The sequence below is a fragment of the Palaemon carinicauda genome, chromosome 22 (genome assembly GCF_036898095.1).
Source record: "Palaemon carinicauda isolate YSFRI2023 chromosome 22, ASM3689809v2, whole genome shotgun sequence".
In the NCBI taxonomy this organism is placed as follows: Eukaryota; Metazoa; Arthropoda; class Malacostraca; order Decapoda; family Palaemonidae; genus Palaemon; species Palaemon carinicauda.
This window is the reverse complement of record NC_090746.1, coordinates 103,212,245-103,284,333: the sequence shown is the minus strand read 5'-3', so window position 1 is coordinate 103,284,333 and position 72,089 is coordinate 103,212,245. Positions and strand designations below refer to the sequence as shown.

The following is a 72,089-nucleotide window of genomic DNA, read 5'->3' as shown; positions in this document are numbered from 1 at the left end:
AGCAGTTCCATGACGTTGCGTCCGGCTCAGTCACGCATGCACCAGTGCGACCGGACTCAGCGAACCAGCCGTTACCCACTCCGTTGCCGTTTCCTCATCAGTTGTCGGATGAGGAACTTTCTGATGATGATGTTGCTGCACACATAGATGAACCACAATCAGAATTGGACGAGCCTAAGTCTACTCAACCCTCTTTGGACTTTAGAAAAGTTTTGGCCATTTTCAAAGAGCTGTTTCCGGACCAGTTTGTTTCTGTGGCTCCTCGTTCTCCGCCTTCAGAGTTTGTGTTAGGCATGCCGTCTACCACTCCTGCCTTTACTAGACTCGTCCTCGCACGCTCGTCCAAGAGAGCTTTGCGGGTGATAGGAGAATGGTTGCATTCCAAGAAGAGTTTAGGGAAGACAGCCTTTGCGTTTCCCCCTGCTAGACTCTCTTCTAGATCGAGCGTCTGGTATGCCACGGGAGAAGTTCTCGGCTTGGGAGTTCCTGCCTCTGCCCAGGGCGACTTCTCAAGTCTTGTAGACTCTCCCCGCCGCCTTGCCATGAGACGCTCAAAGATATGTTGGTCATCTTCGGACCTGGACCACCTTTTGAAAGGAATCTTTAGGGCCTTCGAAGTTTTTAACTTCTTAGACTGGTGTCTAGGAGCCCTAAGCAGGAAGATCTCTCCGACAGAGAAAGAAACTTCCTTGCTCATTATGTCCTGCATGGACAAGGCCGTACGTGATGGGTCTAATGAGCTTGCTGCATCATTTGTGTCCGGAGTCCTTAAAAAGCGAGAAAATCTCTGCTCATTCCTTTCAGCTGGAGTTACACCGTGCCAGAGATCTGAGCTTCTCTTTGCTCCTCTTTCCAAGTGCCTTTTGCCAGAAGCCCTGATTAAGGAAATAGCCGCTTCGTTGGTGCAGAAGGACACTCACGATCTTGTTGCGTCCTCCGCTCGCAAAGCTCCCCCTTTGCCTACCTTGTCAGCTAGACCAAGGATGGACACTCCTGCGTCCCGTTTTATTCCGCCCTTTCGTGGCAGAGCCTCCAGCAGAGGAGGTGCTCGTGCCGAAGGGAAACGAGGAAAGAAGAAAGGATCCAAGTCCTATAAGGGCAGAGTCTGACTGCCCGCATCTTCAGACAGCAGTGGGAGCCAGACTCAAGAACTTCTGGCAGACCTGGGAGAAGAGAGGCGCAGATGCACAATCTGTGAAGTTGCTCAGAGAGGGGTACAAGATCCCTTTTGTACGGAAACCCCCTCTAGCAACGTCTCCCATCGATCTCTCTCCCAGATACAGAGAGGAAGACAAGAGACGAGCCTTGAAACGGGAAGTGTCTCTTTTACTAGAGAAGGGAGCGGTGGTCAAAGTCTCGGACCTTCAATCTCCGGGATTCTACAACCGCCTCTTCTTGGTATCAAAGAAGACAGGAGGGTGGAGGCCGGTGCTAGACGTCAGTGCTCTGAATGTCTTTGTCACAAAGCAGACGTTCTCCATGGAGACCACAAAGTCAGTCTTAGCAGCGGTCAGAAGGGAAGACTGGATGGTCTCATTAGACCTAAGGGACGCCTACTTCCACGTCCCCATCCACCCGGACTCCCAACCTTTTCTGAGATTCGTTTTCGAAAAGGTGGTCTACCAGTTTCAAGCCCTGTGCTTTGGCCTAAGCACAGCTCCTCTTGTGTTTACGAGGCTGATGAGGAATGTAGCCAAATTCCTCCATTTATCGGACATCCGAGCCTCCCTCTATTTGGACGACTGGCTTCTCAGAGCCTCTTCCAGTCGTCGCTGTCTGAAGGATCTAAAGTGGACTCTAGATCTGACCAAGGAATTGGGTCTCCTTGTCACAATGGAAAAGTCACAACTGGTCCCATCCCAAACTATTGTGTATTTAGGGATGGAGATTCACAGTCTAGCTTTTCGGGCTTTTCCGTCGGCCCCCAGAATAAGCCAAGCCCAGTTATGCATCCAGAACATGCTGAAGAAGGAACACTGCTCAGTCAGGCAGTGGATGAGTCTGGTAGGGACGCTATCATCCCTGGAACAATTTGTGTCATTAGGAAGACTACACCTCCGTCCTCTTCAATACCATCTAGCTTTTCACTGGAAAAAGGACAAGACGCTAGAAGCGGTCTCGATCCCCATTTCCGAAAAGATGAAGTCTTGCCTGACTCGGTGGAAGGACAGTATCAACCTAAGAGAGGGTCTTCCCCTGGCTGTTCAGACTCCCAACCACGTTCTCTTCTCGGACGCATCGGACGTAGGCTGGGGCGCGACATTAGACGGTCGGGAATGTTCAGGACTGTGGAACTCGAGTCAAAGGATCATGCATATCAACTGCAAGGAGCTGCTGGCAGTACATCTGGCCTTGAAAAGCTTCAGGTCTCTCCTTCGAGGCAAAGTGGTGGAAGTGAACTCGGACAACACCACTGCCTTGGCGTACATCTCCAAGCAAGGAGGGACCCACTCACTGACGTTGTACGAGATCGCAAGGGACCTGCTCATCTGGTCAAAAGGTCAAAACATATCACTAGTAACGAGGTTCATCCATGGCAACTTGAATGTCATGGCAGATTGTCTCAGTCGGAAAGGGCAAGTAATTCCAACGGAATGGACCCTCCACAAAGATGTATGCAAGAGACTTTGGGCCACTTGGGGCCAACCAACCATAGATCTCTTTGCAACCTCGATGACCAAGAGGCTCCCAATATATTGCTCACCAGTCCCAGACCCAGCAGCAATACATATAGATGCCTTTCTCCTAGATTGGTCGCATCTAGATCTATACGCATTCCCACCGTTCAAGATTGTCAACAAGGTACTGCAGAAGTTCGCCTCTCACGAAGGGACAAGGTTGACGTTAGTTGCTCCCCTCTGGCCCGCGAGAGAATGGTTCACCGAGGTACTTCGATGGCTAGTAGACGTTCCCAGAAGTCTTCCTCTAAGGGTGGACCTTCTACGTCAGCCACACGTAAAGAAGGTACACAAAAGCCTCCACGCTCTTCGTCTGACTGCCTTCAGACTATCGAAAGACTCTCGAGAGCTAGAGGCTTTTCGAAGGAGGCAGCCAGTGCGATTGCTAGAGCAAGGAGAGCATCCACCCTTAGAGTCTACCAATCGAAGTGGGAAGTCTTCCGAAACTGGTGCAAGTCAGTCTCTGTATCCTCGACCAGTACCTCTGTAGCTCAAATAGCTGACTTTCTCTTATACCTGAGAAAAGGACGATCCCTTTCAGCTCCCACTATCAAGGGCTACAGAAGCATGTTGGCATCGGTCTTCCGGCATAGAGGCTTAGATCTTTCCAACAATAAAGATCTTCAGGACCTCCTTAAGTCTTTTGAGACCACGAAGGAGCGTCGTTTGGTTACACCTGGTTGGAATTTAGACGTGGTACTAAGATTCCTCATGTCAGATAGGTTTGAGCCGCTACAATCAGCCTCCCTGAAAGATCTCACTTTAAAGACACTTTTCCTGGTATGCTTAGCCACAGCTAAAAGAGTCAGTGAGATTCATGCCTTCAGCAAGAACATCGGATTTTCGTCAGAAAAAGCTACATGTTCGCTACAACTTGGTTTTCTAGCCAAAAATGAGCTGCCTTCTCGACCTTGGCCGAAATCGTTCGATATTCCCAGCTTATCGTATGGTGGGAAATGAACTAGAAAGAGTCTTATGCCATGTAAGAGCTCTTAAGTTCTATTTAAAACGAACTAAACCTTTACGAGGCCAATCTGAAGCTTTATGGTGTTCAGTTAAGAAACCATCTTTGCCTATGTCAAAGAATGCTTTATCCTACTTTATCAGACTGTTAATACGAGAAGCTCATTCACATCTGAGTGAGGAAGACCAAGCATTGCTTAAGGTGAGGACACACGAAGTTAGAGCTGTCGCAACTTCCGTGGCCTTTAAGCAAAATAGATCTCTGCGAAGTATAATGGACGCAACCTATTGGAGAAGCAAGTCAGTGTTTGTGTCTTTTTATCTAAAGGATGTCCAGTCTCTTTACGAGGACTGCTACACACTGGGACCATTCGTAGCAGCGAGTGCAGTAGTGGGTGAGGGCTCAACCACTACAATTCCCTAATTCCATACCCTTTTAATCTTTCTCTTGAAATGTTTTTATTGTTGTTTTTTTGGGTTGTCCGGAAGGCTAAGAAGCCTTTCGCATCCTGGTTGATTTGGCGGGTGGTCAAAGTCATTTCTTGAGAGCGCCTAGATTAGGGGTTTTGATGAGGTCCTGTTGTATGGGTTGCAACCCTTGATACTTCAGATCCTAGGGGTCGATCAGCATCCTAAGAGGATCGCGAGGCTCCGTAAGGAAGACGTACTTAAAAGGCAGAGTAATTGTTCAAGTCGACTTCCTTACCAGGTACCTATTTATTTTGTTTTTGTTATTTTGATAACTTCTAAAATGAAATAAAAAACTCTTAGCTCATAAAAGTGTAAACATATATTACTGGTCTCTACCCACCATCCTGGGTGTGAATCAGCTATATAATCACCGGCTAAGTTAAATATTGAAAAATGTTATTTTGATTATAAAATAAATTTTTGAATATACTTACCCGGTGATTATAAATTAAATGACCCTCCCTTCCTCCCCAATAGAGACGCAGTGGGACGAGGAGAAAATTGAATCTTTGTTTACATTGAGAACTGGGTATCTGGTCGACAGATGGCGCTGTTGGGCACACCCGCAACCTGTGTAGCGATCGCTGGCGAGTTTTTACCGTAGAGTTGTCTGTCGAGCAACAGAGTTGCAGCTATATAATCACTGGGTAAGTATATTCAAAAATTTATTTTTTAATCAAAATAACATTTTCAAAAGTGTTCGTTATATTAATCTCTAAAGATTATATTGAATATACCAGTTATTCTAATGGATAATCCTAAAATGGGAATTTCTGTATCAAATTGATTATCATGTCACGTAGTAAAGATATTTTATTTTTCTTTCAGATGCAATTATTTACCTGCACATTTGAAATTGAAAACCCAAAGCCAGTAAACGAAAAACTTCTTAGTTGGTAACCCGATTCTGCTAATAATATGGGAAGATGGAAACTAAAGGAACTCTGATGGCACAAGATTAAATTACTCATGTCTAAATCAAAGCTGATAACAGGAATGGAGGATGTTAGATTTAACCGACATCTGTTTAAAGATAAGTAAAATTTTCATTGAAGTATTTTTCACAAGTTTGTATCTCAGTTAGGTTACAGAGTAGGTAATGAATATATATGAAAGGTAACTAATGTAATAGTATAGTGTACAATATAATATGGAGCATATACTATCTGAAAAAAATTCGGTATTAAGAAATTCTCTTGAAAGTGAGATTGTTCTCAAATTATTTTTTGGATGAAATGGTCATAGATTTTATCATTAATATACTTTATTAGTTTTATGTCTGTATAATATCAGGTCATTCTAGATATACTAATATTTCTCAAATATAAATTTTCAAAAAAGTCTTATCAGTGAACCAGTAGCTAATATAAGATTAGATTTTATACTTTCATGGGTCACAAATTTTGAACATCCGACCTTAGGGCCATAGAATGTCTTATTTCTTAAACCTATTGTATGATGCTTGTTGAATAATTAATAATTGTAACATTGCAATGAAATTTATAACATTTTAGCAAAAGAAAAAAAAATTATTATTTGTTCATTTCACTTTCAATACAGTAGGCCTACTCCCAAAAATTATTCACAAACTGATTTGACCTGGGACCCCTTGTTTGATGTTTGAGGATAGCCCAGCTGCTTGGTTACTATACCAGGGTATATTTCATTGATAATACCATTTTCCTTCCAGCACTGAAATATGACTATTTATGTCAATATACAACCTGGACTTCCAGGTTAAATGGGAGCTAACACATTATCTTTAAGTGATTTCACCTAACATTGACGGTTAGTAAGTTGTATTATATAGAAGAGGTTTAAAGATAATCTATTTAATCTCCATTTAAGATTTTAAATGTACAAATTAAACCTTTAATCACTAGAATTTACATTATAATATCTCAACAATTTTGTGCGTACTAATTTTTGCCCTAATCTCCAAATGTTAAAGCTAAATTCCATTTAAGAACAGACTCACGAATTATAAAATCTAAATTATTTATTTAGATCCCCTTATGAAAGTTTTGTATACTCAATGTATTGAAAGCACGTGTGCTTGTTTATACTTATTTTCATGAAAAAATAGCTATGAAAAGCCAAAAGATTTTTATGCTACAATCTCATCTAATAGCAGTTTTATATGGTATTTTGTTACTTGTTTCAGTTTGCCTATCAAAGCTTCTTATTTGTCCTAAATTGTTATTCATGGAATATTATTTTCAGGTTACAGTTGGTCACTTCCTTAAGATTAACAAAGGATTGAAGGCAGATGTAATGGTGGTCCATTAATAACAAGAAAACCTCTGATCTACTGTGCAAGTGGATATTTGTATCTGTGACATCAAGAAAAAATACACGCCATGGTTGTAGGTGTAGGGAAAATTTATGACTTTTTAAATTCTGGTGTAGATCTGTTTACAGTGAGGCTCTTAAGCACATTGATATTACCTAAGCAATCAGTTAAAGTTAGGTGTTAGAATTCAACTACAAAACTCATTTTTTTATATAAATCCTAAAACCTGTTGCTGCTTCTGCCATATGGATTTCTTTTTAAGTTACACCGATTAAGTGTTAACTTTCTTTAATGCTACTGTCAGTTTTTTATATGAAAATGTCAACAAAGAACAAAGCATAAAATCAAGTTCCTGTATGCTTATTCTTAGCTTTCAATATCACAAAATCTCCACTTTGATGAACAACTCAGTTTTTGCTAAATTGTCTCATATTGAATTTACTAGAAGCCTCAATATTGAATCTCACTCTCACTAATGTATTGTTATCAGTTGAAAATGTAACTTAAGATATTTTTTTCTTATTCTTAGGAGGTATATGTTGGTAATACTGTACCTTGTTTTATTAGGGCTATAGAAAACGGTTTTATAGTGTTCAATTGTCTGCACTTAATTCTATTTTAACATTGTAACAATACCTACAGTAGCCTATATGTTTGCAATTCTTCTAAGTACATGCGGTATAAGATTTGTAGGCTACCTGAATTTGTCTTTGGAATAATTGATAGTAATAATTTCTCAGTGACACAAACACTTGATCATAGTGCTGTTTTAAATCAGAAAACATAATAGTTCAAACTTTTGATACTAATATTGAATAGCAGTGTTTTTTTTTTATGAACAAGCATTGTGGTATCTTTAAATATTGGTTTTAGTCTTTTGAAAATGTCATAGAAAAATTCAATCTGATTCTATTGTAGGCTATATTGTATATTTTCAAACTACAGTAATGTATTTCTACAAGTTCAGACATTTAATCTTAATTTTACTTGATATTTTTCAATATTAAACTTACCCGATAATCATGTAGCTGTCAACTCCGTTGCCCGACAGAATTCTACGGAAGGGATACGCCAGCGATCGCTATACAAGAGGGGGGTGTACTCACAAGCGCCACCTGTGGCCAGGTACTGCAGTACTTCTTGTTGACACCACTTCAATTTTTCCTCTGTCGTGCTTCCGGCAAGACGTTCATGGATACGCTTATAATTTTGGAGTCTTGTTCACGGTTTTTGGTGAAGTATTGCTCTAAGATTTCAGCTTTCGCTATTCAGGAAGTTTTATTATTAGCTTAGCTAGCTTTTGGAATTAATTTGATTAATTATGGTGACGAAGAGAGTATGAACTCTCTTTCACCTTTAAATGGCCGACCCTTCCCTTAGACGGAAGTGTTGGTGTCTAAGAGAGTATAGACTCTCTTTCTTAATTTTGCTTAACAAAAGTTATAGATTTATTTTATATCTCTCCGCCTTTTATAGGCCTCTTCGATTAACTTCCTTTTTTATAAAATTATTAAAATTAATTTTTATATTTGTTTATATTCGACCTTTCCTAATAGTAGGCGGTCTTTTCTTGTACCGAAGTTAATTAACATTGAGCCCGTCATTTCGGTTTTACCTGTTAACATATTATGCTATTTTAATGTTTTTGAAAGAATTTCTTTGATAGTCTCGTACTGTTTCAAAGTTGAACTAACGTTTTGTTTTGTCTCTGCAGTTGTTGACGTTCAGAACGTTCAACTTGCGCTCTATCGTTACGATAGAGAGAGAATTTTCACGGTGTCACGTTGCAGTAAGAGTAAACCGTTTATAACGTTTTGTTCATTCTTTCTTAGCTTAATGGTTTTAATTCTAATAAAGGAACTTTTTATTTGGGAAATCTTTCAGTTTTTTTCCTTTAACAATAATATGTTTTAACGAGTATATATGATTGGGCTCTTCTCTCAGGTTCTAAGTCTAGAGAGAGAGAGAGAGAGAGATAGAGACGGAGGGAGAGAGAGCTGGATAAACGTTTCGTTCAAGCGAGTAACGTTGTTATCGTTTTTGCTCTTCTCCCTAGTCTCTTTAGGGGAAGAAGGTAAACGTTTCTAGAGTTTATTCTTGTTCTCAAGCTTTATGCGGTGAGAGATTTTAAACGTAGTTTATTTGATCTAGTGTTTAGTCTCTTTCCAGCCACTGAATTATTTATCTTTCATTAGATTTTTCTGTTACATTGTAATTCTGTTTTCGCAATTACTAACTTTTAAAGAAGGATAGAATTGCGTGTTTCAGGTACAAACCACTTAAAGTTTCGAGTTCAGTGAAATAAGTGCAAACAGAAATTCAAAAGTGATAAGTGATTAGCGCAAAGTGTGTCAGTGTTGTGCGTGAGGGTACTTCTTGCGTGCCAGTCGTCCTCCCAGTCCGGGACCTCTTGCAAGCTCCCAAGCCCAGGGGAGAAGCAATGTCGAAGGGCAAAAGGGTTCGGCAGGCCTTGATCGGCGCACAGAAGTATCCTCGGTGGTTGCGGGCGTGTCTTACAGAGACCGTCACTCCCACCCGCAGACGATTGAGCCCTTATTTTACTCGTCTGCAGAAGAAATTTCGGGGAGATAACGCTGGACTCAGGTCTCAAGACCTCTTAAACGTAAAGTCCAGACCTCTAGAGTTCAACAACCCGGATGCAGTCATTGGGTTAGCTCTGACTCTCCGCAGTCATCAGGTGACTGCACACCTCCTAAGAGAGGTAAGGTGATGCCGCAACAGACCTCATCTTCTGTTAAGGCTTTGCCTCAGCAGACCTTAGCGTCTGCCGACCCCAAGATGACTTTGCTGCAGTCCATGCAGTCACAGCTTGCGGTCTTAATGCGTGAGTGTCAGGCTGAGAAGGTTACACCTCCTCCTGCGATCGCTCCGCCTCACCGCAGTCCAGTCTGCTAGGCGTACGATGTTGAGGTTCCTCAGGATACCTTACCGCGTACTGAGTTGCCAGTTACCAGCGGTGTGCAGCAACCTCCGCCTTCCTTAAGGCAACCTCAGCAATGGGAGCAGGAATCTTATGCCTTACTTCCTCCGCTTCCGCTTGCGGTTCCACCAGCGAGGCAACAATCTCTTGAGGTACGACAACCTCTTCCATCAATGAGGCAGCCACCTCAGCACTCGCTGCAGCGACCTCAACCCTCCTCAAGGCGAGAGCCTCAACTCCTTAGGCTAGCACCTCAGGAACCTCAACTCGCGAGACAAGAACTGCGTTCTGCGCAGCCGCTACCTCAACTCTCGCAGCTCACACCTCAGGAACCTTAACTCGTTCCTCAGGAACCTGCTACTGCGCATCCGCAACCCTTACAGCAAGCGCAACTCTTGAGGCAGCAACCTCATGCTATGAGTCAGCCACCTCAACGCATGCATCTGCCACTTTCTCCTCAACTTGAGCCTCTTCCCATTCAACTTGGAAATAACAAATGACAATAATAACACCTCATTACTTTCATAACTTGCATTTGTAATCATATACATGTATGCCTACACAAACATTATGATAATGGAGGTTATTTGTATTACTTATATAAAAATATATATGTATTCCTTGCAATATATTTTTAACAATATCGCAAAATATGGCAAAAATATCTTCAAAACAAAAATGAATCATGAGTTATGAATGTAAGGTAAATATTATGTTGATATTAAAACCCCATGCAAGCATGCATGAAGTAATGCAGTGTTGCCAACAGGGCGAGTTTCCCTTTCCTGAGGTGAAGTAGATTATAGTACATTTAGTGTAGCTTAATTCTACGATTATCATGCCGGCTATCAAATTCATCAACAAAACAGTCTAAATCAATTCCCTCGGCACGTGCACTTTCAATGGACGGTAATGCGATATTACTCACTCTAGCACTGGTCATGGAATTTCTGAGAAATGTTACACGCCATGCAACACGCTCTGCTTACCTTACAGCATGCTCTACATACAGCATGCTCTGCATACAGCATGCTCTGCATACAACATGCTCTGCATACCTTACCGCATGCTTCTCAGTCACACATCTTTGGTTGTTGCCAACTCACTAGACTGTCAAGCAGTTTCATAACGTTGCCTTCTAGTCTGCTGTTTTTGCACCAGTGAAACCCTCACTGAGAGAACTTAACTTTTCTCGGATATGGTCCCTGTAGATGAGAAAGTGCTTTTCTCCCTCCTTCTGATATTCCCTTGAGGACTCTGTCATTTGGAGAGGAGCCTTTAGCTGCGTAGCCTCTTATGGACTTTTATTTAAGCATAACATGCTCCCAGGGAAGGTAATGGTTCCACTTCAGTCGCTAACCCCGTCTGTTACCACACCTGCTCCCATAGACCTTGAGCTGTGTTGCAAGACATGCAGTCCAAGCTTAGTCCTTGTTAGAGGATTTTTTTGTTTACGGAGTCAGTGTGTCACTGGGAAGACGTTCAACAACCAGCAGAAGTGACTTGTTGTGACGCAGTGCGGCAACCTCAGCAACCCGATAAGGAGTTGTCTGTACGACCAGACAGTCTAGACAGCTTCGGGTTGTCACTGTACTTCCTCGCTTCCCCATGGTTGACAGTTCACAGACTGTGCAGCAGTACCATGATCTTGTGTCCGGCTCCGTCAGACGACTGGCTTTTAAGAGCTCCCACAAGTCGTCGCTGTCTGGAGATTCTCAGATGGACTATGGATCTGACCAAGGAACTGGGCCTCCTGGTCAATTTTGAGGAGTCTCAGCTCGTCCCATCCCAGACCATTGTCTCCCTGGGTATGGATCTTCAGAGTCGAGCTTTTCGGGCTTTTCCGTCGGCCCCAAGGATCTTCCAAGCCCTAGAATGCATCCAGAGCATGCTGAGAAGGAACCGATGCTCAGTCAGGTAGTGGATGAGTCTAACAGGGACACTTTCATCGCTGGCCCTGTTCATCGTGTTAGGGAGACTCCACCTCCCCCCCTTCAGTATCATCTAGCTGCTCACTGGATAAAGGACATGACGCTAGAGACGGTCTCAGTTCCTGTTTCCGAAGAGGGAAGGTCTTCTCTCGCGTGGTGTAAGAACAGCTTTCTTCTCAAGGAAGTCTACCTTTGGCTGTTCAGAAACCCGACCGCCTTCTCCTCTCGGACGCATCAGACACGGGCTGGGGTGCGACTTTGGACGGACAGGAATGCTCGGGAACATGGAATCAGGAACAAAGGACACTTCACATCAATTGCAAGGAGTTGTTGGCGGTTCTTCTGGCCTTGATAAACTTCAAGTCCCTCCAGCTTAACAAAGTGGTGGAGGTGGACTCTGACAGCACCACAGCCCTGGCTTACATCTTCAAGCAGGGAGGGACTCTTTCGTGAAGTTGTTCTAGATCGCAAGGGACCTCCTCATCTGGTCTAAAGATCGAAAGCTCACGCTGGTAACGAGGTTCATTCAGGGCGGTATGAATGTCATGGCAGATCACCTCAGCCGGAAGGGTCAGGTCATCCCCACAGAGTGGACCCTTCACAAGAATGTTTGCAGCAGACTTTGGGCCCTGTGGGGTCAGCCAACCATAGATCTGTTCGCTACCTCGATAACCTAGAGACTCCTGTTGTATTGTTCTCCGATTCCAGACCCAGCAGCAGTTCACGTGGATGCTTTTCTGCTGGATTGGTTCCATCTCGACCTGTATGCATTCCCGCCGTTCAAGATTGTCAACAGGGTACTTCAGAAGTTCTCCTCTCGCAAAGGGACACGGCTGACGTTGGTTGGCTCCGCTCTGGCCCGCGAGAGAATGGTTCTTAGAGGTACTGCAATGGCTGGTCGACATTCCCAGGGCTCTTCCTCTAGGAGTGAACCTTCTACGTCTACCTCACGTAAAGAAGGTACACCCAAACCTCCACGCTCTTCGTCTGACTGCCTTCAGACTTTCGAAAGACTCTCAAGAGCTAGGGGCTTTTCGAAGGAGGCAGCCAGAGCGATTGCCAAAGCAAGGAGAATATCCACTCTCAGAATCTATCAGTCTCAAGGGGAAGTCTTCCGTAGCTGGTACAAGACCAATGCAGTTTCCTCAACCAGTACCACTGTAACCCAGATTGCTGACTTCCTGTTATATCTAAGGAAAGTAAGATCCCTTTCAGCTCCTACGATCAAGGGTTACAGAAGTATGTTGGCAGCGGTTTTCTGCCACAGAGGCTTGGATCTTTCCACCAACAAAGATCTACAGGACCTCCCTAGGTCTTTTGAGACCTCAAAGGAACGTCGGTTGTCCACTCCAGGCTGGAATCTAGACGTGGTCCTAAGGTTCCTTATGTCATCAAGATTTGAACCTCTCCAATCAGCCTCTTTTTAGGACCTCACATTAAAAACTCTTTTCCTCGTGTGCTTGACAACAGCTAAAAGAGTAAGTGAGATCCACACCTTCAGCAGGATCATTGTTTTCACATCTGAAACGGCTACATGTTCCTTGCAGCTCGGTTTTTGCTAAACGAGCTTCCTTCACGTCCTTGGCCTAAGTCGTTCGAGATCCCAAGCCTGTCCAACTTGGTGGGGAATGAACTGGAGAGAGTACTTTGCCCAGTTAGAGCTCTTAGGTACTATCTAAAAAGGTCTTAACCTTTACGAGGACAATCAGAAGCCTTATGGTGTGCTATCAAGAAACCTTCTTTTCCAAGTTCTAAGAACTCAGTTTCTTACTATTCAGGCTTCTGATTAGAGAAGCACATTCTCATCTGAAGGAAGAAGACCTTGCTTTGCTGAAGGTAAGGACACATGAAGTGGGAGCTGTGGCTACTTCAGTGGCCTTCAAACAGAGCCATTCTCTGCAGAGTGTTATGGATGCAACCTATTGGAGAAGCAAGTCAGTGTTCGCATCATTCTATCTCAAAGATCTCCAGTCTCTTTACAAGTACTGCTACACCCTGGGACCATTCGTAGCAACGAATGCAGTAGTAGGCGAGGGCTCAGCCACTACATTCCCATAATCCCATAACCTTTTAACCTTTCTCTTGAATACTTTTTATGGGTTGTACGGTCGGCTAAGAAGCCTTCCACATCCTTGTTGATTTGGCGGGTGGTCAATTCTTTCTTGAGAAGCGCCGAGGTTAAAGGTTGTGATGAGGTCCTTTAGTATGGGTTGCAGCCCTTGATACTTCAGCACCTTAGAGTTGTTCAGCCTCCTAAGAGGAACGCTGCGCTCAGTAAGGAAGACGAACTTATTTAAGGCAGAGTAATGGCTCAAGTCGACTTCCTTACCAGGTACTTGTAATTTCATTGTTATTTTGAATAACTGATAATATGAAATACGGGATACTTAGCTTCTTGATATACATGTACACTGGTTTTCACCCACCTCCCTGGGTGTGAATCAGCTACATGATTATCGGGTAAGTTTAATATTGAAAAATGTTATTTTCATTAGTAAAATAAATTTTTGAATATACTTACCCGATAATCATGATTTAATTGACCCACCCTTCCTCCCCATAGAACCAGTGGACCGAGGAAAAATTGAAGTGGTGTCAACAAGAAGTACTGCAGTACCTGGCCACAGGTGGCGCTTGTGAGTACACCCCCCTCTTGTATAGCGATCGCTGGCGTATCCCTTCCGTAGAATTCTGTCGGGCAACGGAGTTGACAGCTACATGATTATCGGGTAAGTATATTCAAAAATTTATTTTACTAATGAAAATAACATATTTTTGTCAACTGATGACAAGTTCCTCAATTAGGTAATGTCCTATTAGGTAGAGATCCATTCTATGCAGTGATGTCTATTCTAGATTGCATTTCTATTGTACTGAGCTCTTGGTGGCACCTTTGGATATTGGACTATGCCTGATAGATTGGACACTACTTGACAATTCTGGGTTTTTTACCCTGTGTTTTAGTTTATGATATTACAAGGTTTTATTTCTAACCTTACTTGCCATTAGGTCTTCCTATTCTGTAGATATTTGTTGGTTCTTAAGCTTTGCCTTTAATTAGAACATATCATTTTCTCCTTGATGATATAAAACCTATGACAATGGTTATGCTTTTTCTGAGTTTCTCTTTTTTAGATGCTGCTCTTTTGGGATTAACAAAGTTTCCGCAGTAGTAATTCAGTTCCACTTTTCCTGTTCTGTTTGATGTGAAGCTTGCTCATGATGTTGAATAATCTGGAGAATTGCACAGGGTATACAATATTTGGTTAGATCATAACTCTTACCTTATTTTAATAGACTGGTTTGAACGTAGAGTCCTAAGCTTTGCTAAACTATCATGTTTAAGTGTTAGCAAGTGATTACATATGAACGTTCTGTCCTGAAAGTTATTCACTCTGAGAATCTATAGTCTTTTGAAGTCTCTCTTTATGGATTTTGCTTAAGGTTGGTGTGTGACCATTGGTAAATTGTAGATTTGATTAGTTGGAAATGCTAGCGTTTTTAAGGAATTGAGGCTCTATAAAATCAAAGGATGTCTAGCTGGAAAATTTAATCGTAATTAAGTCTTGAAAAGTGACAATTTACTCTTTTTTTTTTATTTATTTCTCTTTTTTTTTTTTTTTTTTTTTGATAGGTTTACTGTGATTTTCATTTGGAAATTTTGAACCTAATCCGGTGTAAGGATGGTTTCAGTTTAGTTTCATTTAGATTTCAATGTTTCTGAAAGAAGTTAGAATCCTTCTGCTCCATTGGTTAGTTGAGGAAAGTATTGAAATTGCATTTGAATTTAGAACATTTCTGAAGAATTAAATTATTTGATAAAATCAATAGCAACCAATAACTAGTTGTTAAGAATAATAAGAATTTCTCATGTCGGTTTCCAGGGATATTCGCTGTAAGGACACCACTATATCTATGCGTTTCTTATTATTAGTTGTGAATATGTTTAAGAAAACTATGTACATGGGTATGATTTTCCCATATCAATTCAAAAATATTTTCCTTGATACTTAGATTTGCAAAGTTTTACAAGGCTTTCCTAAGATTCAGAATAATGCCTGTCTTAAGGAAATATTTAGGCCACTCTACCTTACAGTTTTTAAAGGGCCAGTTTGGTTTCAATTGATTTTAAATCATTCCTTGACTTGTTTTTATTTTGTTCGTGGGTGTTGCGGCCTGGTTTAAAGTATTTCCTTAGAGTAATTTATGATATCCTTTGTTTGTTCTCCAGTCTGTTGTGTTACTTTGGTAACTTCTTGCTCTATAGTGTTGTTTTTTAGCAATCCTTGTTAACAGTGTTTTAGACTACAGTATTCTGTTTTGAAGAAATTTTCAGTCACTTCGTGATTTAAAGGAACTTCTTTAGTATTCAGGTTTTTTGGGACAATTTCTGCTTGAAAAAAAATCCTGCAGAGTTCCCCTTATGTTATAAATTTTCCCTGGGCAAAGGTTTACCAAGCTTTCATGGTTATACTCCTTAGTTCCAATTTGCATAAAACTTCAATTGTAGCACTCCTTGGTCTATGGAGTTATTTCAGGACTTTTTATTCATGGATTGCAGAAAAATGTAGGCTCTATATTTGTTACTTTAGTTATTTGGGATACTCAATTGTCTACGCAGCTATCTTTGAATCCTTCATCCATGGAATTATTTGAGTTATTTCTTGGTTCAATAAGCTATCTGGAGCACTTATTTGATTTACCAGTTTTGAGTATTCCCTCGTTTAAAGAGTTTATTTGTAGCACACACTGGTTTATTCAGGACATTTCTGTGTATGGAGTTATTTTGGCCTTATTTCTTTGTCCATTGAGTTATTGATGACCCATCTTGGTCTTTGAAGTTATTTTTGAACACTTTCATCTCTAGTGTTATTTTGAACACTTCTATAGAGTTGTTTTGGACAATCCTTGGATATTGAGGTGGTCTGTAAGTTATTTGGACAACTATATTGCCTATGGAATTATTTAGTGTAATCCTTTGTGTATGGAGTTACCCGCTACACACCTTGGTCTAAGGAGCTCTTTTGTGCACTAATTGGATTGATTATTTCATGTCACCTATTGTTTCCTTGTTTCCATTCAAGTTATTCCATCTTTCATTCTTTTTTTCAATTACTCTTGTTTTCAAGAGTTCCAGTTTTCTTGTCGATATTTAGGCTCTGTAGTTATACTCACATCCAATTTCAGATCTCCCAATCCCCATCCTTGATCCTACCTTATCCCAAAATTGGAAATGTTATAAAAAAATACAAAGATTCTCGCCTCATATGGCTGATGAGTCTCCCACTGGCCCCCTCCTCTTTGAGTATCAGAATTTGCCATTTCATTCCTCACTACATAAAGGGCTAAAGGATCCATGAAGTAAATCCTGATCCTAACTAGAGTAATCACTTGTTCTTTTAGACTGTTATTTTATTCCCAATGTACAGAAGTTGTCCATTCTCTTACTGGTGTCTTAAGTGCTGTAGCTCAATGTGTTTCCTTGAATATATTGTACTTGTCAAAAGCTGACAGCTTGTATTTGTAAACTTGTTGGATTTTGGTCTGCTTATTGATTTAGCTGTCTTGTTATTGCAAGTTTTATTCTAAAACCCAAAGTCATGAAAAATGATGGCTGTATTATGCCATTAATATCTTTCTCAAAAGCCTCAAATTCTTTAAGTTTGTAATTGTTTATCAGATTTTAGAATTTGGTATGTGATGTTATTTGAATGAAATATTTCAGAATCTTTAAGAAGCTTTGAATTGTAGGAGACAATAATGTCAAATGTGCAGGTTTTAGTAATTTTATTTAAATTTCTAGCAAAATTGTATGCACTTGTGTCAATGACAAAACATCAAATTTGTTATGAACTGTGTAATGTAAGTAGTGAAAAATCTATCTAATGTTAAAGGATTGGGATTCAAAGTGCTCCAGACATATTTATACTCTTTTTGAAGTTAATGTGTAAAATAAGGTAATTGTTATTTGAAAAATTTTCTTAAAAACTTCAAGTTCAAGTATAATCAAGATATTGCATTAAAGATTTATGGTAAGTGTACTTAACGTAAATACTTTAAGAAATTTGGTGAGATGGTCATTTGTAGGTCTTGCATTTCAGAGCTTTTTATTATGGCGAGATACCTGGGCTCGCTGAAAAGGTGCACAGCTCGGTTCATAAATTCTAATTTGTTTCTTGTCTCGTGTCATTTGTGCCCATGATATAAAGAAGGGATAAATAACACTTTAATCATTTTTAGACGAATTGTGTAATAAGGTTTTGAATGTTATCGTAGATGCAAAAGCTGTCCAGTCATAGGTGCGAGTGGAGAATAGGTTTCTAGATTGGTGAAAATGAATCTCGTCAGTTTGTGTGCTCAAGTGCGAAGTTTCGTGGGATTATGTCAAAGTTTTTTATATCCTTACTTTGGAAAGGAATTAAATTTCCATTTTCATAAAATTGCTCTGTTTATGAATTCTCATCACCTGTGTTTTGAGGATATTATTGATTTCTGAGTAGCTTTTTTATGGTCAATGCAATGCTGATGTGGAGAAATAGTCCTGTCTTTGAGCAGTACCCTACCTCGAGGAAAGTTCATAGTATTGTGAGAGACATATTAGGTATTTTAAATCGCACAATTCACAATAATTATACTATGCTTTATTGCTTTTTTAATTACTTAAATATCTTTATGGTTAGATATCTTGAAAATGTACATAAATTGTAAGATTATTAGATTATACACTGGATCGTGGGCAGGTCAATACCTGATACTTTTTGTGCAGCCGTTTTAGCTTTTGTTCTTTTGATAGATTACCTGGCTTTTTAGTCAGTCTTTCTTTAATTCATACGATAATTGGTATCCATTTATCCTATTTGAAACTAGCCTGACCTTTGACTAGAATTGCAATGACTGAAATACCTCACACTCTGAGCTTTGACAATTATCAAGGTGATAAAAAACCATATTCGTTGTTTGCAACGAGCTACTGTATTTACAAATTGTCATAATGAAAAAGGGTTAGAAATTAAAATTTTACAGTACAATATTAAAGTTTATGTTTTTTTATTGCAACTAATGTTTTAATCTTTGTGGATACCATTTGCTTAGTCATTTGCCCTTGGGGAATTACTACTGACCTTGCTCTTACCCGTCGAGGATACCATTGATATTCTTATTTGCCCTTTGGGGAACACTACTGACCTTGTCCACACCCTTCGAGGATACCATTGGTTTATTAATTTGCCCTTTTGAAATTACTACACACCTTGTCCACACCCTTCGAGGATACCATTGGTTTTGTTATTTGCCCTTTCGGGATTAACACTGACCTTTCTTACACTCTTTGAGGATATCGTCGAATTTGTTATTTGCCCTTTTCGGGAGTAATACTGACCTTTCTTACACCCTTTGAGGATATCATCGGTTTTGTTATTTTCCCTTTCGGGATTAATACTGACCTTTCTTACACCCTTTGAGGATATCATCGGTTTTGTTATTTGCTCTTTCAGGATTAATACTGACCTTTCTTACACCCTTTGAGGATATCATCGATTTTGTTATTTGACCTTTCGGGATTAACACTGACCTTTCTTACACTCTTTGAGGATATCATTAGTTTTGTTATTTGCTCTTTCAGGATTAATACTGACCTTTCTTACACCCTTTGAGGATATCATCGGTTTTGTTATTTGCCCTTTCGGGATTAACACTGACCTTTCTTACACTCTTTGAGGATATCGTCGAATTTGTTATTTGCCCTTTTCGGGAGTAATACTGACCTTTTTTACACCCTTTGAGGATATCATCGGTTTTGTTATTTGCCCTTTCGGGATTAATACTGACCTTTCTTACACCCTTTGAGGATATCATCGGTTTTGTTATTTGCTCTTTCAGGATTAATACTGATCTTTCTTACATCATTTGAGGATATCATCGTTTTGTTATTTACCCTTTTGGGATTAATACTGACCTTTCTTACACCCTTTGAGGATATCATCGATTTTGTTAATTGCTCTTTCGTGATTAATACTGATCTTTCTTACATCCTTTGAGGATATCATCGTTTTGTTATTTACCCTTTTGGGATTATTACTGACCTTTCTTACACCCTTTGAGGATATCATCGATTTTGTTAATTGCTCTTTCGTGATTAATACTGATCTTTCTTACATCCTTTGAGGATATCATCGTTTTGTTATTTACCCTTTTGGGATTATTACTGACCTTTCTTACACCCTTTGAGGATATCATCGATTTTGTTAATTGCTCTTTCGTGATTAATACTGATCTTTCTTACATCCTTTGAGGATATCATCGTTTTGTTATTTACCCTTTTGGGATTATTACTGACCTTTCTTACACCCTTTGAGGATATCATCGATTTTGTTAATTGCTCTTTCGTGATTAATACTGATCTTTCTTACATCCTTTGAGGATATCATCGTTTTGTTATTTACCCTTTTGGGATTATTACTGACCTTTCTTACACCCTTTGAGGATATCATCGATTTTGTTAATTGCTCTTTCGTGATTAATACTGATCTTTCTTACATCCTTTGAGGATATCATCGTTTTGTTATTTACCCTTTTGGGATTATTACTGACCTTTCTTACACCCTTTGATGATATCATCGCTTTTGTTATTTGCCCTTTCGGGATTAATACTGACCTTCCTTATACTCTTTGAGGATATCATTAGTTTTGTTATTTGCCCTTTCAGGATTAATACTGACCTTTCTTACACCCTTTGTGGATACCATCGATTTTGTTATTTGCTCTTTTGGGATTAATACTGACCTTTCTTACACCCTTTAAGGATACCATCTGTTTGTTATTTGCCCTTTTGGGATTAATGCTGTCCTTTCTTACACCCTTTGATGATACCATCGGTTTTGTCATTTGCCCTTTCGAGGTTAATACTGACCTTTCTCACACCCTTTGTCATTTGCCCTTTTGGGATTAATACTGACCTTTCTCACACCCTTTGAGGATACCATCCGTTTTGTTATTTGCCCTTTCGGGATTAATACTGACCTTTTTACACCCTTTGAGGATACCATCAGTTTTGTTTTTTGCCCTCTCGGGATTAATACTGACCTTTCTTACACCCTTTGATGATATCATCTGTTTTGTTATTTGCCCTTTCGGGATTAATACTGACCTTTCTTACACCCTTTGAGGATATCATCGGTTTTGTTATTTGCCCTATCGGGATTAATACTGACCTTTCTTACACCCTTTGAGAATATCAGTTTTGCCCTTTGCCCTTTCGGGATTAATACTGACCTTTCTTACAACCTTTGAGGATACCATTGGTTCTGTTTTTGCCCTTTCAGGATTAATACTGACCCTTCTTACACCCTTTGAGGATTCCATTGATTTTGTTATTTGCTCTTTCGGGATTAATACGGACCTTTCTTACACCTTTTTAAGATATCATCAGTTTAGTTAGTTGCCCTTAGGGGATTACTGCTTAACCTATCCACACCCTTTGAGGATACCTTTGGTTTAGTTATTTTCCCTTGGGGGAATACCACTGACCTTGTCCACACCCTTTGAGGATACCATTGGTTTAGTTATTTTCCCTTGGGGGAATACTGCTGACCTTGTCCACATCCTTTGAGGATACCATTGGTTTAGTTATTTCCCCTTGCAGGGTAATACTACTGACCTTGTCTGCACCCTTTGAGGATACCACTGGTTTAGTTATTTTCCCTTGGGAGAATGCAACTGACCTTGTCCACACCCTTTGAGGATACCATTGGTTAAGTTATTTTCCCTTGGGGGAATACTACTGACCTTGTCCACACCCTTTGAGGATACCATTGGTTTAGTTATTTTCCCTTGGGGGAATACTACTGATCTTATCCACACCCTTTGAGGATACCGTTGGTTTAGTTATTTTCCCTTGGGGGAATACTACTGACCCTCTCCACACCTTTTGAGGATACCATTGGTTTAGTTATTTTCCCTTGTGGGAATACTGCTGACCTTTTTCACACCCTTTGATGATAAAATTGGTTTAGTTAGTTTCCCTTGGGAGAATACTAATGACCTTGTCCACACCCTTTGAGGATACCATTGGTTTAGTTATTTGCTCTTGGGGGAATACTACTGACCTTGTCCACACCCATTGAGGATACCATTGGTTTAGTTATTTTCCCTTGGGGGAATACTACTGACCTTGTTCACACCCTTTGATGATACCATTGGTTTAGTTATTTCCCCATGGGGGAATACTACTGACCTTGTCCACACCCTTTGAGGATACCATTTGTTTAGTTATTTTCCCTTGGGGGAATACTACTGACCTTGTTCACACCCTTTGAGGATACCATTGGTTTAGTTATTTTCCCACGGGGGAATACTACTGACCTTATCCACACCATTTTAGGATACCGTTGGTTTAGTTATTTCCCCTCTGGGGATTACTGCTTAACTTCTTCACACCCTTCGAAGATGCCATTGGTTTAGTTATTTGCTCTTTGGGGATTACTACTTAATTTGCCCACACCCTTCAAGGGGGCCATTGGTTTCATCATTTCTCGTTTATTGGAGTATTGTAACTCCTTGCGACTAAAGTAGTTTGAGTATTGAATTGATTGATGGAGCTGCAAAAGTAATGAAATAAGATATGAGCAATTGGATACTGCATAACCTAGCTACTGTAGGGTTAACATTTTACACCATAACGCAGTAGAATAGGATAATTCCCATCCCATCCTCTCCGTTCTATAACTCAAAAAAGCAGGAGGGGCCAGTGCCATCAGTTCACCTCACGAAATTCTATGTAGGCAGTGTTCCTTCAGATCCTACTGTAGGTGCACTTGCTTTATGCCCTTCAACCTTGCCACCTGATTTCCTGCCTTCATTGTTTCATCTTGCCATCAAAGCTCTTATAACTTTTGATTCTAAGTGTACCTGTATTCCTGCTCCCTGTTGTATTTGGGTATTAAATGGCCTCATGGTTTCAAGTGTTGGGCTATATTACATTCCTAAATTCAATCCAATCTCCCTCATGAAATCTCTTATCACAGTGTTCCTTGTAAGAATTTATTTTTCTTGTTGGTAGATCAGTGGCTTTTAAGCCACTTTTATTGCCTCCGTTATTCCTCCCACATTGGTATAGCAAAAGGATTAAAATCTCGTAAAATTTAATCTTTGATATTAGTATCTGATTTAATTGCGATGGAAAATTGTAAATATTGAATATTGGGAATTTGTGCTACTAATTTGTCAAGAATTCCACTACAAGGAATGAGGGATTTCTGTTCTAGTATTGATTGACTGGTGTGAAGAAGTTGTGTAGACGTTAGGTTGGTCTTTTGCCTATTTCCTTTTAATAGGTCATGTCCCAAGGTGGGTAAGGGAAGTCTGCTTTTTGTCTGTGTTTCCTTAAAAAAGTTAGACAAAGGATTTTAGTAACAGCTTTTTTATGTAGAAGCGTACGAATTAGGAGGGTAGATATTTCATGTAGAATTGGGGTGGGTTTCGCATTACAGTTTACATAGTGTAGCTTATAAAGTTATTGTATTCAAATATGTGAAAACGTATAAATACCCTCTATTCATTTAGCCGGTACAACACTCAGTTAGCCAGGCATTGACAAGCTTCAATTACGAGTTTCTTCAATAATGTATTTTCCAAGAGTGTAGAATCCTCAGCTTCAGTAACCATGAGCCCATAAAAAATACTTTTAAGTTTTAAAATAGCCCGCCTTATAATCTTAAAAGTGTATTATCAGTAAGAAAATCACTTGAGGTTTTAGTATTTTCCTAAAAATTATAGATTTTCAGAGAGAGCCATTTATTCAACTGAAATGTTTAATTCTTTAATTGAACCTATAGAAAACTAATTTTGTAAAGAGCAATATCCTTTCTCGATTTTATTTTAGATTTGCTGATTCTTTTAAAGAGCATATCTTTTTGATTTTAGTTTTTAGTTATTGATTATCCGATTTGCTGAACTATTCAAGGATAAAACTAAAGTCATCTTAAAGTCACCGAAAAATATATGATAGAATTATTAGGAAAGGTATAAGGAAGGACCTTTCTCTCACCGGCCGTCACAGGCCGCCCCAGAAATTTATATTTTGTTCAGAAATTTGAGTTTGATGCTTCGCTCTTTATTAGTGTATTTTCCTGACACTAATTCTCGTGAATACAAGTTATAATTCTTGGTCCTTTGTTTCTCTATTATGAAAATTATTCTATAGGTATGTAAGACATACTTATATTTCTAGGAGTATTGCATATTTCTGTGGTATCGATTGTAGACCTGAGAGAGACATAAAACTTAATCTAACTCAAACTGTAGGTAAATATTGAATTGAAATATGTTTCATAAAACTGTCCTTCTGCATGTAAAATATAAGCCATTTTCATAAGATTTTTAATGGTGTTAACTTTATGAAGTCACCGCATCATTGCTTCTTCTAGGGTTTGCATTTGAAAACTTTATTACACAGCTAAAGTGATTCAGGTGTCCATGTGTAAGGTGAATGCGTACTTCGGTCCGATCTGACTGTCTGCAGGGAGGAGTAGCAAGGATGGTCAGGGCAGTAGCCTTGCACGTCTTCTTCTCTTTTACCTGACTCAATCATGAGCATTAAATGGGACGGGACAGGGAGGCAACTTGGCATTTGTGAATCTTGTCTGCTTTTCACTGAGCTTCAGGTGTCTGTAGTAATGGATCGTTCTGAAATTGCACAAAGACCTTAAAATGACTTGTTTGATTTAGATGTTTTTATTTGATTTCCATTGTTGAAATATAAATGATTTTTTCTTGTCCAAATGTATAATTTCATGTCATTAAAGATTTAACCTAGCTGAAATAGCTTGAATCTGACTTAGAGTAAAGTAAATTATAACATAATGTTTTACCATTAACTTCAGGAGAGCTCTAAACTATTCCTGAAGTCATTAAATTACAATCCTGATGATATTGTTGTAAAATTATTAATAAAAGAAAAAAAAAGGAAGGAAAAGGAAAGCATTCAAGGGCCTAGTAACTTTGCTATCTCAGAATAAAACTTTGCCTTAAGTGTCTGGTTACTAGGTGGGATAGGGGATGGCCTTGGTGGGCTTTCCTTTTCCTTCTATTTTTATTAATAATTTTATATTTCTATTAGAGGAAACACTGCTTAATTACACAATCATAATATATTCATTCTAAAATGCTGAGCTTCAAATGCACCAAACAGTTGTTCATAAAAAGAAAATGGACATTTACCAGAAAACAAAGAAAACAGGACATTTTGTCATTCACTGCACCATACTGGTTCAAGGGTGACTCATCTAAGAGTCTTTCCTCGTCGAATTGTGAGCTAAGTGCTTGACAAACGTCAAGTTTTCTTTGAATCTAGGGCATTTAAAGCTTTTCAGAAAATGAGGTTTCATGAATCAGATGCATATTTGTCATTGATTTCATAGTGTTTGTATTTGAATCATAAAATATTAACTGATTATACTGAAACCTGTCTCATGTTTGACATTTAATCTTCTACAATAAAAGTTTTACAAGAATTGCTAAGATTTTATTCACCCAGTGATAATTGGAAGCCTTAAGTACATATTTAGTTACACTTTTATACCTATAATCATATTTTAGCTTTAATATTGAATAAGGTTTTTGAGGGATATTAACCAATGGAAATATTAAGGCCATTATTATCATGACTTTATTCAGGATAAAATCTGCTTGACAGTCGGCTGGATTAAGAAGTGGACTTGTCCAAAATGAAATACGAGACTGGTCGGCCATCTTGACTTTGTACTCTACTTTCATAAAACACTGGTACTGCTGCACTCACCCCACCAGGGGGGGGGGGAGTGAACGAACTCTGTATTTGGGGGGTCAATACCAGTCTATAAAGACAAGTGACTAGTTAGGAGAGAGGACTATTTCATGGGTCTTTTAGCCCATTTTCGTGGGGAATAAGGCATTTGCTGGTGCTAGAAGGGGTAGGGGGCCGCTTAAGGAGAATACTCAACGTCATTGCATTTTCGTTTTTTTTTTTCTTTCACCTCCGTTTTCGTTTGTTTCATTTCATTTTCTTTGTATATTTCATTGTACGTTTATTTTTATGTATCATGGACAACTAAATTAAAAAGTTTGAATCCTTTTTTACATTTTATTTTGGAATTCCTTAAATGTTACAAAGTAAAATATGGTAAAATTTCAACAGATTAATGAAGTTCAATATACTAAAATATATTACATATAGCAAATTGGGTAAAGTTACAAGATTAGAAATATTTTGTTGTATTTAATATGAGCTAGTTGGCATTACTATTGCATAAGAATAATTGGTATACACGAAAATGTTTGATATATAAGAGGCAAGAGTTCTTATTAATAATTTATGACCAAAAAATACATACCTATGCTAATGGTATAACTACATATGTTGAATTAATAAAGGTATGTGGCCATCTTTTTGACGTCATTAATATGGGCATTACTGACTTTTTTTTAGCCATATCATAGGTTCATTATGGCCACAAAGCCGGAAAGTGTGTACTCATTATATCGTGAAAAGGATATTTGGATATCTGATTAGAATATACTTCTTCATTCTTACAGAAATGAGACAGGATATCCTATGTTGAAATCCTGGTGTTAACCAAAGTGTAGGCGCCAGGTTAATCTTAATATTCCCCCTCAATGCCAAAGCCTTGGATTTTGCTCATTTTCAAAATTGAAATAGATAAAGACCAGTCTTAAGCGATAGAGCATGACTCTGAACAAAAATAAATTCTGTTGAGGCAACTATTCTTAGAAATACCTCATTTGACCTATAGAAGCAAGCTAAAGTCTGTCCATTAGTATCAACATTACGAATGTGAGCCTGTGCAAAATCAAATTAAGCTTTTATGAAAATAATCTGGTGAATAAAGGTTGTTTAGACATATAAGAGTACTTATAATTTTATCAGTCTTGAGAAATTAGCAAAACTTTAGGCTTCAACATTTCTTATGTGAGTGAAGCAGATTTTGTTAATTTCTCAAAAATGAGATAGAAATATCAGTAAGATGATGACTGAACAACCCTTATTCAGCAAACTATTTCTAAAGCAAGCCTAGTTACATTTGCATAGTCTCGCCTTGTTAAGTAATATGGATACCAAAGGCAGTGATAGATTTTTGCTTGCTTCTTTAGGTCAAATGACGTATTTCTCAGAATAGTTTGCTCAGATGAAAATTTTTCAAAGTTGAGCTCTATCATACATGACTTTTCTTACCTATCTATTTCAGTGTTGAAAATGAGTAAAATCTTAGGGTTACCACTATTGATTGGGGATATTGAGAATTAACTGACGATCACACTTTCTTGGTGAACCCCTGGATTGCTCAACATAAGATGTTTCATTTCTGTTATGAATGTAAAGTAGTAAATTAGAATCAGATATACATATATCGTTAACACATAATCATGAATAAACCTTTTCCAGCTTTCTGAATACAATGAACCTAGGATAGGATTGAAGAAGCCAGTAATGCCCATATTATTGATGTTAAAATGCTGGGCCATCTACCTTTACTTATCCAATATATGTAGTTATACCATTAGCAGAGGTATGTCATTTATTTTGACATAAATCATTATTAAGAACTCTAGCTCTTGTATATTAAATAGTTTCGTGTATAGCAATTATTCTTATGCAATAGACCTTAAAAAGTAGCTCCTATTATTTACAACAAAATATTTGAAATAATCATTCTACCCAATGTACAGTTATAAGTCATACAAGCATCTCATGTCTCAAGTGTTAATTGTAAATATTTGTATATAAAATCTTAAATGACAAAACATAGTATTTCATTGTATATAAAAAGTCATTGGTTTTAAGCATTTGAAATCTGTTGAATTACCATTTTGAATTCACAACCTATTTATATAAAGTTATCTCTCAACTTTCAAAGCAAATTGACCTATAAAACCAAAGTCATCTCTCGACTTTCAAAGCCAATTGACTTATAAAACCACCTTTGATAGGTGTAAAAAAAACAATCTACATTTCTATTGCAATTGAAATTTTGAACCATGACGTTCTCTTCTAAATTTGTAAAAGCCATTATTTTTAAATAACTAAAAATCCTTTAAAATACAACATTGAAAGGATTCCGTTGACATTAAGTAAATTGGATTCCGTAGACATTAAGTAAATTATTTTAAACACTTTATTTCTTTTCCTTTCTGAGCCTCCTTATAGGTAGGTCTTATTACTCCCTTTGTCCTAAGTAACTGATCACTACCTGATTATTTCTCTTTCCTCCGAAGCAGTAACTTTAGCTGCAATTCCTAAATCCCTTCAAGTTTAGCCAAATATCAAGAACCAGATGTATCTGCCCATCCTCTTTACATATTCTTAATAACCCTTACATTAAGTACAACTCTTCCTTTAAAAGTCTTTCAAGAATAATCATGAAGGTATAAATCAAAAGAACTCTTAAAACCTCTACTTTAAAAAATATTCCGTGAATGTTGATTTTAAACTACTTCACCGATGGTTTCTTTCTCTTAAAAACTACAATAACTCAAATTAGATTACTATTCCTTTCGTAATGCCTTTTTTATATAAATTCAATTCGTAAAATCCTCCAAACTACAAATACTATCAACTACATAGGCTATATTCTAGACTGAAGTATGAGCCACTGAATTGGTTCTGTAAAGAAGATGCAAAGCTTAAAACCAGTAAACAGATTTTATACTTTTCATAGCTATTTGGTCATTTTAAAGATTTTAAACAAATTTCCATTCATTAGAATGAAGAATAAATAAGATCTTTTACTGCAAAAAAGCAATGGGAATGTTATACGTGATCAGAATAACTTACATTTTGTTTGAGAATAATTAATGAAAATTACCGAAACATTTAATATGAAGTTTTGAAATGAAGGTTACAAACAACTTTGGGAAAAAGTTTCAAAACATAATCTAAACTTATTTTGAAGCAGGTACATTTTTATCACAAATATAACCTCAGTTCGGAGAGAGAGAGAGAGAGAGAGAGAGAGAGAGAGAGAGAGAGAGAGAGAGAGAGAGAGAGAGAGAGAGAGAGAAATATTAGTTTTATTAGTACTACTAGTTAAGCTGTAACTCTAGTTGGAAAAGCAGAATGTTATACGCCCAAGGGCTCCAACTGGGAGAATAGCTCAGTTAGGAAAGGAAATAAAGAAGCAGATAGTGTGCCTGACTGAACCCTTAATCAAAAGAAAGCTAACCCAAGACAGTGTAAGACCATGGTACAGAGGCTATTGCACTACTCAGGACTAGAGAACAGTGGTTTGATTTTGGATTGTCCTCCAAGAATAGCAGAGTACCGGAGATAAAGTCTCTCTTCTATCCTTACCAAGTGGAAAGCGACCTTTAAACAATAATGCAGTATTTAAACTCCACTAATGCTTAGCCATGCTATTTAAGACCTTAACAGTGATTCCCTTCACAAATATTCAAAATTATCCTATTCATGACTTGTTTCCTCTTACATATAATAAATGATTTAGTTGCTAGCACAATAAGTAAACCTATTTAATAGATTAAAAGCTTGCTTGGTTTTACCTTTAACTGGAATGTATAGAAAATAATTCTAGTAGTGGAGCTTTATATATGAAACTTTCATTTAAGCAGAATATTTGTCATTATTGCATGAGGAAAGGAAACATGATGGTTATTTGAAACATAGTATAAGCCAAAATCATATGTACTTACTTCTCTAGTAGATTTATAATACCAATATTTATAAACCTGTTGATGTCTAGAATATGATGAACTACACCCCCGCCCTCCCCTCCAAGAAAAACATTGACTGTAAAGCACTGGCAAAATATGGATGATAATCAGAGAGAGACATTTTTGTCCAATAGCTATCTCCTATATATCTGCTTATACCTTTTTAAGAGAACAATGGCCTACAATAGAGTCAAAGTGTAAAAGGAAATATAATCTCAGTTACTAATTATTAGATTACAGTCTTAAGAGGTATACATAGACAATAATGAAATGATATTTAAAGTAAAATAATTAGTTGGAGGTTATATTCACAAGTAATTAAAGTACTTTAATATACAGGTTATAGAATGAATTTGAATCAATTGCTAAAAATGTTATTTTGATAATAAAATAAATTTTTGAATATACTTAGCCGGTGATTATATAGCTGCAACTCTGTTGCTCGACAGACAACTCTACGGTAAAAACTCGCCAGCGATCGCTACACAGGTTGCGGGTGTGCCCAACAGCGCCATCTGTCGTCCAGATACCCAGTACTCAATGTAAAAAAAGACTCAATTTTCTCCTCGTCCCACTGCGTCTCTATTGGGGAGGAAGGGAGGGTCATTTAATTTATAATCACCGGGTAAGTATATTCAAAAATTTATTTTATTATCAAAATAACATTTTTCAATATTTAACTTAGCCGGTGATTATATAGCTGATTCACACCCAGGGGGGTGGGTAGAGACCAGCAATATATGTTTACACTTTTATGAGCTAAGAGTTTTTATTTCATTTTAGAAGTTATCAAAATAACAAAAACAAAATAAATAGGTACCTGGTAAGGAAGTCGACTTGAACAATTACTCTGCCTTTTAAGTACGTCTTCCTTACGGAGCCTCGCGATCCTCTTAGGATGCTGATCGACCCCTAGGATCTGAAGTATCAAGGGTTGCAACCCATACAACAGGACCTCATCAAAACCCCTAATCTAGGCGCTCTCAAGAAATGACTTTGACCACCCGCCAAATCAACCAGGATGCGAAAGGCTTCTTAGCCTTCCGGACAACCCATAAAAAAACAACATTTCAAGAGACAGATTAAAAGGATAAGGAATTAGGGAATTGTAGTGGTTGAGCCCTCACCCACTACTGCACTCGCTGCTACGAATGGTCCCAGTGTGTAGCAGTTCTTGTAAAGAGACTGGACATCTTTCAAGTAAAATGACGCGAACACTGACTTGCTTCTCCAATAGGTTGCGTCCATTATACTTTGCAGAGATATATTTTGCTTAAAGGCCACGGAAGTTGTTACAGCTCTAACTTCGTGCGTCTTCACCTTAAGCAAAGTTCGGTCTTCCTCACTCAGATGTGAATGAGCTTCTCGTATTAACAATCTGATAAAGTCTGACCAAGCATTCTTTGACATAGGCAAAGATGGTTTCTTAACTGAACACCATAAAGCTTCAGATTGGCCTTGTAAAGGTTTAGTACGCTTTAAATAGAACTTAAGAGCTCTAACAGGGCATAAGACTCTTTCTAGTTCATTGCCTACGATCTCCGATAAGCTGGGGATATCGAAAGATTTAGGCCAAGGCCGAGAAGGCAGCTCATTTTTGGCTAGAAAACCAAGTTGTAGCGAACAAGTGGCTTTTTCTGACGAAAATCCGATGTTCTTGCTGAAGGCATGAATCTCACTGACTCTTTTAGCCGAGGCTAAGCATACCAGGAAAAGAGTCTTAAGAGTGAGATCTTTCAGGGAGGCTGATTGTAACGGCTCCAACCTGTCTGACATGAAGAATCTTAGTACCACGTCTAAATTCCATCCAGGGGTAGCCAAACGACGCTCCTTGGTGGTCTCAAAAGACTTAAGGAGGTCTTGCAGATCTTTATGTTTGGAAAGATCTAAGCCTCTATGCCGGAAGACCGATGCCAACATGCTTCTGTAGCCCTTGATAGTGGGAGCTGAAAGGGATCGTCCTTTTCTCAGGTATAAGAGAAAAACAGCTATTTGAGCTACAGAGGTACTGGTCGAGGATACAGAAACTGACTTGCACCAGTCTCGGAAGACTTCCCATTTCGATTGGTAGACTCTAATGGAAGACGCTCTCCTTGCTCTAGCAATCGCACTGGCTGCTTCCTTCGAAAAGCCTCTAGCTCTCGAGAGTCTTTCGATAGTCTGAAGGCAGTCAGACGAAGAGCGTGGAGGCTTTGGAGTACCTTCTTTACGTGTGGCTGACGTAGAAGGTCTACCCTTAGAGGAAGACTACTGGGAACGTCTACTAACCATCGAAGTATCTCGGTGAACCATTCTCTCGCGGGCCAGAGGGAAGCAACTAACGTCAACCTTGTCCCTTCGTGAGAGGCGAACTTCTGCAGTACCTTGTTGACAATCTTGAACGGTGGGAATGCGTAGAGATCCAGATGTGACCAATCTAGGAGGAAAGCATCTATATGTATTGCTGCTGGGTCCGGGACTGGAGAGCAATAGATTGGAAGCCTCTTGGTCAGCGAGGTTGCAGAGAGATCTATGGATGGTTTTACCCCAAGTGGCCCAAAGTCTCTTGCACACATCCTTGTGGAGGGTCCATTCGGTTGGAATTACTTGCCCTTTCCGACTGAGACAATCTGCTATGACGTTCAAGTCGCCTTGGATGAACCTCGTTACTAGGGAGATGTCTTGACCTTTTGACCAGATGAGCAGGTCCCTTGCGATCTCGTACAACGTCAGTGAGTGGGTACCTCCTTGTTTGGAGATGTACGCCAAGGCCGTGGTGATGTCCGAGTTAACTTCCACCACTTTGCCTCGAAGGAGAGACTTGAAGCTTTTCAAGGCCAGATGTACTGCCAACAGCTCCTTGCAGTTGATATGCATGCTCCTCTGACTCGAGTTCCACAGTCCTGAGCATTCCCGACCGTCTAGTGTCGCGCCCCAGCCCACGTCCGATGCGTCCGAGAAGAGAACGTGGTTGGGAGTCTGAACAGCCAGGGGAAGACCCTCTCTTAGGTTGATATTGTCCTTCCACCAAGTCAGATAAGACTTTATCTTTTCGGAAACCGGGATCGAGACCGCTTCTAGCGTCTTGTCCTTTTTCCAGTGAAAAGCTAGATGGTATTGAAGAGGACGGAGGTGTAGTCTTCCTAGTGACACAAATTGTTCCACGGATGACAGCGTCCCTACCAGACTCATCCACAGCCTGACTGAGCAGCGTTCCTTCTTCAGCATCTTCTGGATGGATAGCAGGGCTTGATCTATTCTGGGGGCTGATCGTCTTGTTGTTCAGCAACGTCCTCATCAGAGGGTTCCTCATCCGAAAACTGATGAGGAAACGGCAACGGAGTGGGCAACGTCTGGCTCGCTGAGTCCGGTCGCACTGGTGCATGCGTGACGGAGCCGGACGCAACATCATGGAACTGCCGCACAGTCTGTGAACTGTCAACAACCATGGGTGCGCGAGGAAGCACAGCGTCAACCCGAGACTGTCTAGACCGTCTGGGTTGTGCAGTCAACACCCTACCGGGTTGCTGAGGTTGACGCACTGCGTCAAAACAAGTCACCTCTGCTGGTTGTTGAACGTCCTGAACGTCAACAACCACCTCCGAGCGTCGCTTAACGTCAACGTGCGGCTGGCAACCCACACTGGGTCGCATCGGTGGAGGAACCACCTCAACTGGCAGACGCGAGTAGGTTACCTCAGCGTCAACAGGGCGCACAACCGACCGGTTGGAAGGTTGTTGGCCAGAAGGTTCGGTAGCAACCTTCTCCGCATTAAAGTCCTCTATCAAGGACGCAAGCTTGGACTGCATGTCTTGCAGCAAAGCCCATTTAGGGTCTACGGGAGCAGGTGCGGCAACAGACAGGGTTAGCGACTGAGGAGGTACCGCTTACCATCCCTGAAAGCCTTGTTATGCATGACATAATAGTACAGCAAAACTTCAAAGGCTCAAAAACAGCTGTGAAGTTGACCTGTAAAAAACTTGGAGCGTCTCCTGGCCAGGCGCCAGGGAGAGTCTACGAGAATTGGGAAGTCTATCTGGGCAGAGGCATGAACTCCCAAGCCGAGAACTTCTCTCGTGTCATATCAGACTCTCGCTCTATAAACCAGTTTAAAAGAAGGGAAAGCAAAGGCTGTATCCCCCAAACTCCTCCTGGTGAAAAACCAGTCGCCTAGCCAACGTAAAGCTCTCTAGGAGAGCGAGAGAGCACGAGCTTAAAAACAACGGCTTCGAAGTAGCTAGGCCTAGTGTAAGCTCTGACGTTTAGGCGAACGAGGAGCAGCAGTTACAAAAAGATCCGGACAAAGATCCTTAAAAAAATCATCATGATTTAATTAAAGTCCATAGGGGGCTAAGCAGCTTTAGGCTCCTCTCCATCTGACAGAGTCCTCAAGGGAATATCAGTAGGAGGGGGAACAGCAACTTCCTCATCTACAGGAACCTTGTCCGATAAAAGCTGAGTCTCAAGCAAGGGAGAGACCTACCGTGGTGGCAATGCTTTACAAGCAGAGTCCACACTCACTGGTGCATGAGTAGCGGACCAGAACGCAACGTCATGTAACTGCTTGACAGTCTGTGAACTGTCAACAACTGAACTGTCAACCACAACAGGTGCGTGAGGACGCACAGCGTCCACTCGAGACTGCTTTGACTGCCTAGACTGAGCAGTCAAAACAACTCTAGAATGCGGAGGTTGACGCACAACGTCAAAACAAGTCAACTCCGATTGTTAGTGAACGTCTAGAACGTCAACAGGAGCATCAGCAAGTGGCCTAACGTCCAAATGCGGCTGAAAAACCACACGAGACCGCATCGAGTGTGGTTCTCAACAACCTGACTGTCGTTACTAAGCTACGCCAACGTCAACAGTAAGCACAAAGGAACGTTAGGTTGGCTGAAAGCCAGGATATCGATGAGATAAACGGCTAGACTCAACGGACTAATCGGCAGAATAGTCTTCCATAAGGGAGGCAAGCATATACTGCATGTCTTGCCACACAACCCATTAAGGATCAACGGAAATGGTTGTGGTAAGAGACGAGGGTAACGTCTGTGACCGCAACACTTTGCCAACAAAAAAAGACTCTCGGAGTCTGTGTTACGCTTTTGTTAGGCGGCGAGCAGTTATCCGATGACTGCATAGGGTCAGAACTGTCCTAATGGTTGTAACCAGGACGCTGGACCTGTCCTGAAAGGACTGACTTTCGCTTAAGGGCTTCGAAACCTTGTGACAGGTTTCTTATGCAAAAAGCCTTCGGATGACGAGGAGAAACAACGTCTCTCTCGTCTTATGGTAGGGGAGATCTTGGTAAGATACACCCGATACCATAGAGGGAAAACGTCTGTTCGTTGATCAAGGCCTCTCGAACCCATAAGTCGTTTGACATTACTTCTCCCCTGGGCTTGGGAGCATGCAAGAGGTCCCGGACTAGGTGAACGACAGGCACGAACAGACGAACCCTCGGACGCAACACTAGAACACTTTGCGCATATCACTTTGATTTTCTGTTTTGCACTTATTTCACTGAAATCGAAACTTTTACTGATTTCTACCTGAAACACGCAATTCTACCCTTCATCAAAAGGTAGTAATTGCGAAATCAGTCGTATAATGCAAGCTCATTAATACCAGCAAAAAACAGAAAACATATTTTAAGATAAAAAAAAAATCAGTGGCTGGGAAAGAGACTAAACACTAGTTCATATAACTACGTTTTCAATCTCTCACCGCACAGAGCCTGGGGACGAGAATAAAAAACTAAAAACGTTTTATCCTTTCTCCCCGTACAGCGACTAGGGACGAGAGTAACTCAAGAACAACGTTACCCGCTTGAACGGAACGTTTTCTCTCCTCTCTCTCCCTCCGTCTCTATCTCTCTCTCTCTTTCTCTCTTGATTTCGCACCTAAGAGAAGAGCCCAATTATATTTCGTCAAAAAAAAAAAAAATGTTATTTGACTAAAGGAAAAAACTGAAAGGTTTTTCAAATAAAAAGTTCCTTTAAAAAAGAATTTAAAACATTTAAGCTAAGAAAGAATGAACAAAACGTCAGAATCGATTTACTCTTACTGCAAAGTGAAACCGTGATACACTCTCTCTCTATCGTAACGATAGAGCGCATGTTGAACGTCCTGAACGTCAACAACTGCGTAGCATAAAAAAACTAAACGTTAGTTCATCTTTGAAAACAGTACGAAGACTATCAAAGAAATTCTTTCATAAAATATTACATTTAAAAAGTTTTAAATCCTTAGCTCTTTAAAAGCTAATTACGATATAAAGGGCTCAACGTTGATTAACTTCTGTTTCCAAGTTAGGACCGCCTAGTCTCAGGAAAGGTTGCATATAAACAAAACATTAAAATTTATTTTTATATGTTTATAATAAATGGAAAGTTAATCGAAGAGGCCTAATAAAGGCGGAGAGATATAAAATATATAGAGGAAAATTTATAACGTGATAAGATAATACTAAAAGCCTAAACACACTTCCGTCTAAGGGAAGGGTTGGCCATTTAAAAGTGAAAGAAAGTCCATACTCTCTTTGTCACCATAATTAAATCTATCCAAAGCGAGTTCAAGATTTAAGATGAAGATAAAACACCTGCATAGCGAAAGCTCAAAACTAGAATATAGTACTTCACCAAATAGATGTGAAAAACTCCAGTTTAGCAACAGCGAGTAAAGTACGTCTTGTCGACACCTCGACAGAGAAAAAATTGAGTCTTTGTTTACATTGAGTACTGGGTATCTGGACGACAGATGGCGCTGTTGGGCACACCCGCAACATGTGTAGCGATCGCTGGCGAGTTTTTACCGTAGAGTTGTCTGTCGAGCAACAGAGTTGCAGCTATATAATCACCGGCTAAGTTAAATATTGAAAAATATTAATATCAGTTTCCTTTTAGCCACACATTCAGAGAACTTGTTTACAGTAATTTACTCCGTTCTAAAAATGATACAATATAGAAGTATGTTTAGAGATCCAAAGGAAATTTACATTTGATTTAACATCTAATTATTGAAAATTTAAAACATGTGCAACAAATGTCTAAGGAACAGTTACTTCATTATTTACATTTGTGGGTCTTTATTGGTTTTTAATGTAAAATTTCCTTAATTTTTAAAAACATTTGCAATAACACAATAAAAAAAAATTCAATCAACATAACCTATAATTATTCAGACTAGGAATTTTAAGAGGTAATAGGAATCCATTATTATTCAATATATTTGTATTCACTTTCTAGTTTTCAGGCAACTAAACGAATGATTGTAATCGTTTACAATTAAATGAAAATTAGGACATTGCAATCTGAATTTCAATTAGATATAGATAGGTTTGGACAGCAAGTTCAATTAGCTTTCAAGGGAAAGATGCATAGAATTAAAAATAAAATTAGCTTTATATGCAATGAATTTCTAAAGATTGAGAGCAAATAAAATACTTGCTACTAGCTAAATAAAAGTAGATTGTTATGATAATCAAATTCATGACTTCCAGAAATACACAAACTTTGATAAACTAGAAGTAATCTGGTAATATCATAGTTTTAAATATTTATATTACTTATTTACTCTAACATAAAAGTTTTCTCAGTGATTGTTAGTGAAAATAGGGCATATAAATGATCATTCAATATATTTGTATTCACTTGCTAGCTTTCAGGCAACTAAACGAATGATTGTAATCGTTTACAATTAAATGAAAATTAGGACATTGCAATCTGAATTTCAATTATATATAGATAGGTTTGGAGATCAAGTTCAATTTAATTTTTGGGTGTTTAGAATTTACTAGTGAAAATAGCATCGAGTATTTTCAAGGGAAAGATGCATAGAATTAAAAATAAAATTAGCTTTATATGCAAAGAATTTCTAAAGATTGAAAGCAAATAAAATACTTGCTACTAGCTAAATAAAAGTAGATTGTTATAATAATCAAATTCATGACTTCCAGAAATACACAAACTTTGATTAACTAGAAGTAATCTGGTAATATCTTTGTTTTAAATATTTATATTACTTATTTACTGTAACATGAAAATTTTCTCAGTGATTGCTAGTGAAAATAGGGCATATAAATGGGGTGACCCTTGTAACACACAACCACCTAAAATTAAATAACTAGGGTCACGTGAGCATTTCAAGATATTTATAGTAATATTTCTCAGAGTATTTTAACAATCCAGAAAAGTTTAATGATAGACTAGCAGCTTCAGTCAAGACGATTGGTTGGTGCTCCTTTTGAAATTAGAAATTGATAAAATGAATCAACTTCTCTTCCTCGTAAACATTCAGGAATTTCTTGTAGTAAATCACTGATTATTCGCTGCCAATCTTCAAAATGATGTCAGTAGGAATGCCTCATTTTAGTGCATATTTTCAGTTCAATTTCCTGTTTTGTGCAGGAGGCTATAATACTTCCTTCCCTTTTGATGATTATAGTCTGAAAAATAAATACAAGATTTTAATTTCAGGACTACAGATGTATGAGTCTTCTTCAAATATTTTACAATGCACTTCATTGTCAAGACTATACTAAATAAAATATTCTGCATGATACACTATAAAGAATATAAAACATTCCAATGTATTGGGTATATGTGCATAAACATGGAAATAGCGATAGCCTAGACATGTCCATAACATTCATAACAGAAAATATTATAACCGAAAGTAAATCCCGTAAATTAGCAAGTAATACTAATAATAATAACAATAATAATAACTCTTAAGGCCTGAAAAGGAAATACTTCACAATAATAATAAAAAACCTAGACTTTGGTAATCCACTGGTTAACAGGAAGCTCCACTAATCCTTCAATTTTCTCCAAGAGAATCAATAAACCATAATTCCTTGAATTAAACATTCTACCTTACACCACAAGGGATACCTGGTAAAACTCACACAATACTAATAAAACATTTGTAACAAATGTATGTATTTTAGTGCTGCCTTTGATCGTGTTAATCATGAGGCCATTGTTTTCAAACTTAAACAGTTGGGAGTGGGTGGGTCATTTCTTAGCATTATTATAGATTTTTTAAGTAATAGATCTCAAAGAGTAGTTGTTGATGGGCACCATAGCGAGTATAGGAATGTGATATCCGGTGTCCCACAGGGTAGTGTTCTTGGCCCATTACTTTTCATACTATATACACAGGACACGTGGTTTGGCCTAGAAAACAAGCTTGTTGCATATGCAGATGATGCTACTCTCTTTACATCAATTCCATCCCCTGAATGTAGATCTGGGGTTGGTGAATCCCTAAATAGAGATTTGGCTAAAATTAGTGCATGGTGCAAATTATGGGGTATGAAGTTGAATCCTAACAAAACTCAAAGTATGATTGTAAGTAGGTCAAGGACGGTGGCTCCTCAACATCCAGCTCTCAGTATTGATAATGTTTCTTTAAATTTGTGTGACTTTTAAAATTTTAGGTGTGATTCTCAACAGCAAATTTACTTTTGAGAAACGCATTAGGTCTGTCTTCTTCAATTGCACAAAAAATTGGCTTATTGAGAAAGTCTTACAAGATTTTCGGTGTTTTAATTCTTTCATTCTACCTTGTTTTGAGTATTGTTCTCCTGTCTGGTTTTCAGCTGCTGATTCTCATATTAATTTGTTGGACAGAAACTTACGGTCTATTAAATTTCTTATTCCTGATCTAGATATTAATCTTTGGCACCGTCGTTCAATTAGTTCATTATGCATGTTACATAAGATTTTCCATAACTCTGACCATCCTTTACATTCAGATCTTCTTAATCGGGTAGTTGAATCAGTAGAACTTCAAAAGTTCAAAGTTGGAGCAAATGTTTTTATGTTGACCAAGCTGACAGGAGTCTTTCTATAGTTTATAAGACATACCTGTTTTTGACGTTGCTAATAGTTTATATAGGACATATCTGTTTTGACGCTGTTACTGTTTTTTAGAATGATATATTGTTAATTTATTCTCATCATTTATTTATTTTATTACCTTTCCTCACTGGGTTATTTTTCCCTGTTGGCTTATAGCATCTTGCTTTTCCAACTTGGGTTGTAGCTTGGCTAGTAATAATAATAAAAATAATAATTCTGAGCAAAAATAAGATTTACTGTCACAGTAAAAGTTTGGGTACAATATTACTTAGTAAACAAGAGTATAGCGCTGGCCAAGTTAATAATTGAGGTGTTTTCATTCTTCTAAAAACAAAAAACCAAAAAAGATCACCAACTGACTAAAATTATTCCCAAACTAACTCCAGTTATCTTATTATATTAATCAATTTATCTAAGTGGATTTTCTGGTTAACCTTCAATCAATGGATCACCTTACTCTACCCATCTTCACCACCTTATTTATCTAGCCTTAAACTATGGAAGACTTATACGGATTCACTATCCTAGTCTCGAGTATTTCTTTGACGAACTTATTCAATGTTATTTTTCACTTACTGGGTATACGTACTTCCATCCTTTTCCAGAGCTTATAAAACCATCAATATAATCAATTCTAATGGTAATTTGCATTTTACCAAACTATACAAACCTAAGTTCCAATTACCAAACAATACAAACTTGAGTTCTTTAAAAGGAGTATGTTTTCAGCCTGACTTGAACTTTAACCCTGGATAGGTACGGCGGGTCGTTTGCGACCCCGAGCGTCAAAAAAAAACAGGTTTTTCTCACGTGACTCAGCCCCGTGACTGAATTTGTGGGTGATCGACCTGCAGGAGGTGTCTCCCCTACACGCTCTAGTAGTGTCCAGATGTGCATTGCTGTAGCTGTACTCCTTCCCCGATTTCTGAGACGCGTCGGGGTCGTTCGCGTCCGAGTTTACCCTTCTGAGGTAGTTTGCATAATTATCAAAGTTATTACGTATTATGAAATTGTCGTAAAATGGTGCAACTTGTATAGGTTATCAGTTGTGGAAAGTCTTGGTGGATTGTTTGGCTACCATGTGCATGTTTTTTTTTTTAGTTAAAATGTCGTTCATCACCACGAGGACCATTTTACCGCGAGTGCCCCTCTTTCATTTTTTTTCATTTTTTTGCCAAGTCATTTTTCCGTAAGATATTGCCAAATAGTGTCGTAAAACTTTTGCTTGTTTAGTGTTGGAAAGTGTGTCTAGATGATCTGGCTACCCATGCATGACTTTGTTTTTGTCAGATACGACGTAGTTATTAGTATATTGGGTATTTAACTGCGGTTACCAATTTCTGTTTTTTTTTCAATATTTGTAAAAATTACTACGTAGTAAGGAATTGCCGTATATTATTCATTTTTTTTTCATGTTTATGTGTTAGAAAGTGTGCCTTGATGGTTGGGCTAACACGTGCATGTCTTTTTTTTTATCTGAGATGTCGTATATTAGAATGTCGGGCATTTTACCACGAGTGTCACTTTTTAATTTTTTTTAATTTTTTTGCCAAGTCATTTTTCCGTAAGATATTGCGAAATAGTGTCGTAAAACTTTTGCTTTTTTAATGTTGGAAAGTGTGTCTAGATGATCTGGCTACCCATGCGTGATTTTGTTTTTGTCAGATACGACGTAGTTATTGGTATATTGGGTATTTAACTGCGGTTGCCAATTTCTGTTTTTTTTTCAATATTTGTAAAAATTTACTACGTAGTAAGGAATTGCCGTATATTATTGATTTTTTTTTCATGTTTATGTGTTAGAAAGTGTGCCTTGATGGTTGGGCTAACACGTGCATGTCTTTTTTTTTTATCTGAGATGCCGTATATTAGAATGTTGGGCATTTTTCCGCGAGTGCCCCTTTTTATTTTTTTTGCATTTTTTTGCTTAGTCATGTTACCGTAAGGAATTGGCAAGTAGTGTCGCAAAACTTATATTTTTATAGTGTTGGAAAGTGTTTCTAGATGATCTGGCTACCCATGCCTATTTTTTTTTTAGCCAGATATGGCGTATATATAAGTATGTGTTCGATTTTCCTGTGATTGCCATTTTTTCGTTTTTTCCCATTTCTTTCAAAATTACTACGTACTAAGGAACTATCACAGAGTAATATTTCATTTATATGTTTATTTGTCGGAAAATATGCCTTGATGGTTTGCCTAGCACGTGGCTGAAATTTTTTTTTTTCTGAAATGCCGTATATTAGAATGGCCATTTTTCCACGAGTGCCCCTTTTTATTTGTTTTGCATTTTTTTGCTTAGTCATGTTACCGTAAGGAATTGGCAAGTAGTGTCGCAAAACTTATATTTTTATAGTGTTGGAAAGTGTTTCTAGATGATCTGGCTACCCATGCCTATCTTTTTTTTAGCCAGATATGGCGTATATATAGGTATGTGTTCGATTTTCCGGTGATTGCCATTTTTTCGTTTTTTCCCAATTCTTTCAAAATTACTACGTACTAAGGAACTATCACAGAGTAATGATTCCTCTAGATGTTTATTTGTCGGAAAATTTTGTTTACTTTTTTTTTTTATTGAACATCATCCAATTTTTTTAGCTAAAATATTGTTTTACATTTTTTTTTTCGATTTTATTTCCCTTCAAATAAAATTTTTTGGGTCAGAATTTTAATTTTATAGTCGTAAAATAATCGACAATTATCCAGCAACCCACCATACAATTTTTATTCATATCCAATAATAATTAGATTAGTAAATAACACCTTGAAATTGACATACCCTTCCTACATTTCAAGTGGCAGATTAGGGAGTCTGAGTCAGTGTGGTTGGCGGCCATTTTGTGGACATATCCGGAGCGTAAGCTGCCCTATCTATATATATTCTTGTTCCCTATAGAATTTGTGATATTTTTGTATATTTTTACCTGCATAAATATCATATTATATATTAAATATATGTATTTTTTTACGAAATTTCCAAGTACTCAAAAAATTACCTTTAGATATGGCCCCTGATATCAATGTAATTTACAAAATAATGAAGATTTTTTTACATATTTCTATTTTAGGATAACATATGTTTATTCCCTAAAAAAATTAGTCACTTCCTATTTCATTTGGGTACCCAAAAAAATTCATGAAATTTGGACAATTTTTTTTGGCCAAAAAAAGTTACCCTTTTTTTCTCATTTCAGATCTTCACCTCCATGGGTCTGACTTCATCCAAAATACATCAAGATGTGTCCTAAACATTCAAGAATCAATTCCTAAAAGGATTTGTGTATATATGTATAAACTTTTTTTTTATGAATTTTTATGTCAGGTCTTTTTTTTTTTCTACTTAATTTTTTAAAATATTTATAATAAATAGTTTTTCTGCAGATGAGTAGTATTTATCTTTACAGTTGTTTTAAGCATTCATTGAAGTTTTTTTTGGCAAAAGAAAAAAGGAGGTTACTGCAAAAACTGATTTTTCAAGAATTTTTTTTGGCGTCGGGGTCGTTCGCGTCCGAGTATACCCTTAAAGGGGTGTCCGAGGACCGTACCTATCCAGGGTTAAAATTCATAGTGAGGTTATGGTAGCTGCTGGCAGATGGTGGGAAAGCTCTGCCACTTGCCAGGGCACTGAGTAGCTACTCCGACCTTCACCTAGGACTTCCAGGAGGGTTTGAGTCTGGAAGTAAAACTTGAAGGATTCAGGTTTGTCTAGTCAAGATAAATAATAATGACTTGAAATATGCAATTTGTTCCTACACGGATATAAAGACTCGTCCTTTAGTAGGAGACTATTCCTTAGGAAGGATGATGTCCCTATAACCATACTGACCAGCGGTATGAAGCGCTTCTTTCCAAGAGCGTAGTACAAGAACTACTGTCTGAGGAAGTGGTCCAACTTCTAAATGGAGACCAATAAGATCGACACTGTATGAGAAGAAAAAATTCAATTGAGTAGGAAAGGTTAACCCCGTTCAATCTAATGATAAGACACTGCCGAGCAGCAGCCTTTCACAGTCGAGACCGAGTAGGCTTTTCCTCTCTGAGGTACAGCAAGAGCTTTGCTGTCTCAGGGGTTAAGGGAGGGGGGGGGGGTACCTTGCTACCACTTCCACTCACACACCTGTGATTTAGCTCACTTTGCTTGGAGGTAGGACTTCAAGGCGGAAAAGTTTGTATAAATAGCCAAAGTTTGTAGTTAGGAAAAATATAAATTATCTACAAATGTCATTTTTTCCGTAACTGGAATACAAACCATGCTATTTATTAGGGGTGACTAGCTCACTAGGAAGGTTGGATTTCCATGCCAGTCTGGCTTTTGGCTTTACCCAGGGGCTCCTTATCCGAGTATATTAGTACTCCCTGCCCTCGCTAAAACCTTGCTATGCAAGGTCCGCGACCTAAGCAAGGTCTGCGGCCTACGCAAACTGTATGTTGGGACATGCAGAAGTGTGACTCTAGGTAAAGTTATTCTGAGTCTATTGTAGGAAAAAACTTATGTAACCAAGACTTTCCCAATACCACCTCGCCAGGGGATGGGGATGCAACAGTATTAGCTTAATACTAGGTACACAAGGGAGCTTATGCAGAGAACCAAGGATGCTGCTTTCCACACGAGAGGGTAGGATGAAGAAAAGAATAAGAGCCAGTCAAATCTTTTCATTCACACAGACTAAAACTGGGTAACAGTGCCCTCAACCTTCTGCTACTTGTCCAATAAGGTGCTTGAGGTATACAACCAGCTGTTGTGCAGCCACCACCGGACCGATAGATCGTATCGAGTTCCTGTGGGTCACGTTTTGCAGGAGAAAAGTTGTGAAAGTCACCTGGAGCATTCACATCCTTTCTTGTAAAACCTGCGTCACAGAGTAATATGCTTAGAAGGACCAGGGACATAGCTATGCTCCTGACATCGTGAGTCGTCATGTTGAGATGATGTTTTGGTGATCCTACTTTAGTCTCTCCCACTGCTGATGACAAGAGAAGGGACTCGGGAGGGCTGTTGCCGTTCTCTTAAGGTAGAGTCTGATACCTTACCCTAGGTATAGTAACGGATCCTCTGGGGAAGTTCGAGTTGAATTGCTCAAACGATATAATGGTTCGCTTTTTCGCTCCGAAATCTGATGCCTTCGACCGAGCACTGGTGACTTGTTTGTTCTAGAAATTGGCCCAAAATCAGCAAGATTCCTATATTATAACTTTACTCTTGAAGGCACTAAATTAAGATATTCATCATATTTTGAATTTATTTTATTTTAGTGGTTCTGCCAATATGGTAATAATGTATATTATCATTATCCATGACGGGATCTTCCAATTAATATAGTATACAATGGAAATTTAGGATTGATAATAGTTAAAAACCAGAATTGAGAAAATTAATTGAAAAATATTAGCTTCTCGATGAATAACTAAATATTAATCTGAAAAAAAATATCAACTTCATGAAAATCCTTGTGCTATAATTACTAAGCAATCAAAATATTTACTTAAGAAGCTGCAAGAGAGTCAGTCACTCTTATCCTTTTGATCAGGTTTCGTCTCATTGAACAAAAAGAATAAATGATTCACAAGAATAATTATAACTTAAATGACAAACAACTGGAGTCCATCAGAAGAGCCAAACTTAAGACTAAATGACGGCCGTCAAAAATAAACAATTTATGATGATGACGGTGATTTTGCAAAGCCTTGAAAATGTTGATTACTAGGTTAGGACCAATGCTGGGGATGTATGTATTATCATAGCCATGCTCCATTACTCAAGTATTTTCAACCTTTTAGCTAAAAATGCAGCAGTCTAGGGGGAGTCACAGACGCATTAGCTTTCCTTTTAGATAAGTAAGGACACAGATTGTAGGTTAGGTGGTGAAGTTCATGTTAAGTGGAGTTCTATGCACTTGTCCGTGTCCGGCGTTATAAACAGGCTCTCAATGTTAATTCAAATGTACCTTTTTCAAACCTTGTGCAAAATGGATGGTTACTTAGAAACATAATTAAACTTTGCCCTTTGAAAACCAGCAAATCACTAACTAACTAGCAATCGTCAATTTCTCGTATCGAATTTCAGTCTCGCTAGAAATCAATGTACTATGTATTTACCCTTATTTTACACTAAAGGAATATCATCCTTACACTACAATGGCTATTAGAATAACGAAACAGAAACCCATTCTGTTTACAACCACATGTAATTACCTGAAGAATTCCGCCACCTTTCTTCTAAGACATTCCCACAAAGACGGACAGAAAAAATTGAAAAATTAGTCAAATGTTTCAGTAATGCATCCAAACTTTCATAGCCCAACCTTTTTAGTTTTCCTCGTTAAAAGTTCTCTTCCTAATTATTGCTAAGTGACTTCTGTATATAAAAACTTAAAAATACAAGCAAAAATTGTTTACATCTTATTTCCCATCTGTTTTTCTGAAGACTAAGATATTCTTTGTGGATTGAAGGCGGGGGGACAGTTCTTGTATATTTTCTCCTGCCCACGAAGAGGGGAGGACTAAATGAGGGGTTATATTGTTATACAACTATTTTTCTTTCTTTATTATTCCACAGTTTTTCTCTATTATTGCGCATATGCCGAGTTTTACTTCCAATATACCCATTATCATAGAGGTCATGATAATTTTTATATGATAATTAAATCATATGATTTTGTTGTCTGGTTAATTTATCTTTATCCATCTTAAAAAGGATTTTCCAGATGAGGCCATTTCTGATTTCCTCATCCTGGTTCCAGTTTGACTTTTGACAAAGATAATGGCATCGTAGGATTCGTCTTTAATTATTATTAATTTTCGAATGCATTACCACGTTGTTTGAAGATTCCAAGAACGTTTTAATATTTTTGACAGGATTTGACGATAAGACAAAAATGGATGTGATAAAGGAGGTACAGTAAAAGACTGGGAAAATTCTTCAAACATTGTAAGAGTACTGTATGGGGTACTTCCCTGATTAAAGGAATACAATCCTAACAGGAGAATGCCCTAATAGAAATAAAACAACTTTTTCTGAAATAATATAAAATTCAAATATATTGGAAAGACGATAAATACTTGAAAAAGAATACTAATAATAGTGTTTAATCTTAATACATACAAATACTGTAGTACATATAACCTAAAACTACCACAAAAATAAACTACACTTTGTGACTGGTGGTTCTCGTTATAATGTGATATCATGCATTTTGATCAAAATCTAAAACAATACCAATGAAGTGAAGTAATCGGACAATAAATTAATTAAAAACGCCAGAATGCCTCATCTTGCGGAGTCACAAAAAAACCTCACCTCATCCACCCAAACAGACATGGAAACATCTACGGACAACCAAGAAGAGAGAATCGAAACCAAAACAATGAAGAGGAAGCAAAAGCAGAGGAAAACCAGGATACCAAAACTCATCCTGTCCAGCAACCACCTCCACAGCAGACCACCAACAACACGTCACCCCAGCTAAACAGATTCAGGCTTACTCTTGGCCCCAACACGACTTCCTATGCTGCCATAGCAACTATGGAGGCCAGGAATCTATAGCTAAAGATGCAGCAGGAGAACGTCCAACACCTCAATCCTACAGACAAGCCGATGACCATCATCATAAACTTCGACACGGACCTACCACTCAAACCAGTGCTCAACCACCCTTCCATTTTCTCAGCAGAGAGATGTGAGGGGAAATCAGGAAATACAGTAGATCCCACAAGTTAGAGGCAGTTATCAAGGGACAACGACCTCCACAGTTCTCCTTTGGCTACTGATGAACCTTCTACATGGAAGAGTACTTTCCACAGCCTCTAAGATTTTTCAGGTGCCAGAAGTTTGGGCACCACAGGAGCCGCTGCACAGGCCCGGAGGTCTTTGCAGTCTGCAGCAGCAGATAGCACCCTAGAGCTTACTGCATCACAAAGTTCAAGGCCGCACAACACACCATTGCCAAGTGCCCCAACTGCTGAGGACCTCACCATGCTTGCCAAAAGAGATGCCCAGCAAGACTTCAGTGTATCGCCAACCTTCAGGGACCAGATCACCACTACATTCTGCAGCCACATCGAACATACCAACCTCCTACCAACCACACCTCTCCTCAAACCAACCACATCTCCAAACCTAATCCTACTCCATCAAGACATGCAACTCCTGAACTTTACTGTCCTCCAAGCCTCTCCTAGAACTAAAACATCAACGTTTTCCAAAACTTCCTCCAAAGTCAACACAAGTCCCCTCCATACCTTCACCATTAAGATTTACCTCTCCTTTTTTTCTCTCTAATGCTAGTCATGACTAGTAGGCCTATTTTAACTAGGCAATACAATTACAAAGCGATATTGCAACAAAGAGAAAACTAGCTGAAATGAAAGTAAATTCCTTCAAAAGTCTTTCGTGTATTGATTGCAATATGGTATTTCCATTATAAAATAAATTCTTTAACATACTTAACCGGGTAGTTATATATACTGTATATAGTTTACGTCCCTGAAGTCACGGCATAAAAATTCAAAACTCGAGCCAATCGCCGATTGGATAGCCAGGTGTACCACCCCTACCTAGGAACCGTTCCAGGAACCCTCATATATTCCATGCCTCTAGTCTCTTAGAGGGGAGGAGGGTGGGACTTTAATTATATATAACTACTGGGTAAGTATGTTCAAAAATTCATTTTATAATGAAAATACCATTCTTAAACATAAGACTTACCCAGTAGTTATATATATATATAGCTGATTAACACCTTTGGTGGAGGGTTAGAGACATCTAGTATATCTGGAATTCTGCTTAAGAGTCAATTAAAACAAACTTAAGGGTTCGTACCTGATAAGGAAGCTGACTTCAATGATTCTCTGCCTCATTATGTCTGCTAGCCTTATGAGATCCAGCGATCCTACCCGGGGGCTGAAGATCTCTTAGGGACTGTCAAACCGGTGTATATACCTCATTTTGACAGAACCTCCTCCAATTACCAGTTCCGGGTGCTCTTCAAGGAACAAAATTGACCACCTGACTAAAATCAATGATTGTGGAAGACTGACAACCTCCACAAACAACCATAAAAACAAATACAAGTTCCAAGAGAAAAAAAGGATATCGGGATTATGGGAACGTAGTGGTGGATCCTTCACCCACTACTGCACTCGCTATCACGAAAGGTCCCAGAGTGTAGCAGTCCTCATAAAAAGTCTGGACACGATTCAAAGAGTGTGAAGTGAACACAGATTTACTCCCCCAAAAGGTTGTGTCCATAATGCTCCACCACAATCTATTCTGCTTGAAGGTCATTAAAGTTGTTATAGTACTAACCTCATGCGTCTTGACCTTAAAAACTTGAGGCCAGTATCACTATAATGTGTATGAGCTGAGTCTGATGAAGAATAAAAGGATATTCTCGACATCTGTTAACGAGAGCTTCTTAATCGAGCACCAAAGAGATTTTGACTGCCTCGCAACTCTTTCATTCTGCCTGGGTAGAACTTCAGGGTTCTTACTGGACACAGGACTCTCTCCAACTCCTCTCCAACCATATCCGAAAAATTCGGAAACTTAAAAGCCTTGGCACAAGGTTGAGAAAGGCGGTCATTCCTGGCGAGAAAGCCCAACTGCAAAGAGCAGATAGCTTCGTTATCTCGAAAGCCAACGTTTTACTAAACATATGAATTACCAATTCTTTTAGTTGTCACAAGACTAAAAAAAAAAAAATAGTTTTCATTGTGAGGTCCTTAAAATGAAGAAGAATGCAAGTGCTCAAGCCCGTCACTCATAAGGAACTTCAGGATTGAGTTCAGAATCCAAGCTGGTGAATCCTGGTTGTTTGATGTTTCAAACAAGTTGAGAAGGTCCTGTAGGACTTTATCAATCGAAAGGTCCAAGATACTGTGCCTGACAACAGTCGCTAACACACTCCTGTATCCCTTTATGAAAGAGGATGAACAAATGAGTTTTCTTCGAAGGTAAAACAGGAAGTCAGCAATCTGAGTTGTAGAGATACTAGAAGAGAAAAAAAAGTTGACTCTGCACCATTCTCTAAAATCTCCCAAATGGATTGATAAATCCTGATGGTAGAAGTCCTTATTGCTCTTGTAAAAGACTTACATGCCTCCTTCGAAAAACCTCTAGTTCCTGTGAGTTTTCAAAAGACTGAAGGTAGCCAGAAGAGCAGCTTGGAGACTTGAAAAGTACATTTCCAAGACAGGTTGTCTGAGTAAAACTACTCTTAACGGAAGACTTCTAGGAGAGTCCACCATCCATTTCACCCCGAAGCGGAGGTGACGAGACAACACAAGATCTAAGATCCTCTGTTCAAAAGGGGTGACCTTCCGGAAGTTTGACTGGATCGTACCACCACAGAAGGCAACTTCTTATGGCATCCGAAAAGGGATGCATATCGACTTAAGACCTTCTCCTTGTCCCAAAATGATCGAGGTTGAAATGGAGAGAGTAAAGATAACTCGCATAAGGACCAGAGCTTCTGGCTTCTGATTGGCCGGGAATCGAACCTTGGTCCAGGAAAACTAGGATGAACAGTGACATATCAATGGATACAAAGAAAGATTCAGCCTTCCCAGGGAAAAAAAAAACCCTCCCAAAGAGGAGAGGTCTCCCAACATACTCATCCACTTCCTCACAAAACACTTCTGTATTTTTAGAAAAGATTGCAGTTTCAAGATGGCTTACTCCGTTCTAAGAGGAGACGTAAAAGCCCGAAAAAAAAAGACTGAATCACCATCCTTAAATAAAGTATTTTTTGTGATGGTGTCAGAAGATCTAACAGAAGTAGTGACCTTGTGTTTATCAGGATACATCTCTTCAAGGTCCTGACTCCTGGCGACAAGAAAACCCACATCACCATATATGTCGCCGCGTTGTACTAAGGGTAGACGCTTGATAAAAACTTTCGTGATCAATAAGATCGGAACCAAGGCGTCCTTGATCTCGACATTCAATTCGACTAGTGTTATCATGAAGTCCGAGGTTCTCATGTTCAAGGTCATGCCTCCTGCTAGATCTTCGACGCCAAGTGTCCTGAAAGACGTGGCGCCAAGCGTCCTGAAAGACGTGGCGCCGAGCGTCCTGAAAGACGTGGCGCCAAGCGTCCTGAAAGATGAGGCGCCGAGCATCCTGTAAGACGGGGCGCCAAGCGTCCTGTAAGACGTGGCGCCGAGCATCCTGGAAGGTGTGGCACCGAACGTCCTGTAAGACGTGGCACTGAGAGGTTAACAGAGCAAGACGCCGAACGTCCTATAAGACGTGGTGCTAATCGTCCTGGTGTCAGAAGAGACTCATCTTATTGACAGGAATACCCAATTCTTCTGATAGGTTCAAAGTTATCTGAAAATCCTTCATGAAGATCATAAGAAAGAGCTCTGATAAGTCAATCGTCCAGATGCAGGGAGGCTCTGAATAAAGTTTAATTGCAAAACCTGCCTCTTATACTCCTCTCTAGATCTGGGAGAGAGATCTATTGGAGCTAAAACTAAAGGAGGTTTCCTTATGAAAGGAAATTGTAATCCTCCTTCAGAAGATGTACTGACCAAAGGTCTGCTCCCCTCTTCTCCCAAGATTGCCAGAAGTTATGTAGTCTGGCTCTACTGCCTGAAGGCGAAAGCAGTCAGACACTGCTTCGCCCTGTGACCAGGTTGACATGAGACTTTTGAAAGATTTTGATGTCTCCATGGAGAACTTTGACTTCTGAACAAAGACATTGAGAGCAGTTACATCCAGGTCTGGACAAAAGCCTCCCTCTCCCAAAAGAGACACATTTGATGTTGCAGAGTCTGTTTTGCAGATAGGTCTTACCAGAGTAACTAACAAAGGAGGTTTCACTAGGAAAAAGATTTCGCATCCATCCTTTAGGAATAGCACGAACCTCAAAGTTATCCTGCCCCATTGCCTGGATTCCTTAAGAGACTCAGCGATCCACCCAGGGGGCTGTAAAAATCTCTGTGGGGCTGCCACAAGGTCCTCAACCTTAACGTGGCTGGACCTCCACCCTTGCTATCCTGGAATACCGGATAAGGAAGCTGGCTTCATAGATTTATATGCCTCATTTACCTGCATTCCTTGAGAGACCCAGCAATCCACCCAGAGGGCTGTAACAGTCTCTGTGGGGCTGCCACAACGCCCTTGATCTTAACGTGGCAAGACCTCCACCCTATATGACATATCTGTTTTAGACGTTAATAGTTTATATAGGACATATCTGTTTTGACGTTATTGTTTGAAGAACGATTTATTGTTAAATTATTCTCATCATTTATCTATCTCCTTATTTCCTTTTCTAGCAGGGCTATTTTTTTCCTATTGGAGCCCTTGGGCTTAAAGCATCTTGCTTTTCCAACTAGAGATGTAGCTTGGCTAGAGATAATAAAAATAATCTCGTAACCAGATACAAGATCTTGAGGCCAGGTTATTAAAAGGAAAAAAAAAGCTGTCTTTCCTTGGTCCTTCTGAGAATCCAACCAGTCTCCCATCATCCTTAAAGCTCCATTGATGACCACGTGTAAATTCAGAGGGTGGCGAACGTGGAGCAACAGGCATAAAATAATTTGGAAACTAATCATGAAAAAACTGTAATGAGTTTCTTAATCAACTGAAGGACTAAAGGAATAAGGACCTCCTTCTAATAATCACAAATTCAACAGGAGAAAAGTGATTACCAATGTTTTCCTCTGACAAAGATCTTGTAAGACGAGGCGCCGAGCGCCCTGAAAGACGAGGCGCCGAGCGTCCTGAAAGACGAGGCGCCGAGCGTCCTGAAAGACGTGGCGCATTATAGTATTGCTATTATCAGCTAATGCGATGCAATGCAAGACACTAACAGCAATGTTAGTTACTAGCTTAACGTCCAACGCTCTTTGCTTTCCCATGGCAAGGGCGAGCATTCTTGGGAACATCAACAGGAATGCTCGAGAGGACGTCTGCTCGTGAGCTAACGCCTCTCGTTTCCTTTGGCCGATTGACATTTCTTCTCCCAGGGGTTGGGGAGCTTGGAAGAGGTCTAAGGCAAGGAAAAAACGACCACTGTGCTGAATAAATTCACTGCACTAATTTAGCACTTTTAAACTCTACACAAAAGACCATAATTAGTCCTGCCCGTTGTGAGAGCTTTCTCTACTACCAAAGGCTTGAATGAGAATGCAAAATTGTTTCTAGTTCTTGCTATATAAAATTGTAACAAAATATTTTTTTATAAAATATTACACTGATATTTTCATTGTAAAATAAATGTTTGAACACACTTACCCGGTAGTTACATATAACTACCAGTAAAGATAAATGTTATACATACTCACCCGGTAGTTATATATAACTACCGGAAAAGTTACATGTTAAATGATTCAAATGAACAGATATAAGAACAGATATATATATATATATATATATATATATATATATATATATATATATATATATATATATATATATATATATATATATGAAAACAACCCTTAATTCTTGAAGGTTCCCAAAAATAGTGATTTATTATGATTAAAATGAACAGATATCGCAATAACGTGTTTCTATATATATATATATATATATATATATATATATATATATATACGGTATATGTAAACAACCCTTAAATCTTGAGGGTTTACAAAAATAGTGGATTGCTACAGTTTATAATTGGAACATATGAGTGAATATAAGAATAATACTGTACTAGAATCCCAACATCGAAAGAAAATAAACAACGATATCAAGAATTGCTAGGACTGCATCATATTTTCATGAGAATTACACAGTGAAAATTAACAATACGCTAGTTCTATTTAATCTTTGAAAATAGATCAATGATTTAAAGAACAAATACTAAAAAGACAAATATTTTCTTAAAAATTAATATAATCTTTTTTATATTAAAAGTTAAATACTTATTGTAAGTTAAGACTTCCTTTTCATTCTTTACAAGAAAAGCAAAGTAAAGAATTATGTAACATATTACACGTAGTACTATGTAGCTTACGTCACACGATTGTGACATCATAGAGATGGTGGAACGATCTCCGCCATCATGTTTAAAGAGTAGGTTCGTAAGTTTTACAGTAGGGGGAAACAACTCCCATTCCTACTTCTGTTAAGATACAAACGTAGTTAAAGGACTAACACTCAATAAAAATAAAATCAAACCAGCGAAGGCTAAAAATAAATTGTACATCACCAAGATAACTGTAATATACAGGTTACAGCGAGTGAAAAATCCAACATCTTGCCGTTAGTGCCGGCAGAGAAGATATGAAGAATAATGGAACAGTTCCTAGGTACCTTGCTAGGGCGCACGGGTGGTACACCTGGCTATCCAATCGGCGATTGGCGCGAGTTTTTGAAATTTCTGCCGTGACGTCAGGGACGTAAGTGATATATATAACTATCAGGTAAGTCTTGTTTAAAAAAGGTTTGCATAGTGCGTTGTAACAAAGATAAAATGACACTATAACTTCAAAATATATTGAATTACCCTTTGACCCACATCTTCCTGCAATAGTAGTCATACTGGAACTAAAGTGGATGGGAAACAAAATGGCTTGTAAAACAAAATCCATTCAATTAAGCATAAATATTTTTTAACTCCTAATTGGCCAAATAGCCATCTAATATTTGCATCATACAAAAACCTGAAAGTTGCTTAAAGCAAATGCAAGCAAAAGTAAACAATGGACTTGAAAAAGGAATTAATGTTCACATTTTAGTCGATCGATACGTAAGTTCTTATGCCCCAGCCACCAAGCAGTATAATGCTTTAGAATATAAAGCTTTGGGTAAATTTACAGTTTCATCCATTATGGGGAAACTGGAATAAAAATATATTTGTTGCATCAGAAATAGTGTAGTTCCAATGAATTTAACGTTTATTTTGACCGCAAACCATCCGATTTAGAGATTTACTAAGTTGTTCTAGAATGCAGAAAGACCCTACTTCATCCCAACAATTATGGGGGACACCAGGTGGGAACCGGGGTTTTGGGTGGGGGGGGGGCGTCAAATGATATTTGCAATAAATAAATACTTATCCTTCCACCACCCCTCCCCCTATACCCCTATCTAGCCCTACCGGGGGGGGGGGGGCCTCCGCCTCCCCCTGCGACCCCCCCTTAAGGCCACAGTGATTTTCAGGGCACTACTGAACCTAATAAACCCACCTAACCTAGCCTAGGGGCTCTGTACCCCTACCTAGGGGCCCTGTACCCCTACATAGGCCTACCGGGGGGGGGGGGGGGGGCGTCCGCCCCCCTGCGATCCCCCCTTAAGGCCACAGTGAATTTTGGGACACTAACGAACCTAATACAACCACCTAACCTAGGGCCCTGTACCCCTACCTAGGCCTACCCCTGCGAGGCCACCCCCCTTACAGCCACTACCTAACACATCCATCAACCCAAATACAAAGTGATGGTACTGCTGCATACATCGTTATACTATCACCATTATAATATACTCTATAAATTAATGAAGCTTACCTTAAACTGTTGGTTCATCAAGATGTGTTGCTGCTTTGAGGAAAACGTGAAGCCGTTGGGAAAGTTCCTTGACATGCAGGCCAATTTTGATTTTGTAAAATCAAATTGTCTCTCCGGCACAAATCCACTAGGTTTTCAATAATCCCCGAATAACTTACAACAAATTCATTGCAAGTTAGGAAACAGTCAGGACAAGAAGATGGAATTTCAACTTCTTGTGCAACATGAGATGACGTGCTTGTTACTGCCTCCATTTCTAAGAACGAAATGAAATGCATGGGAAAGATGTATTGTGGCGCTGTTGTATTGTCGCGCTGTGATTGGCCAAACATGTATGACGTCATAGTGGATAGGCGCTGTGATTGGCCAAACGTGTAAGACTTTATGGTGGACTAGTTTGTCTGCGGATTATAGAGGTTACAGGGCTCATTTAAGCAAATACAAGACAGTCAACAATAACAACAGACTTAGAAAAAATCTGGGAGTAGCGTGAGTTTGATCGTCGATATATAAAGAACTAGGCATTTGCGACAGATAATATTTTACAGAAATACTACAAAAGACTTGCTTTACTCGGGAAATATATTATTATAATAGATTTCCCATAATGGATGAAACTGTAAATTTTCCAAGCTTTGTATTGTACAGGAAAAAATTTAATAATTGTTCTTGTTTTAAGCAGGACTTTGTATCACACAGTAAGTTAAGTTAGGATATAGTCTTTGTATCACGCAGTAAGTTAAGTTAGGATATAGCCTACATCCTTAATTTGATTCAATCTACAACATTGTATGTCATGTTTGGATACATCCTCATAATTTGATTCTATCTACATCACTAAGTTACATTAGGTGGGTGTGGCGTGTCTTAGTCTGGCTAGGCAATGATCCTGCATCCTAGGTTAGGTTAAGATTAGTATATATTTCTGTAATTTAGACACATGAGAAGGTAGGCAAAGACAGTAAATCGTGTTTAAACATATGAGGCAGTCCCATTGTTCTTTATATAATAGGCAATAATGCTTTGAAAGGGTTGTCTTAAACTTTACGTCTAGACCATGTTTTTAGATGTATATGTTGTACAGTAGTTTATGGAAGTTCACATCAGGATGGACCCATCGAACTTGATTCAACTTGTATTTTCTTAGATGTCACTAGATGGAAGAGGAGTTCAGACATGCCAGGTCAGGCTCTGGTGCCTACATTAAGACAACCCCTATTGGAGCCTTTGTAGGGTGACGGCCAGATCCCGTAGAAAACGGGAATATTCTGAACTGTGGCCGTTGTTCTGAAAACGCTTTTGGCGGGAGAAGCTAACTTAAAAAACCCACCTAACCTATGCTAAAAGCCGTATCCTTACCCAGGAGGGCTTCGCCCCCCCCCCTTACACAACAGTTTCCTTACCTATGAATACGACGGGAGAAGCTAACTTAAAAAACCCACCTAACCTATGCTAAAAGTCGTGTCCTTACCCAAGGGGGCTGTGCCCCCCCCCCCCAACCCCCCCCCCCTTACACAACATATTTAAGATCCGTAGACCATTTCCAAACGTTTTTATTCTATACAAGATAACAGTCGGAGCGATAATAAGCAAATTAGGACGCTCGGCCGTAGCGCTATAAACTACCCCCCCACCCCCCCCATTATTCTCGAAGTACTCATATACTAGATCGATTTAGTTTTTGCAATATTACATAATTAGCAATGAATGTTGATGTAAAAGATATCTAAAAATTCATGGACCATCTCCCGTTCCTCATTGGGGCTTTGCATTCAATGTGTGCACAACCCTAACTTAAAATTCCAATTTCTCATGCGGGTCTTCCAAAATGTGGGAGTTGTGATGCATACTTAAGACTTACTTGGTGGTTCAGGCCTATTTACAAGATTACATGACTATTCTTTTTTTTTTTCTAAGGAACCAACGGGAGACGGTAAAATTATACAACAGTGCAATAAATGGTTAGTTAAAAATAAGACTGGTTTTAAAAGTATTTTTTTGGTGTTTTGAGCGTTTTTGATAATGATCCCGGAGGATTGACGACCATAAGTGAAATGCTATGGCTTTGCACAAGGTATCGTCATTAATTATGTTCGAAACACCTTAAAATATACAGTGTACTAGTCTAATTGTATTGATATTTGAATTAACTTTTTAAAACTTTGTTGCCATCAGTCGTCATAAAAAGTCATAATGAAAAAAAAGTTACAGTAATGACAAATGCGCATTATAAACACACTGGATCTTTTGTTTGCCAAGACTTCCGGATGCATAGAAAACGGGATTTTTCCATCTTATTTTCTAAGTAGTCATTCATAGCATTGATCATCCTACAAATACCTCCTTACCCAAATATGATAAATTTGCTGATTTTTGCTCTGCCGTATCCTCGTTTCGCTCTCGATTAAACATTTAGCTCATTACTCCTATGTTCTGGCAAACGGAACATGCTTCGCTGTGTGTTAGCCTCGTGAATACACATTTAACAAAGGGGCGTGGTGTAGCTTCGCGCTAATGCCTCTGTTCGAACATGAAATTGCCTTTCATTTCCAATTATCAGACTAAATATAAACACATTCTTACCCTACCTTTATATTAATAAGATAAATACAATAAGAGCTATAACTATATCATATTCCAATATTGAAAACAAATAAATAGGTTTAAAATATAAAACGTTAGGCCCTTTATTCTTTTCGAACAATAACTTTCAACATAAGCACCACTAGTCAAATGCTTTCAGAATTGCCGGATGGAAGGAGGCTCCTGTATGTGCTGGCAAAAGCAGCAAAAAATGCATTTTTTCATTAAAATCTGTAGCTTCGTTAATGGAGGCTTCCGTTAGTAGTATATGGGATTCAAAATAGCGTATTTGCAAAAATCTATTCAATCATGCAAGTTTCACATTCCTAACTAATATTGCACTATTCTATAATGAAACCTCTGAGGGTAATTGGGCGACACAATCATACAAGCTACCAGAATTACGATTTGAAAAAAATGTGGCACACTTTACACAGTCCAATCGGGTATTAGCAAAAAAAAAAAGGTAAATTTTTAGTTTCAGCCAAATTTGGAAAAATGCAATAAAAATATATTTGTTGCATCAGAAATAGTGTGGTTTCAATGAATTTAACGTTTATTTTGACTGCAAACCAACCGATTTAGAGATTTACTATGTATACCCTAGTTCATCCCACCAATTATGGGGGACACCCTTTGGGAACCGGGGTTTTGGGTGGGGGAAGGGGGGGGAGGGTGTTGGGGCATTGAATGATATTTGCAATAAATGAATAATTAATGTTCCAGCACCCCTCCCCCATACCCCTAACTAGGCCTACCGGGGGGAGGGGGGTAGGGCCCCCCCAGCGACCCCCCCTTAAAGCCACAGTAATTTTCAGGGCACCACAGAACCTAACAAACCCACCTAACCTAACCTAACCTAGGGGCCCTGTACCCCTACCGGGGGGGGGCTTCGCCCCCCCTGTGACCCCCCCTTATGGCCAAAGTAATTTTCAAGGCACCACAGAACCTAAAAAACCCACCTAACCTAACCTAGGGGCCCTGTACCCCTACCGGGGGGGGGGGCTTCGCCCCCCCTGCGACCCCCCCTTAAGGCCACAGTAATTTTCAGGGCACCACAGAACCTAACAAACCCACCTAACCTAACCTAGGGGCCCTGTACCCCTACCGGGGGGGGGCTTCGCCCCCCCTGCGACCCCCCCTTATGGCCACAGTAATTTTCAGGGCACCACAGAACCTAACAAACCCACCTAACCTAACCTAGGGGCCCTGTACCCCTACCGGGGGGGGCTTCGCCCCCCCTGCGACCCCCCCTTTAACCAGGGGTAAATTTGAATATATATATTTTGTTAAATCACTTCTTACCTTAAACGGAAGATGACGATGAAGATGTGGAAGGTTGTGGTTGACCCTCTTCTGAATCATCAAGTACTGGAATACGTTCAGATTTGGTACAATACCACACATGTCTATCCTCACGAAAATGTAAAGGCGAATCACATTTACCACACTGGACACTTAAAGGTAATACGGAATGCTCCCTTAGAAAACGATTCACTACTTCAGGAGTTCCATTATAATTCCCATGAAATCGGCCGATCACATCAAAATAGGAATAACGACATATTTCACACAACCGTACCGGAGGATCCATGACAGTTAGGTGACGTGTGATGAAAATATAAAACCGGAACTTTTGAAAACCGAAAACAAACGACAATCACGGGTTTCTCCCATAATGAAATAGGGAAAAAAACAAAATACTATCGTTTACAATGTTATATTGCACGAAAAACAGATCCTTGAAACAAGACTGAGAGACCAATGAATCGTCCAATAATAACCCTTGAAAAGAACCCAGTAGTATTTAGATTGGAGGAGCGACATTAGTGGGAGGAGCAAATGCGCATTCAAGCAAATATTGTCACATTGCGCAATGGGGAGGAGCCAAGTAAGATGAAAACAGATATACAAACTAACAAGAGCTACCTTGCGTGCCCATGGAAAGATATACACTAAACTTAGAAAAAGTCAAGACCTTCAATTCCTGAAATATTTTTTTTCTCTGTAAGTATGCATTAGCGACAATAATGTATTGAGAAGAAGTGTTTTGTTATCACGTGCTTTACTAGGAAAATATATTAATATAATACATTTCCCAATTTGGTTGAATCCAAAACTTTACCCTTCAACTATTGATAGATCAAACGCTTCTTTTGGTAAAATTATAGCTCCGTTCGGGACAAAATTTTCTATTAGAAAAATCAGTTTTTCTACAGTAACTAATGTGCTTTCAACAAATTTCACATTTATTTCTGTCGCAAATAAACTGTTCTCTCCTTGTACCCCTCTCCCTTCCCCCACAGACATGTGGGAACCTGGGATTTTGAGTGGGGAAAAGTTATAAATATATATATATATATATATATATATATATATATATATATATATATATATATATATATATATATATATGAATTTGCATAAGTTGCCAATAATTTCAAATGGATAACAGAATGGTTTTTCTGGTGTATTTTCATGTGTTTTGAACAAATATGATGAAGATTATCGGTGCAAATCCATCGTTGTGGAGTTAGGTATCAACTGCCTCAACTCCACAATCTATGGATTTCGCAGAAAAATCATCGTCAAATTCTTTCAAAATACGCGAAAATATGCCAGAAAACCATTCTATTATCCAATTTGGTAAAGTTTTAGATTCAACCAAATTGGGAAATGTATTATATTAATATATTTTCCTAGTAAAGCACGTGATAACAAAAAACTTTCTCTCAATACATTATTGACGCTGATGTCTACTTACAGAGATAATTATTTCAGTTAATGTAGGTCTGCATTTTATTTCTAAGTGTTTTGTATACCTTTAGGCTGCCACGGGACCTAGCTCTTGTTCGTTTGTATGTCTGTTTTCATCTTACTTGGCTCCGCCCCATTGCGTAATGTGACAATATTTACTTGAATGCGCATTTGCTCCTCCCACTAATGTCGCTCCTCCAATCTAAATACTACTGGGTTCTTTTCAAGGGTTATTATTGGACGATTCATTGGTCTCTCAGTCTTGTTTCAAGGATCTGTTTTTCGTGCAATATAACATTGTAAACGATAGTATTTTGTTTTTTTCCCTATTTCATTATGGGAGAAACCCGTGATTGTCGTTTGTTTTCGGTTTTCAAAAGTTCCGGTTTCTATATTTTCATCACACGTCACCTAACTGTCATGGATCCTCCGGTACGGTTGTGTGAAATATGTCGTTATTCCTATTTTGATGTGATCGGCCGATTTCATGGGAATTATAATGGAACTCCTGAAGTAGTGAATCGTTTTCTAAGGGAGCATTCCGTATTACCTTTAAGTGTCCAGTGTGGTAAATGTGATTCGCCTTTACATTTTCGTGAGGATAGACATGTGTGGTATTGTACCAAATCTGAACGTATTCCAGTACTTGATGATTCAGAAGAGGGTCAACCACAACCTTCCACATCTTCATCGTCATCTTCCGTTTAAGGTAAGAAGTGATTTAACAAAATATATATATTCAAATTTACCCCTGGTTAAAGGGGGGGTCGCAGGGGGGGCGAAGCCCCCCCCCGGTAGGGGTACAGGGCCCCTAGGTTAGGTTAGGTGGGTTTGTTAGGTTCTGTGGTGCCCTAAAAATTACTGTGGCCTTAAGGGGGGGTCGCAGGGGGGCCCCCCCCGGTAGGGGTACAGGGCCCCTAGGTTAGGTTAGGTGGGTTTGTTAGGTTCTGTGGTGCCTTGAAAATTACTTTGGCCATAAGGGGGGGTTGCAGGGGGGGCGAAGCCCCCCCCCGGTAGGGGTACAGGGCCCCTAGGTTAGGTTAGGTTAGGTGGGTTTGTTAGGTTCTGTGGTGCCCTGAAAATTACTGTGGCTTTAAGGGGGGGTCGCGGGGGGGCCCTACCCCCCTCCCCCCGGTAGGCCTAGTTAGGGGTATGGGGGAGGGGTGCTGGAACATTAATTATTCATTTATTGCAAATATCATTCAATGCCCCAACACCCTCCCCCCCCTTCCCCCACCCAAAACCCCGGTTCCCAAAGGGTGTCCCCCATAATTGGTGGGATGAACTAGGGTATACATAGTAAATCTCTAAATCGGTTGGTTTGCAGTCAAAATAAACGTTAAATTCATTGAAACCACACTATTTCTGATGCAACAAATATATTTTTATTGCATTTTTCCAAATTTGGCTGAAACTAAAAATTTACCAAAAAAAAAAACTTCATATTTTTACCCATTTCTACTAGCCTCCTGGCTAGTACAGTGGTAACATGTTTGCCTAGCATTTCTCATGGCAAGAGATCGATCCCCGTCCAGGACCGTAAGTTTAAGCGGTTTACTGGGGAGGCTACTGCTGTGGTAGGGCACCACGGTGGGGGATTGGGCTTGCCCGGCTGACGTTCTGGTGAGTATCTATTCTGATGGAATAGGAACTGAAACCAGTCACCTTTACCTTTAGTCACCTATATATACAGTTAAGATACCAATCAATATCACTCAGTCCAAGCTATGCTATTTGAGACTAGTCAAAATGGTCTAATTTAAAAAAAAAACCTAGTGATGGTTTGTCGATAATTACTATCAACTGTAGGTACCTCACAGTATCGAAGCAGTCACAATTTAATTAGATGATTTGAAATAAAAATTACACAAAAATACATCGAAGAATCCTGTAAATTGTTTCAAAGTCTTTTAACCTATTAAATCTCATATTCATTATACATTACACTTGGGCTTACACAATACATATGATTTAAACCTGTGAAGTTTTGCCATTGGTACCGTAAAATGTCTCGACATATGACAGCCGATTCAAAACAAGGCTAACCCAAGGAGGTTTAAACCTCCTTGTGCTAACCCACAGAGCAAAGTACATTTCTTGTCACTTTTTTTGCTTTAAAATAACTCTATAAACACTTTGATATACCTGATCTGGAATCTAAAATACCGGTACTAACCTTTGTAAGAATGGGGAGAGGTATCCCTGATTACGACCTCCCTTACAAAATAGCTGGTAGTGTAATGGCGGCCCATTGGAATGCGGAACAATACATATGAGAACATTGGAACGTGGAAAATTGTTTTCTTCTTATTAAATCATTATATAATCTCGTCTTTCTGTTTAATGTCATGATATGAAGATAAAACAAAAGACACTGTAATAAATACATACTTAACTCCGCTGGTTTTACGATAAAAGGGAGGAAATAATGTGAACTAGTTTTCCGACTTATTCCAAAACTTTTTTTTTCGGATTTTCATGCAAACAAATAAATGCAAGGACACCTTCATTAAGAAATGCACATATTCACATACCCTCATACACTTACACGTATATATATATATATATATATATATATATATATATATATATATATATATATATATATATATATATATATATATATATATATACAAAGATGGCCTTTTACCTGTCCTGTGGAGAATTTTTTAATGGTTATGTTCTGAGTGGGAACTTAGTCCGGGAAAGTCTCCTTATAACAGTTACATAAAGTTCAACAGGGGAGGATATGAGCACTTACTCTCGGGGCACAAACACCCTGCTAATACTTTACTGTCACAATTCACAAACCATCACTCTTTAAATACAAAAGGGGGAAATTTTACTGTCCAGAGGCCGAAGCACTCCACACGTAGGATTAACAATAATTTATGGCCTACTCTAGCTTTGTCAGGTCTATAGTCATCTCATTCTCAGGCTCTGTTCCGGCTCCGTCCCAGCTACCCCAATGAAATGCTGGACAGTTATTTTACGTTAATGTAATTAAGACAAAATCCAAAATGGGAGCAGTGATGTAAAGTAGTTTAAAAGTTTAAAGATAAGGATCTTTACCTTCGAAGCAAATATATTAATGCAAAGTTCCTCGCTGTTACCACCTATAGACTTACTTAGGTTTTCTCTTTAAATATTGGGTACTTTGTCCCGTGATCAACTATTCATTTCACACATTAAAATAAATGAGGGAGCAAAAATACTAAGGAGGTTTAATTAACCTAATATTGATTTATTTCACAAATTTACATAAAAACAAAACGGACATCTTAACAACACAAAAATATCATAAAAGAAATTCAAATTGAAAGCAATTCAAAATGATGGAAATTAGTTAGTTAGACACGTGGTCTGCAATAATAAAAAATCGAAATGGGGTCGGACACGTGGCCCATGTGACCCAGAGACTGTGTTAGTCTCAAGCAAGAAATAATAATGGAAAAATATTTACACACAATCCCACCGCACACAGTCCGAATAGTGTAATTAGCCAGGTTCCCTATAAAGTTAAAATTAGTCTAAGCTAATAAAAAATGGGGGAAAACTAAATGGCCATTGATGTAGTACCTGCACTCCTTTGAAGATTAGTCCTATGCCCGTGGTGGCTGTTGACCTGGTTGTTGCACTAATGGGCACGCTGCACTCTTGCCTGGCTCACCCCAAGAATCCTTGTTGGCTACAACTATGGTATCCCAGGGTCCTCTTCTTCTCAATCTCTCCGACCGGCAGCAACAGGACTCCTTGGTGAGTCACGTTTGGGAGAGTGGGATGGGATGGGGGTGAGCCAGAAGTGCACGGGTTAACTACTGACCGGGCTAGTCAGTCGGTCACCACAGCTTCTTGATGAATGGGCAGCTTCTCGTTGAATGGGCCTCGACACTAAGGTCGAGGAGATCACCTGGCTTCACCTTTCCAGACAGGTGAGGAGCTTGATGCGCACGGTAATCCATTGAGGGTGCCATATCGGGACTTCAGGACAGGGCAATATTTTGTTGCAAGGAGTGCAGAGGAGGCAGGATTTTGTACTAAATACTCAGATAAATCTTGCTGCTCTGAGGGAGGTTATATATACAGCAATCCTACCTATTCTGGCTTGCTAAAAATTAATATTTAAAATGATTAATTAGCAATGGACTGGTGCGATGGGCATACATCTTAAAATTAACAAACCTTAATTGGTATTGAGAAATATAAGATGCATTAATTCAGCAGTATTGAAATTTATATTTAAAATTCAGTTTAGGAATTTAATCTCGACCCATGTAGTTTAAGGAAAGAACCAACATACGCCGGGGTTACGACTAAGGCCCTCTATTGTGCGTATCTACGCTTTGACGTCACGAGCATGGCGTGCGCCACTGTCAACAAGTTTAGATTAGTTCTCCCTGTTTCGTTAAAGAAAACTAGATGTAGGAGAGAATGTTTAAGGGGTAGCTATAGTATTAGTAGAAGAGAGCTAAAAATACGATTGAAAGAAGAGTGAAGAAAATTCTTCACATGTCCATTGAAGATAAATATACTAGAAATACCCATCGATATATAAGTTAAACGTTCACAAACCATTTACTATCTCATCTACAATATATTTTGGAACGACATATAGGTGACAATCCACTTTCTAACAGGAAAATTGTACAACTCTTTAGAATTATTTTTGGATAGATTGAATTAATAAACTTAATTCGTATTAATATGGATCATTTTCAGTAAGTTTCCTCTAAATAGGAGACCATATGCTCATGCTTCAGGAGTTACTTGTTGACCTCTGGTAAGCCCATTCTCTCAAATCTCAAATTTACGCTATATAGGCCTATACCAAATAGCAATCATAAGCAAGACGGGACGAGTATTATTATTATTATTATTATTATTATTATTATTATTATTATTATTATTATTATTATTATTATTATTATTATTATTATTACTTGCTAAGCTATAACCATAGTTGGGAAAGCAGGATGCTGCAATAGAGAAAATATTTTCGTCTGTATATTATTTTCTGGACAAATTTTACGCATTTGGCTTATTCAGTTATCGTCTCTTTCACTTTATGCATCTTTCAGCATAATTATAACATACACATTTTGAATATATAAACTAGAAAATAAATAAATAAAAACATGAGTGTAATAAAAGTTCATTTACGAATACGATTTCGAATATAAAAAACCGGATAATCTACGCCTAAGGAAATCAAACAATTTTTTTAATTAATGATATATATATATATATATATATATATATATATATATATATATATATATATATACATATATATATATATATATATATATATATATATATGTATATATATACATACATACATATATATATATATATATATATATATATATATATATATATATATATATATATATATATATATATATATACAAATTATATATATATGTCTGTGTATATATATATATATATATATATATATATATATAGGCATATATATATATATATATATATATATATATATATATATATATATATATATATATATATATATATATATGGGATACTAAAAGAAATAGTTTTTCCTGGAACTTTTGAGGAAAAAAAATAAATTGTTACCTAGGTTAGAAAATGGTTACTTACGGGACTTGGCATGTTTGTGTGATTATACAAAAGGAAACTTTAGCAAATAATACAAATTGTTTTCATTAAAAAAAGAATACTTGAAATATGAAATAAAGATGTCCTCCTAGCCAAAAAAATAAAACAACAATTAGAATTTCCAAAATTCTAGGCTGGAGATCGTGATTCGCACTCCTCAAAACGTAATCTAACCAAACCTAATTGGGTGAGTCGTTGTTTTCCTTAAAAAGTATATTTGAAATATGAAATATAGACGTTCTTCTAGCCAAAAAAACAACAATTTGAATGTCCAAAATCCTAGGCTAGAGACAGTGAGTGGCACTCCGTAAGACTAACCAAACCAAACTTGATTTAGACAGTCATTTTCTCAAGTCATATCTAATACATTTTCAGCCTGGTATATATAAACAGGGAGATTGCCCTTGCATTTAGAAAATAAATTCATTACCATACATTTCTTCCCGTTCTCTTTGATTTCGAAATATAAAGAGATTTTTCACTCATATATTTGTCAAAATAAACTTTGAAATATTGGCTTATCTTGTTTTTTTACTGTACTTTCTGAATTATCCTTATTTCTCACTTATTTTCTCATTCTCTCATTATTTAACAGAGGAGCAAGGCTGATAAAAGGCGTACCCCCCAGTGAAAGGATCACTCCTATACTAATTGATGTACATTGGCTGCTGATTAAGAGAATTGAATTGAAAATATATACAGTTACCCACCAAGTTATCAGAATCGGTCGTCCAAGATATCTGAGAGAATTGCTACATAATGTGCAACCAACAAACCATCCTAACACGAGAATAATTACAGATGGTTTCAAACTATTAGAACCTAGATGCATGTCTACTGTAGACTCTGGAGCCTTTAAATATGTGGCCCCGAGACTATACAATAAGCTCCCACGAGGCATCCGAATAATTGAAGAGATTAAGGCTTCCAGGAGGAAACTGAAAACTTTCTTATTCTGCGACTGTTTTGACAGTGATGGTTAAACAGTAAGCGAGCAATACGCATTGTGAAATGTTAAAAACTCCCGATCGAACATCATAAGCAACCGTGAAGGTCCTGTAGAGAGTAAGGTTCCCCTGCTGTACGGGACTAGATAAAAAAAAGTAAAATTAAGAGTTGCTTTGCTTATAATTCAGTCCTTCGTTCCTTTCGGTTTTATATATACATAAGATATTCCTTGTATTCTCTTATTTCTTTTTACTTACTTTTTTTGTGGGGGGAGTCTTGTGAGGTTGTTACAATATGCAGAGCCAAAATTCGTCAATAGTTGAAATTTTAATAAATAAATCAAAATATATTCATGATATTAAGTATATTAGAGGACAGTGATTTTCATAAAAAGGTAATTCACGGTAATTGAGTAATTACTAAAACCTATAGAGCAATCATTCATAACATATAAACCCGCTTTGTCCACAAAGCCTATTGATAATTAATTTATTGCGTTTAAGTCACAGTTTTGAAAAGAATGATTGAATCCATTTATGTGATTAAAAGTTGCATTCCTCAAAGAGATAAGGGATTTAACCCTATCCTCATGATCCACACACAATTGTATATATTGCAAGTAGTAATAATAATGATAATAATAATAATAATAATAATAATAATAATAATAATATGAAAACATCAATACTTTTCCAAAACACATGCAGTATATCCATACTTATATATGTACACAAAACTCATATACTGCATATATAGGTACACTAACAACAACAACAAATGCAGCTGTTTCTAGTCCACTGCAGGACAAAGGCCTCATGGGTGTCTTTCTTCATGTCCTGGGGTTTGGCTATTTACATCACCACGTTGGCCAATGCAGATTGGTGATGGTGGAAGATTTTCGTCTGATCGCTCATAGCGAACCAACCTAGTAGGGGTGGCACTGAGTAATACAGCTTTGCTGATCTTCGTGATACACAAACCCTTTCATCTCGCTAAGGTATCCCCACTCAGAAGGGGTATAGATACACCACTATCCATTATACTATCCAATACATAATAATTTTATCCCTTAATCATCTTGGAGTACAAATAAAATACTAGAATGGTAAAACACAACGTTTCAACATACGAATTTCATTTCATTTTTTTCAGCCCAGTGTAGTGTTTTTACTTCCCAAATCATCTAAAATAGTTTCCTGTGTGTTAGGAAAAAATAGCAAACCAGGATTTTGCGGAGGGCATTAACTTGATTGCGTAAGCTAAGCGTCGTTTAATGGGATATAGAGGGCACCTGGGGATTTTAGTGCCCCATTATGTCATATAAAACAGCCAAAAAATGCATTCGCTGAAAGGCCGGACTGCAACCACTGGGATGTTAGGCAAATGGAACCACTGTATAGTTATACAGGAAAGTTTATGCACTCTCGCCAATTGGCACAGCGGGGAAAAAAAAGGAAATTTTTTTTTCCATGGTTTTGCGGTAAAGGATTTTCCTCTGGCATAAAAACTGGTTTCTCATTTATCAAATATTTATTTTTTTCATGATACTTTCTCGGCTTATCGAGAATACCATGCTAGCTTATAATGGACAACTACAGTGAAGATTATATCAGTGTTTCAAGTAAATATTTATCTAGATTTTTTTACGAGTATGTAAAGATTATAAGGTGTACACCTAATATACATAAGAAAACAAAAGCTTATTTTCTAAATCATGACTGAAAGGGATAATTATTATTATTATTATTATTATTTTATTATTATTATTATTATTATTATTATCATCATTATAAAAATGACATAATAATAATAAAAATAATAATAATAATAATGATAATAACAATAACAACAACAACAATAATAATAATAATGATAATAATAATAATAATAATAAAGCTTACCAACCAGGGAGGAAGTCTAGACATAATTTCCTTTCGGAAAATATAATTAACCTATGTGCCAGCGTTGCTACTCTTTCGACGTCTTTGTACTTATAATTAACCTGCAACTTCCATCACTTCTTACACCCTGAAAGCAATTACCGACTCGACCCCATGCTACCACAATATCTTACCCTCTCTCTCTCTCTCTCTCTCTCTCTCTCTCTCTCTCTCTCTCTCTCTCTCTCTCTCAAAGGATTGAAGCATACAGGAAAAGAGAGAGAGAGAGAGAGAGAGAGAGAGAGAGAGAGAGAGAGAGAGAGAGAGAGAGAGGGGGGGGGATTTTTACTATTAATAATTTCTACCTTCTAGGGAGGAAAAATGAACCGCTCTGAGAGAGAGAGAGAGAGAGAGAGAGAGAGAGAGAGAGAGAGAGAGAGAGAGAGAGAGAGAGAGAGAATTTTACTATTGATAATTTCTATCTTCTAGGGAGGAATAGTGAACCTCTCTCTCTCTCTCTCTCTCTCTCTCTCTCTCTCTCTCTCTCTTTCCCTGCTGCCATCCACGGAGAGAGAGAGAGAGAGAGAGAGAGAGAGAGAGAGAGAGAGAGAGAGAGAGAGAGAGAGCACATATGCATATATTTAACACTTATTTAACATTCATACAACATTTCTATAAAGGAGAATTGGTTCTTAGTCGCTTTATACATTACAGCAATGGATAACAGGAAATTGAAGCTCTAACTAATCTTACATATATATATATATATATATATATATATATATATATATATATATATATATATATATATATATATATATATATATATATATATATATATATATATATATATATATATATATATATATATATATATATATATATATATATATATATATATCCCGCCACCTTCATTGTTTCATCTATGCTGTGACTTAGCTCTTCTCTTCTTTCATATTTACCTTTACGGTTCAACCATTATAATTCTTCGTTCATTTTTAATAGCATCTATCATTCCACACTGAACTTCATCTTTTGTAAACAGCATGTGTGTATTTCTTATTTGTGTGCTTACGAGTGTTTTTTTTTTTAATCGCTTTGTGTACGTGTGGGTGTGTCTCTGTTTGTGGGTTTATGCGTGCTTGGACCGTACATGTATGTATGTTAGTGTGTGATTATGTGTGTACAGTATGTGTATGATAGTGCATACACGTATGCGTGTATTTGTCGAAATACTTCTCATGTAGAAAAGGTCATGTAAATTTTAAACCCTATACGTGAAATCTATAAATATTTTATCTTTTTTTATATAATAACATTCAAATATATTTTCTATCATGATTCTAGTATTCTTTTTAATGACACAGTTCCATAAATATGCAAATTAAAGTTCGAGGAATTCGCCATGTCAAGCTATCAAAGCTATCAAATACCCAATTTTGTATATTCATCGTGATTTGATTATTCATTGAAACATGGAATTACAATGATCACCATTCCAGAACAACAGCGATTTCTAATTACAAATAAATCCAAATGAAATGTGCTTTAATTCCACAAGATTAAAAGCTAGTTGTTGTTTATGAAGAGGGAAAAAATGATAATGCATTTTTGCAATTCATAAAAAAAATTATTTCCTGAAACAGAGATTGAAATTTAATAGCACAAATTGCTTTTTAATATCGTACTTGTGTACAAGACTCGTCAAAAATGACGGCTAGATATTTAGACTGAATGCACGCACATACATTTAATACTCCTTTCCACCCATTCCCCTTTTCGAATTACAACACAATAGATTGAGCAACATATGGCATATTGTGGTTTTGAGTGGTTGCCGCTCCGCGTGACAGGATAGAAATATATAAACTGTATATATATATATATATATATATATATATATATATATATATGTATATATATATATATGTGTGTGTATATATATGCATACATACAGTATATATATATACACTAAATACTGTACATATATACATATATATAGGTATGTATATGTGTATATATACATATATGTATATATATGCATATATATATATACATACATATATACACATATCTATACACACACATATATATATATATATACATATATACTTATATATATATATATATATATATATATATACATATAAATATATGTATGTAAATATATATATATACACATATATATATATATATATATATATGCATGTAAATATATATATATATATATATATATATATATATATATATATATATATATATATATATATTTACATGCATATATATACATATAAATATATGTATGTAAAAAATATATATATATATATATATATATATATATATATGTATATATATACACATATATATATATATGTATGTAAATATATATATATATATATATATATATATATATATATATATATATATATATATAGGATTGGACTGGACTAGTGATAGGAATTTAGTGGACCTAGAGTATACTGATGATGCTGTCCTTGTTATCAGAACACCACATGATTTGCAATGCTTGCTTGCCAGAATGCATGAAATATCAAAGGAGGTTGGGCTGAAGAAAAATAGAAGAAAGACAGAGATGATGAGAACGGAGTATGCAATGGAAGATGAAATATCGTTAGAAGGAGGAAGGATTAGTATATATATATATATATATATATATATATATATATATACATATATATATATACTGTATATATACATATACATACATATATATATATATATATATATATATATATATATATATATATATATATACATACACACAAACATACACACACACACACGCATATATATATATATATATATATATATATATATATATATATATATATATATATATATATAGCAAGAAGAGGAGCTTTTAGCACTTGTTGGAGAATTGGTAATGTTACTCCTCTATGTAAATGTGTTTGTGGTAGCTCAAGTCCCACTGATTACCGCCCAATTTCCATAACTCCCATATTATCTAAAGTTTTTGAACGTCTTCTGGCAAAACGTCTTAATAGGTTTGCTGAAGGTAATCATCTATTCCCTAGTTTGCAATTTGGTTTTCGGAAAGGCCTTGGAGCATGTGATGCCCTTCTTACAATCTCCAATGCTGTACAGAAATCCCTTGATTGTGGTCGGGAAGTTCGTATGATTGGCCTTGATTTTAGTGCTGCCTTTGACCGTGTTAATCATGAGGCCCTTGTTTTCAAACTGAAACAGTTGGGAGTGGGTGGGTCGTTTCTTAGCATTATTATTGATTTTTTAAGTAGTAGATCTCAAAGAGTTGTTGTTGATGGGCACCATAGTGAGTATAGGAATGTGATATCCGGTGTTCCACAGGGTAGTGTTCTTGGCCCATTACTTTTCATACTATATACATATGACATGTGGTTTGGCCTAGAAAATAAGCTTGTTGCATATGCAGATGATGCTACTCTCTTTGCATCAGTTCCATCCCCTGAATGTAGATCTGGGGTTGGTGAATCCCTTAATAGAGATTTAGCTAAAATTAGTGCATGGTGCAAATTATGGGGTATGAAGTTAAATCCTAACAAAACTCAAAGTATGATTGTAAGTAGGTCAAGGACGGTGGCTCCTCAACATCCGGATCTCAGTATTGATAATGTTTCTTTACATTTGTATGACTCTTTCAAAATTTTAGGCGTGATTCTTGACAGCAAATTTACTTTTGAGAAACATATAAGGTCTGTGTCTTCTTCAATTGCACAAAAAATTGGCTTATTGAGAAAGTCTTTTAAGATATTCGGTGATCAATCTATTCTGAAGAAGTGTTTTAATTCTTTTATTCTACCTTGTTTTGAGTATTGTTCTCCTGTCTGGTCTTCAGCTGCTGATTCTCATCTTAATTTGTTGGACAGAAACTTACGGTCTATTAAATTTCTTATTCCTGATCTAGATATTAATCTCTGGCACCGTCGATCAATTAGTTCATTATGCATGTTGCATAAGA

The 72,089-nt window shown here is 37.9% G+C and overlaps 2 long non-coding RNA genes across 2 annotated transcripts in view; one reads left to right on the top strand and one right to left on the bottom strand.

The window, feature by feature from the left end:
* Positions 1–7,397, top strand: part of LOC137616214 (uncharacterized) — a 21,653-nt gene extending 14,256 nt beyond the window's left edge. Inside the window, exons 2-3 of the long non-coding RNA XR_011039338.1 lie at positions 4,941–5,900; positions 6,336–7,397. This is a non-coding gene — a long non-coding RNA (uncharacterized lncRNA). The remainder of the gene's footprint in view (positions 1–4,940; positions 5,901–6,335) is intronic.
* Positions 7,398–37,298: 29,901 nt separating this feature from the next.
* Positions 37,299–61,988, bottom strand: LOC137616213 (uncharacterized). Its single transcript, XR_011039337.1, has 2 exons — positions 61,822–61,988; positions 37,299–37,423 (listed from the first exon to the last, which is right to left on the bottom strand). It is a non-coding gene; the product is annotated as an uncharacterized lncRNA (long non-coding RNA).
* Positions 61,989–72,089: the final 10,101 nt, after the last annotated feature.